This window comes from Rutidosis leptorrhynchoides, chromosome 1, assembly GCF_046630445.1.
Source record: "Rutidosis leptorrhynchoides isolate AG116_Rl617_1_P2 chromosome 1, CSIRO_AGI_Rlap_v1, whole genome shotgun sequence".
NCBI lineage: Eukaryota > Viridiplantae > Streptophyta > Magnoliopsida > Asterales > Asteraceae > Rutidosis > Rutidosis leptorrhynchoides.
Window position 1 is genome coordinate 674,032,689 of NC_092333.1, and position 72,089 is coordinate 674,104,777.

The 72,089-nt window shown below is 34.6% G+C and overlaps 3 protein-coding genes and 1 non-coding gene across 4 annotated transcripts; 1 reads left to right on the forward strand and 3 right to left on the reverse strand.

Annotated features, from left to right (window-relative positions):
* Positions 1–21,796: 21,796 nt before the first annotated feature.
* LOC139885958 (uncharacterized) lies at positions 21,797–27,103 on the reverse strand. Its single transcript, XM_071869704.1, has 7 exons — positions 26,744–27,103; positions 25,648–25,788; positions 24,648–25,013; positions 23,703–23,948; positions 23,525–23,617; positions 22,359–22,559; positions 21,797–22,287 (listed from the first exon to the last, which is right to left on the reverse strand). Exons 1-7 carry the CDS (start codon positions 27,080–27,082, stop codon positions 22,072–22,074), a joined length of 1,602 nt encoding a protein of 533 aa, XP_071725805.1. The 5' UTR covers positions 27,083–27,103; the 3' UTR covers positions 21,797–22,071.
* Positions 27,104–34,376: 7,273 nt separating this feature from the next.
* LOC139885959 (vacuolar protein sorting-associated protein 22 homolog 1) lies at positions 34,377–35,984 on the reverse strand. The gene is made up of 7 exons (XM_071869705.1): positions 35,821–35,984; positions 35,598–35,708; positions 35,256–35,391; positions 35,023–35,177; positions 34,786–34,893; positions 34,597–34,686; positions 34,377–34,497 (listed from the first exon to the last, which is right to left on the reverse strand). The coding sequence occupies exons 1-7, from the start codon at positions 35,869–35,871 to the stop codon at positions 34,393–34,395; spliced, it is 756 nt and encodes a 251-aa protein (XP_071725806.1). The 5' UTR covers positions 35,872–35,984; the 3' UTR covers positions 34,377–34,392.
* A 79-nt stretch (positions 35,985–36,063) lies between these two features.
* Positions 36,064–36,135, forward strand: TRNAM-CAU (transfer RNA methionine (anticodon CAU)). The gene has a single exon. It is a non-coding gene; the product is annotated as a tRNA-Met (tRNA).
* Positions 36,136–41,117: 4,982 nt separating this feature from the next.
* Positions 41,118–42,037, reverse strand: LOC139885960 (small ribosomal subunit protein bS1m-like). Its single transcript, XM_071869706.1, has one exon. The coding sequence runs from the start codon at positions 41,897–41,899 to the stop codon at positions 41,291–41,293; it is 609 nt and encodes a 202-aa protein (XP_071725807.1). The 5' UTR covers positions 41,900–42,037; the 3' UTR covers positions 41,118–41,290.
* Between the last annotated feature and the right edge of the window lie 30,052 nt (positions 42,038–72,089).

The following is a 72,089-nucleotide window of genomic DNA, read 5'->3' on the forward strand; positions in this document are numbered from 1 at the left end:
ATTAAAGCTTAAAAGTAAAACTATATCCCAAATGGCAATATCTTAAAAAGGTACTAAAACATAAAAATGCGTCGCAAAATTCTAAAGCACCTAAATCTTAGTCTAAAGAAAAAGCACTTAAGGGATTTTACGGCAAGGCCTAAAAATCTAGAAATAAAAATAACTATGGCAAAAACTATAACTTAAAACTAATTACGAGCGAAAAATACAAAAGTTACGCTAAAAACGAATAAAAAGGGACAAAATATAAAAATATACTAAAAGTTGTAAAAATTACAATTTTTATAAAAATATAATTTTTATATTATTTATTTTATAAAACTACTAATTTTGTAATTTAATTAAACTAATTAAACTAATTATATAAATTAAATAAATAACTAAACTAAATAATAAATAATTAAAACCTATTTAGGGTTTTAAATTTAATAATAATAATAATTATACGTAATTAATGCACGATTAAGGCTTCCTGTGTGACCTGTCTGGGCGGCTCCGCGAGTCGCGATTGAACCAGTTCAATACCTCCGCAAGTCGCGGAGGTTGCAAGTCCAAAAGAGGTAGGTCAAGTTTTCGACAGGTCAGTTTTTTTTATATATTTTTTATTTTTTATTTTTCTTTTTTTAATTTTTTGTTTTAATAATTAAATAAAATATTTATATAAATTAAATAAAAACTTATGTTTTAAAAACTAAAATAAAAATATAAATACTTTATAATTTTATAAAAATCTTAAAAATAGATTTATATATATATATTTTCTTTTTCTTTTTTCGGTTTTTTTTTATATTTTAAATAAACACAAAATATTTAAATAAAACTTATATTTTTATAAAATAAAGAAACTTTATAAAACTTAAATATTTAACAAACTCTTAAAAATATTTATATTTTTGTTTTTCTTTTTATGTTTTCGAATATTTAAAACGTATTTTTACAAAAACATATTTTTATAAAAGTAAACTAAAAATAAAAATCTTTTTTTTATATTAGCGTTGCGCTTCCGGCTTTTAAGCTAGATTTCGATTCCCCGGCAGCGGCGCCAAAAATACTTGATGGTTAAAGCTAAGGGGTATAAAATACTATTAAATTTTACAAGGAAATACTATTAAATACGATACAATTTTACACAAGATATTTATTTATTTATAGAATGGATATACTTAAACCTTGCTACAACACTTATAGGCAGTGTACCTAATCGTACAGTAGTGTAGTTTTTAGTAAGTCCGGTTCGTTCCACAGGGAAAAATCTTTAAACAAAGCTTAACGCTATATTAGTTTTATTTTATAAAAATACAAATATATATAAGTAATATTATTATTATAAAAAGGGGGTTTTTACCGTTTAATGACCGGTTTGTCGATTTTAAAACTTTAGTCGCAGTTAAAACCTAATGTAAAATATTAGAAATAAATATAACTTAATTTAAAGCGTAAAGTAAATAACGATAATGAAATTGCGATAAATAAAAGTGCGATAAAATAAACTTGCGATAATTAAAATTGCGATAATTAAAAAGTACAATAATTAAAAGTGTAATTAAATACAATAACAATAAATAAAAGTGCGATAATTAAAAGTGCAATTAAATATAAAATAAAGGAAATTAAATATGAAATAAAAGAATTATGCTTATTTAAACTTCCGTAATCATGATGTTTGACGTGTTGATTTTAGTTTTATGCCCATGGGTTAATTGTCCTTTGTCCTGGATTATTCAATATGTCCGTCTGGTTTTTGTCCATAACAGTCCATTAGTCATAAATATAAAGTGCGAGTATCCTCGTCAAATTATCCTTATACCCGAAGTCAAATATTCCAATTAATTGGGGACTTAAACTGTAACAAGGTTTTAATACTTTGTTTAATAATTACACCAGGATATCGACTGCATGTAATCCAAGATTTAATACTTTGTTAGCAATTAAACCAAGTGTCCTTGTACATAATTTCACCCATGTTTTAATAATTCCATAGACTATTAATCCATTCCCGTGTCCGGTTAAATGAATGATTATTCGTACATATAAATACCCCGCCCATCGTGTCCGATCGAGTGTATATGGTTATTTATAGGGACGTCCAATTGTAAATCTTTATATTAAAATTAACAAACTATCATTTAGTTAAACAAATATAAAGCCCATTAATAGCCCATAGTCTAATTTCCACAAGTGTCGTTCTTTTGTCCAAACCCCAATTATGGTACAAAGCCCAATTACCCAATTTTAATAATTAGCCCAACATCATGATTACTTCGTTTTAAATAAGCATAATAACGGCTTAGCTACGAGACATTAATGAAAATAATATAAACATAACTTACAATGATTAAAAATAGCGTAGCGTTACACGGACAGAATTTCGACTTACACCCTTACAACATTCGCTAACATACCCTTATTATTGGAATTTAAAATTAAAATTAAAATTAAAATATAAATTATATATATATTTACGTATATATTGAGAGAGAGATAGAATTTTTGGATATTTTTTACCATCAGAATGCGCGAGCTTTATAGGCAGTTTCATAATTTTGGGGCTCCGCGACTCGCGGCTTTTTTCCTCTTCGAACTCCGCAAGTCGCGAAGTTCGTAAAACCAGCTCACACCATTTTGTCTTTTAATTTGCCGACGGTTTATAATATATAAATAATTATAAGAATTATTTAAATATTATATTATATTTATGTGCATAGTTGACTTGTAATTTTTAGTCCGTTGCGTCGAGCGTTGAGAGTTGACTCTGGTCCCGGTTCTGGATTTTCGAACGTCCTTGCGTACAATTTAATATCTTGTACTTTGCGTTTTGAATCTTGTACTCTTGTAATTTCGAGACGTTTCTTATCAATAATTGGAACCTCTTTGATTGTATTTTGTACTTTTGAGCTTTTTGGTCGTTTGTGTCTTCAATTCGTCGAATCTGTCTTTTGTCTTCACCTTTTATTATTTAAACGAATATTACTTGTAAATAGGACAACTTCAACTAAAAGCTTGTCTTTCTTGAGGAATAATGCTATGAAATATATGTTCGTTTTTAGCATTATCACCTCCCCTGTGCATATGGATCACCTTTAGTGATTGATTTAGTAGATATATCGCTTATGCTATTTGATTGTAGACGTTTTAGTGTTCTCAACTTATAAATAATATAAAAACAATGATAAAATACTTAATCAATTAACACAAACGCTCGGGCAACAATAACCCGATCATTATAGCAAATAGCAAGTATTCAGTCAAGGTTCGTTCCACATGGAGCAATTTACATGAATCTCAAAACACTAGTAATTATCCTAAGTTGATTGGGGGTTTTTGATAGAGTTTTGATTAAGCTAATATTAACCCAAGAGAGATTAACAAGTAAGATAAAAACGTGTCCACTTGATTATTCCACCTTTTGCCATGGTTTACCCAATTCATTTACTACACAACAATGTTTAAACATATAGTTCATTTTCATTCGTCAACTTTCATAAAACCTCAATCAAATGAAATTCCTTAACTCACGTAGACTCATTTCAAAGATCAAACTATATTTTGAGTGAGATCATTGAGACTCGATTTTGAATTAAAATCACTTAAAATCCTTTAATTATCAAAATCACTTAAGATAATCAAACACCACTATGTTGACTAAAGACCAATTGAAAACCAACCCAACCAAGAACACAATCACTTGAAATCCCCAATTTGGTTGTCTAGATCACACAAGGTGTTGAAGCACAAATTGTTTCACTAATGAAATCACTTAGAAAAGTTACAAAATCTATGTAATTAAAGTAAAGTTTAAAACAAGTGCATAGCAATGGATAATCAATCAAGCACAATAATCATCAACTCATTCAAACACCCAATTCATAGATTAGGGCAAAATCCAAGCATCAAGATTACAAATCAAGTGAAAACAAGTAATCTAAGCTATAATCATAAGATAAACAAGAACAAAATCAATTAAAACTAAAGCATTCATCATTACAACTAAAATGGAGAAGAACTAGTGTTAAAAAGGAAAGAGATTACAAAAATGGAGATGGATGATGAAGATCTACCTTCTAGCTTCACTAATCTTTGACTCGGGACATGAAATTAGGCTTTGATCTTGATGGAATCATGATTTTTTTTTTTTAAACGGCGAATTTGCATCAGCGGATCATTTATTTCAACTACCCTCATCATTTACACCCACACACGCTAGAAGGAAACTCCTACTCTGGTTGCTTGGCAACTAATCGTGGGACCTGGGTTGCTTGGCAACTAATCGCAGGACCTGGGTTGCTTGGCAACTAATCGCAGGAAATTGGAGAGAAAACCTTCCGCCCTCAGGAATTGAACCCGGGTTGCTTGACAACTAATCGCGGGCTCTTCCACACTGAGTCTTGATACCGTTGAAGCAAATGTTCGTTGGTGATGGAATCATGATTGGAACCCATTTAGGGTTCCAAAACGGCCCTAAGTTGCAGCTCTCTTCTAACAAAAATCCCTAACTTTCGTATTTATAGTTGCTGAATTTTAGGCTGAATCAGCTTCAGGAGCGCCGCTATAGGGTTAAAAGCGCCACAATAGGGTGCACCGCAATAGGCAGGAGCGCTGCTTTTGACCTAAGAGCGTAGCTTTTGAGGCTGAGAGCGCCGCTTTTGGTCACTGACTTTTTACTTCTCATTTTAGCATATAGGAGCACCACTTTTGATCTTAGGAGTGCCGCTTTTGACCCTGGAACTTCATTTGCACTCCGAAACTTCACTTGGTTCATTTCTTAGGCTCAAATCTTGAATATTTTGCATAAATTTGGACTTTTGGATTATTTTTGCCTTGAACCATCCTCTAACCAATAATTCATCACTTATGATCGATAAATTCTTCAAAATGAACAAATGGAGAAAGATATCGCGAGGATAAATATGTGTAGTTCGAGCGATATCATTATTGTTATTTTGTTGGTATTACATGTATGTGTAAATGATAATAATCTCTATCTCTGTCTCTATATATATTATAACAAAAGCAATATTAACAAAGCATTTTAAATAAGGGATGACATGGCATAATCTTTACCCTTGGATTAAAAACTTTAACTCGATAAGAACCATTAGATAAAATCAAATGATATATTTACAAATATACTTCATGACAGAGATAAAATTGTGTTTTTAATATGTAGCCAACTGGGGTCGATCTCCTGACCTCCCCTAAAGGAGGCAGGCCACCAATCGCTGGACCACATCACAACTTTGCATACATGTGATGGGTGATTAAATATTAGGGATGACAATGGATGAAAAAACTGTGACTCGCGAGTATCCGTACATGTGATGGGTGGGTAAATTAAGAAAGACACACCTACGAGTATAGATTGGGTAAAATTTTATACCTGTTAGTGGGACGCGGACGGATCGCGGGTATATTGTACCTTTTGCAAATAAAATTCGACCCATTGTGATACCCATTTGAGCTACACGCGGGTATTATCGTTTACCCGTACAGATATACTTAATTATACATTAATATATTCATATTTGTATTTTCATAATTATTCACGGGTTTTCCCGCTAGTTGTGGATATTCGCGGTTAAAAAATAATTCATATGTATATTTTTATACCCGCGGGTCATAGATATCCATGTGCCGCGATACGGGCGAAATTTTTTACCCATTGGCAAGTATATGGGCTCTGTGGGTAAATTCTCGACAGGCAGACCGTGGGTACAAAGGATCCGTACTCGTTGTCTGCGAGTGCCATCCAAAAAACATATCATTTATATTTTACTTTATCTTTGCCCATTATATAATTTGTAATTGATATTGTTGTTTATATGATTTAGTTCATAGGAAAATTAAATCTATATGACATTCAACATGATTATCGACTTATCACATCCAGGGGTTGAAGAAAGTATCAATTAAGGGTTTGGTAGTTGGCTCATCACATCCGGAGGTTGAAGGAAATTTAAAGGGTTGAGTCCATACTCGCAACCCACAACCTGTCAACGGGTACAAATTTTACACGTACCATAGTCGTGGGTAATTTCTTTTAAATTTACATGTTCATCACCGGCACGAATATCCACAGGACGCGGGTGTTTTTTGCTCATTGACATCCCTATTAATATTAACTCATATTTAAGTCCCACGAAATCGCGGTTATAAACTACTTTAATTATTAGAATACTGTTTTATTAGCTTAATATGATTTTGTCTGCACAGTTCATAAAAAAGGTGATGATAATTCAAAAGGGTTTCCTAGCTTAACCAAAAAAAAAAAAAAAAATTCTACTAATTTTTTGTTAAATTTATTTTCATTGTGTATTATTTGTGTGTCTTGTATAAGTTATTAATGTATAATGTTAGTGGATTAACCAAATAAGTGAATGGAAATATAGGAAAATGATACTACCTTATGTGACTTGATAATTCTCCTGCCCACTATAATGATGACAAGTGTTTTTACCTATTTAATTAGTCAATAACTAAACTTAATAAACCACTATGCCTTGAGACCCTCGTAGCAGTGCCCTCCCAACTCCGTTGCATCCGAGGTGGAGGCCAAGCAACAGCGGTTTTTGGTGTATCCAGGTGTTGGCCACCCATGTTGCGGTGGCATTTGTGGCTTTTCAACGGCTAAACCAACGCACGTTGGTGCCGGGTGTCTGTTTCTGATTGGTTCAACTATTTGAACCGTTGGGGAAAAAAAAATTAATTAATCCGATCTTCTTTATTAATATATACCTCTCCAGTTTATCAATTTTTACACATACAAATCTTTATTTCATTCTTAATTTATATATCAAATACATATAATTTATATTTTCACAATGGATAAAACATTCAAGATGCGCGATTTTCTTATTGATTCCGATTCCGAGGATGAAAAAATTGTTAATTTTGTTAATAGTTTAACGGAAGAAGAAGTGGAGGAAGAGGCTAGTAGTTCGCGAGTTCCTTGAAACCGTGTTTATATTCCAAGGGGTCGTGAAGATGCGGCTGTAAAGTTATTCAATGATTATTTTGCGGAATCACCATTGTATCCGAAAAAAAACATCAAACGACGTTATCGAATGAGTCGTCAATTATTTCTCCGAATCATCAAAGGTATATTTAACTTCAATAGTAGCGATATTCCCGATTATTTTATGTATTTTAGGGCACGTCCCTATGAAACGGGTCGTCAAAGTTTGACAATACTACAAAAGTGCACTGCGGCCATACATCAAATGGGGTATGGAACTTCTCCTGATTTGTTTGACGAATACCTAAAAATTGGTGAGAAAACAGATGCTTTATGTCTAGATAATTTTTGCAAATGCGTATTTCATTTGTTTGCTAGAGAGTATTTGAGAAAATCAACAACCAAAAATATTCCTCTGCTTTATAATTTTCATAACCAAAAACATGGTTTACCGGGTATGCTTGTTAGTATTGATTGTATGCATTGGGAGTGAAAAAATTGTCATGTTGCGTGGCAAGTACAATATACTAGAGGTGATAAAAAAAAGGCTTGTCTATTATGCTTGAAGCAGTCGCTTCTCAAGATTTGTGGATTTGGCATGCATTCTTTGGTATGGCAGGTGCAAACAACGACATTAATGTTTTAAATGCTTCACCGTTTTTCAACACTATAAAAGATGGCACTGCTCCACCTTCACCATTTGAAGTAAACGGGCATCACTACACGAGAGGGTATTACCTAGACGATGGTATATACCCAGACTGGGCTATTGTCAGACCCCTAAAATGGATCAGGGGTAATTGTGACTAATCATATCATAACACAGTTGTATAAACGAGAACGACTCTATATGAGACTTTTTAAATAAGACCTTTGTTAATAAAACATCGGAAGCAGTAATAAATGTTTACATTATTATTAAAATGTAAAATAAATATTTATGAACTAAAATATAATATGCGATGTGGACTCCATGCAAGCATCAAATCTATCATCACAAAGTTGCAAACAGCTAGCTCAATCATCACCTGAGACAAAACATGCTTAAAGTGTCAACCAAAAAGGTTGAGTGAAATTCACAGGTTTATAAATAATATCCAAGTTTTAGACCACAAGATTTAGTTTAAAGTTGATCAATATAGATATATCAATCTAAAAGTGTTGCTGTAGTTTGTAATATCGCTACTAAACAATTTACCCTATGACATCTTGTACTGTCAGTGTCGTGGAATCATTATTATGTAACCAAAAACCAACGGTCGAATGGTTAGAGACGTTACTCTCAATAGGCCTACTCACAATAATTAAGTTTGCATTTAAACGTAGCAATTAACGATATTACGGTAGGGATTTAGCATGAATCAAAGCATGACATCATAGTTAACAATTTAGTAGTTGTGTCTAAGCGTAAAGCAGTTATAAAGCAAGTATGTGTCTCACCCCAAAAGTTATAAAAACAATTATGAAACAGTAAAAAGTGGGGCTCTGAAGTTCACTTAATAACAAGTAAGTTATTCCACGCAAAAAAGAATGAACGAAGTAAGTGATCGGAGATCTTAACCTAGAGATATAATCTTTGATTAGCTAATTTCTAACAGACGTAAAGTTTGTTTATTAATATAGCAACTATATTAACAGTGACGGTTTTCGATAAAAGTTCCTATTTCTCAAAAGTTTCTATTTTTGGAAACCTACTATTTATGGAAAGCTTTCATTTATAGTAAGCTCCTAGTTTAAAGAAGTTCGGGTTATAATTCTTCACAAAGATGTTGTACAATCTTGCCCAAACTTCGTTGCTATCATGCAAGTCACTCGAATGATCTGTTGTTACCGGGCACCCAGGATTCTTGACCAGAATCTAAGTCATGGCATTCAAAATCCACAAGCGGTTCCCATAAGGCAACAAGGACCACCCTAGGCCACAAGTAGCAGTGAGGTTCGTATAAAGTGCACGTTATCTTTTAATTATAACCTTCACGTTATAGGTGTATACACACAACGAATTATTAATGTATTTAATAATTATATATGTGATAATATAACCTAATTACTCCCTCCGTCCCTAAATTATTGTCCAGTATTCCATTTTGGGATATCCCAAATTAATTGTCTACTTCCATAAATAGAAAGGAAAGGAGATATTTCATTGGTGGATCTGGAGAGAGAAGATATTTCATTGGTGGAGAAATAAAGTTAGTGGGATTTCCTAAAACTGTGTGTTTTTTGTCTGGGGACAATTAATCTGGGACGGAGGGAGTATTATTTAATATTTAGTTATTATACCTTAGTATGTTTTATATATATTAAATATAATTACCTTTAAATAAATACCTAAATTACTTCAAAAATAATAGTGTTTTATTAATCAAACATTATCCAAAAATGTCTAAATAATTAATTAAATATCTAGAAATTATATACATAATTTTTATAGTCTTAGTTAATCATATAGATCAGTAGAAAAATTTAATAAAATATTTTTATTATATTTTTGTATTTATTTTTGTTTTTTACCCTTAATTTATTCACAAAATAAGTTTAATTCCACATAATTAGTAAATAAACCCAAACAATTATTTTTATAATTTTTATAAGTTTCTAACAGTCTACTAACCTGTATAAAAATATTTAAAAAAATATTTTTTATTATTTTATATTTATTCTTAATTTACCTTCGAATTACATAATAATAGAGTTTAATTATATAATAATTACCAATTTGACTCAAGTAATTATTTTTCATAACTTTTGCAGATATATATAAATTTTATAAACTCATAAAAAATTTATATATATTTTATTTTTTGTTAAAAATATTTATTACGAATTTTACATTGTTTTTACGTTCAAATGCTACATAATTCGTATTTAATTATAAATAATATTCCATAAATTATCAAAAAAAAAATTATACATCATAATACTTATAATACTAATTATAACATATAAACATAATTAATTTTGAATTTTATAAAGAATATACAATAAATATAAATATAATCGATAATATTAAAAAAATAATAAAAATAGAAAGTACCTCAAATTTTCTTCAAGGTTTTGAGAGAATAACTTAAGTTTTTGTTTTTGACAAAAAAAAATGAATGAGGAGCCATGTATTTATAGGTAAAAATGGTTGGTAAAAAGAAAAAAAATAAAATAAAATAAAGGTGCCAATTTTGACAAAAAAAAACATGTTAAAAATATTTTTAATAAGTTTTATATTTGAAAATATTTAGTCAGAATTCATGGGCTCATTATTTAATTTATAAAAAAAATCTTTTTTTTATAAGCTAAAAATATATATAATGATTAAAATAACTTATTATTTAATTAATAATTATGTTACATATAGTTTTAAATATAATACACATTAATATTAATATTAACAAAAGTTATTTTATATAATTAGTGTAAACTTTAGTTAACAAAACGTAACGTTGAATTTAATTATAACAACCCTATAGGCAAATTAGTCAATTCAAATATGAAAATGTGAGTGTTGTTATAGTACCTCCCCGTTAAAGAAATTTCGTCTCAAAATTTGATTGTGGTCATCATGGCTAACAATAAAAATGTTTTCATGACGAATATGAGTTGAAAAAAATATATAGAGTTTTATCACTTATTGTGTAATAAAACAATTCGATTACGTGAAGAGTATGAGTGAAGGTATCACAAAAGAGTGAAATGAGGATATTAAATGTTCGCCTTAACTTTGGACGTAGTCACGGTTGATTTCCAGAATTCAAGAAATTTAAAGAAATCTTCGTAATCTTTACAAGATTTGATTCTTCGGTAATTAAGGAAATTAGGATTTTCTTTAATTAAATTCGTAATCTGCCTCGATTACTATGTCTGATATTTTCACTATAAATTAACCTTTTTCATTTCATTATTTTTATCACTCCAATACTTTCTTCCTTAATTCATACTTTAAAGCATTCGTCAATATGCTCCATCCAGTTCTGATCCTTGATATGTTCCTAACTGTCGCAACAATTATCCTTCTTTTCCAACTCCCTCCGGAGGAATCTGTTTACTTCTATTTCGCTCTTGGGGTGGTGATTTTCATAATCCTTCATTGTATTTATCCTTCCATAATTATCGACATCCAAAGTTAATAATTTCTTCTATTTGCTGCGATTTATACTCCCCTTTATATTTCGAAGCTTTGTGCTTTTGTTTTCTCTTCTCGCCTTTAAATACAGCAAGTAATGGTCCAGAATTCGTAGGTATGAAATTTGGAATGAACATAGCTAACGTTCTAAGAAAGAAATTGTAATAGTTCGATCTGACTTGTCAAATTATCAGAAGTCACGGAAAAGATCGAATCATCAAGAAAAATATTTTCTTTATATTTTTAGAAGTTAAATAGAATGAAAGAGTTATGTAACATGGAACATGATGACGGTATGGTCTGTGAATTATCATGTTCCATTAGAAACTCAGTATGACTTACTGTAATATAATCACATTGATCAAGTGTCATTATATTATACTAACTCATGCCTCAGTTCCCAACATTACTTCAAAAATATTCATATTTTAAATTCGAATTTTTCAGAATTTAGAAACTAAAACAGTTTTCTTTATGATGTAACACAAATAACGCGAAGAGATAAATGATTTCAGATAAGAATAGTTATGAAAATATCTTCAGAAATATCGAGGATATTTATAATGAAAGATACGATGATATCTTAGAATTTCTAATATCGATGGATGATGAAGAAGATTTGTCCGTAAAAGTTTAGAGTCAGGAGCAAGGTATTCGTTAATGACTTCAGCAGATACTGAATCATTTGGATTCTTTGAAGGCAGGTTTAGTCTTTGTGATTTGTCCACAGCCTCCTTCATAGTTTGCTCAATCCGTTTTCCAGTTCCAAACCTTCTCCTTTTCTGAGCTTTGCCAACACACTATTCTTTATCATCAAACTTTTGACTGTTAAGGTCGTTTATAGTTTTTGCTGCTTCATCAGCATTTTTCAAACTTTCGAGAACTGATTCGTAAATTGGGGTGCTTATTCAAAATTTCAGACTTGAAATACATAAGTCCAGGAGATAGACGTTATATGTATAACTGTTGACATAGAAACGCTGTGAAATTCGAAATAATGATTGATGGTTCCTGGTTTTTGGTATGGCAATTATCGTTACAAAATACGAATGAGCACATGATAGGGTTTCGATAAATATAATGATTTTTTGGAAAGTTAAAGATCAATGGAGTTGTTGGTAAGTTTAATGCTAATGTGGTGGGATATAAAAGATTCCCCGGTAACGATGACAAAAAGGGCAAACGTATATAATAAGGTTAATCCGAATAAAAAGTCAAAGTTGATTTGTTGGAGGTGTGACAAAATTGGCTATTTTGGAAAGAGATTGCAAAGTTAATGCCAAAGGATCTGACACACGTACGTGTTAAACTTCTACTTAGGTTCCGGGAGTTTTCCAGGTGTATGACTATATGCATAAGTCTTTCTTTTCGTAAGTAACGTGTGGTTGGATCATCCTCTCGGTTGTTTCTTAATTGAGGTGTTTTGAAGAATCATGAAGAGTATGAATGCAAATTGTAATCGTCAATATACATATGATGTTTTAGAATTTTGAATGATACGAATATTTTTCTGAGTCTTATGAATAGAAGTGATGTTCTATCACAATTTTGAAGTCAAGGTATAGCTTTGAAAGATGTAAGAATCTGAGAGGGATGATATCGGTTATATCTCGACTTGAATTCTGATATGTTAAAAACAGAATACGTAATTGGATTTGAATGAGTATGGTTGTTCAGATTTCTATGAAAGAATGTATATCGTCGTGAAAGTAGTGAGTATAGTTGATGATTTTTGAATCAAAATTGAAGAATGTACAGTGTAACATATTTAATTGTGAACTTAAATATTTCTCGGGCATTACCTACCCGTTAAAAAAAAATTCACAAGTAATATTTTGTTTAAGAGAATTTTTATTACAGTCCTTATGAAAATATATATATATATATTTTCTTCAGATGTAATATAGATTTAATGAGTTAATATAGTATTAATCCCATTTGATTTTCGGCTGGAACTAGAAATGAATAATCTCTAAAACGTTAGAGATTACATAATCTTCGCGGAGCATTTCTTCTACTTGAATGAAATTATGAATTACTACTTCATTATTTATCTATTGATATTTCTTCGGTGAATGATGTTGGTGTTTGTGGAATTCTTGTGAACTTCGCAATATACGAATGATGATTTCTTAAAAATTTTCATGTATATCGAAAATGAAAGTGTAAAACAAACATGTAATTGAATAATACACTTGGGTTATTATGAAATGGAATTTATTGAGTTGAAACAGAGATTATAGTTAACGATTGTCAAGTCATTAACGAAGGATGTACATCATAGCATATTAGTGATATGAATTAGCCAAGTAGTATTTACCCTTTAAAAATTCACACATAATAGCTTAGTACGAAAAGATATATTATGGGTTCAAAATTTATATATATAAAATATACATATAAATTCTTCGGAAAGAATGAGTTAATACTTCATAACTTGTTATTATAACATACTCATTGGTGATTGTGGTGTTGATATCTACAGTGATTGCGAAGTTTGCGGAGCTTGTGATGCTGCTGGTGCTTACAGTACTTGCGGTGTTGGTGATGTTGGTGGTACTGCTGGTGGTGTTGCTGTTGATGATACTGGTGATACTGTCGGTGCTGGTGATGCTGCTGGTGCTAGTAAATTTTGCACCATATTCTCCAAAGCCACCACTCGAGTACGAAGCTCGTTCACTTCTTCCATTACTCCAGGATGATTGGCGGTTGGAACAAGGGGATGAAAAAGATCTAAAATTCTAGATATTATATAATCGTGGCGAGATAACCTGGAAATGAGGGTGAAAATGGTGTTCCGGATTGGTTCGCCGGTAAGTGCTTTAGGTTCTTCGCCAATAGGACAATTTGGTGGGTGGAAGGGATCACCTTCTTCTTGTCTCCATTGATCAAGCCAACTACGAACCCACCCCCAATTCATCCAGAAAAGATGATGACTAATTGGTTGGTTCATTCTGGTTACGCTGCCATTGGAGCTTGAAGAGCTCGAGGAATCAAGTGAGAAATCCATATTATGTGATCGGATATAGGGTTTTTGATATGAGATGGGTGTTGAATACTGAATGATATCTTCGTCTCTTCGAATACGTATATATAGCAAAAAGATTTCGTAATTTACGGAGGGAATTTAGGAAAAGTGTTAGACAAAGTCTATTGGGATAGATATGATAAGATATGATTTGTCTATACTCCATTTATGCAATAATTGCAGTATGACGTGCCTAGATTAAAAATGATAAGTATGTAATCAGATAAACTTTCGATTAAAGACTTTCAATTCGTAATGGCCTAGTCAGGTTTAGGGGCTTGAGCTATATGATCCTTTAAATTAGAAAATCCAAACCCTTCCATCCTGGAGTTTCGTAGACGCCACCCGTCAAGAAAGTTCAAAAAAAAAAATAACGAGAAAACAAATTTTTTTAAAAGTAATGAATATAAATAGTGATGACATTATAATGTCTTGAGAATCTTTATGAGTCAATAATGGCATTTTCTGGTTCGCAAACCAATGCACAAAGGCATAAGGGCACGTAATATAACAGGGAGGTTATATACGTATGAGTATAAGTAATTACAAGCATAGAAATTTCAAAAGTCATGGATAGCATTTCATGTAATACATACGTAATACACAAAACTATGATAGATGATATATGAATGTCACACAAAACTATGATAGATGATATATGAATGTCAAGAATTTCAGAATTCATGGTGTCGCATTTAAATGCGGTGGCATAATTGGAGAGTACTTAGGAGAGTGAAGAGAGTTCTTAGATTGGCTCAACATTATAAGAAAGATTAAAGAATTCAATAAGTAAAGTTCCGAAGGTATAATGTAGCATTCAACAATTAAAGGCACTATAGTCAAGGAAAGTTGTAGTCCTACATTGCTATGGTACCTAATTGTATAAGGCACACATAATATGCAATCCTGGTTCTCTACAACAAACCTGCTCTGATACCAATCTGTCACACCCCCAAAATGGACCAGGGGTAATTGTGACTAATCATATCATAACACAGTTGTATAAACGAGAACGACTCTATATGAGACTTTTTAAATAAGACCTTTGTTAATAAAACATCGGAAGCAGTAATAAATGTTTACATTATTATTAAAATGTAAAATAAATGTTTATGAACTAAAATATAATATGCGATGTGGACTCCATGCAAGCATCAAATCTATCATCACACAGTTGCAAACAGCTAGCTCAATCATCACCTGAGACAAAATATGCTTAAAGTGTCAACCAAAAAGGTTGAGTGAAATTCACAGGTTTATAAATAATATCCAAGTTTTAGACCACAAGATTTAGTTTAAAGTTGATCAATATAGATATATCAATCTAAAAGTGTTGTTGTAGTTTGTAATATCGCTACTAAACAATTTACCCTATGACACTTTGTACTGTCAGTGTCGTGGAATCATTATTATGTAACCAAAGACCAACGATCGAATGGTTAGAGACGTTACTCTCAATAGGCCTACTCACAATAATTAAGTTTGCATTTAAACGTAGCAATTAACAATATTATGGTAGGGATTTAGCATGAATCAAAGCATGACAGCATAGTTAACAATTTAGTACTTGTGTCTAAGCGTAAAGCAGTTATAAAGCAAGCATGTGTCTCATCCCAAAAGTTATAAAAACAATTATGAAACAGTAAAAAGTGGGGCTCTGAAGTTCACCTTAGTAGCAAGTAAGTTATTCCACGCAAAAAAGAATGAACGGAGTAAGTGATCGGAGATCTTAACCTAGAGATATAATCTTTGATTAGTTAATATCTAACAGACGCAAAGTTTGTTTATTAATATAGCAACTATATTAACAGTGACGGCTTTCGAGAAAAGTTCCTATTTCTATAAAGTTTCTATTTTTGGAAACCTATTATTTATGAAAAACTTCCATTTATAGTAAGCACCTAGTTTAAAGAAGTTCGGGTTATAATTCTTCACAAAGATGTTGTACAATCTTGCCCAAACTTCGTTGCTATCATGCAAGTCACTCGAATGATCTGTTGTTACCGGGCGCCCAGGATTCTTGACCGAAATCTAAGTCATGGCATTCGAAATCCACAAGCGGTTCCCATAAGGCAACAAGGACCACCCTAGGCCACAAGTAGCGGTGAGGTTCGTATAAAGTGCACGTTATCTTTTAATTATAACCTTCACGTTATAGGTGTATACACACAATGAATTATTAATGTATTTAATAATTATATATGTGATAATATAACCTAAGTATTATTTAATATTTAGTTATTATACCTTAGTATGTTTTATATATATTAAATATAATTACCTTTAAATAAATACCTAAATTACTTCAAAAATAATAGTGTTTTATTAATCAAACATTATCCAAAAATGTCTAAATAATTAATTAAATATCTAGAAATTATATACATAATTTTTATAGTCTTAGTTAATCATATAGATCAGTAGAAAAATTTAAGAAAATGTTTTTATTATATTTTTGAATTTATTTTTGTTTTTTTACCCTTAATTTATTCACAAAACAAGTTTAATTCCACATAATCAGTAAATAAACCCAAAAAATTATTTTTATAATTTTTATAAGTTTCTAACAGTCTACTAACCTGTATAAAAATATTTAAAAAAAATATTTTTTATTATTTTATATTTATTCTTAATTTACCTTCGAATTACATAATAATAGAGTTTAATTATATAATAATTATCAATTCGACTCAAGTAATTATTTTTCATAACTTTTGCAGATCTATATAAATTTTATAAACTCATAAAAAAATTATATATATTTTATTTTTTGTTAAAAATATTTATTACGAATTTTACATTGTTTTTACGTTCAAATGCTACATAATTCGTATTTAATTATAAATAATATTCCATAAATTATCAAAAAAAAAAAAATTATACATCATAATACTTATAATACTAATTATAACATATAAACATAATTAATTTTGAATTTTACAAAGAATATACAATAAATATAAATATAATCGATAATATTAAAAAAATAATAAAAATAGAAAGTACCTCAAATTTTCTTCAAGGTTTTGAGAGAATAACTTAAGTTTTTGTTTTTGGCAAAAAAAAAATGAATGAGGAGCCATGTATTTATAGGTAAAAATGGTTGGTAAAAAGAAAAAAAATAAAATAAAATAAAGGTGCCAATTTTGACAAAAACATGTTAAAAATGTTTTTAATAAGATTTATCTTTGAAAATATTTAGTCAGAATTCATGGGCTCATTATTTAATTTATAAAAAAATCTTTTTTTATAAGCTAAAAATATATATAATGATTAAAATAACTTATCATTTAATTAATAATTATATTACATATAGTTTTAAATATAATACACATTAATATTAATATTAACTAAAGTTATTTTATATAATTAGTGTAAACTTTAGTTAACAAAACGTGTCGACTAAAAATAAATATTTGATCAACGTTGAATTTAATTATAACAACCCTATAGGCAAATTAGTCAATTCAAGTATGGAAATGTGAGAGTTGTTATAGCTATGTTGGTCAAAGCGCCCCATAATCCAACTGACGAACCCCGTAAAAAATTTAAACGGTTTCAAGAAAGTGCAAGGAAAGATATTGAGTGTGCATTTGGAGTATTACAAGGAAGATTTGCAATGTTAAAAACTCCGACGAGATCTATAGACTTCAAAAAAATTTAGAAGATATATGTATGCTTGTGTTGTTCTACATAACATGATTCTGGAAAATAACTGTTTGTGATTGGACGCGGAGAAGAAAGAATGATAGAAAGGAACCCACCAAGACGGTTTCAATGGGATTTGAGGGAACGAGATGTTAGGGTTAAGGAAATAACAAATAGGCAAGTTCACAATCAGTTGGAGGCAGATTTAACCGAGCACGTGTGGAACTTATCACCTTACTTTCGTGCTGCTAATAATAATGAATAGTGTATGTATTTTTTATTTAAATTATGTAATATTATGTTTTATTAATTTAAATTAATGTACTTAATGAATTTATTTTGATTCCTTCAAATATAGCTGTTTATTGCATTAATTTCTAGATGATTACATTATTTTCTAAACAGAACAACAACATAGTTCATAATACGATTACATTAATTAATTTCTAATGGCTATCTTCAACATACACCTTGATCAATCTTCGTAATCGCGAATATCGTATTGCTGAAACCCTTTTGGAGATTCAGGTACAACTTCTTGATCACTTTCAACAATATTTTCGCTTTCATCCCTAAATTCGATATAAAGCTTAATTGTTTCATAACGTACCAAGGCTCGCCCTACCAAAGCAAACCAATCGTGGTCATCTTCAATTAGCGAGGCTGGAACGTTGGGTTTTTTGAAATACCAAACCTGTTTGAAAAACAAAGGTAAGTCTTCCTTAAGAAACTCAATCAACTTCGATAAGTCATATTGTCATGCATCAATTAAATACTCTTGTTGCCAGTAAGATTGATAGTTCATCACTTCCTGATCAAATTCACCTCCGTAATTAACTTGTAAGCCAACATTCAACGGACTCATTTTGAATAATTGAGAGAGTCTTAGAAGTTTAGAATTTGTAGAAAATGTGAAGTGTGAATTAAAGTTGGTGAAATGAAGTATTTATAGGGGAAAAAAATATAGCCATCGCTCATTTAAAAAAAAGCTGTTTGTCATTATTATTTTTTTAAAAAGACGTTATTATTATTATTATTATTTGTTAAAACTAAAAATAATATAAAACAAATAAATAAAACAATATATATATATATATATATATATATATATATATATATATATATATATATATATATAATGTCACGTCAGCATTCCACTAATCAACAACACCAACATCCAACACCACCAATACTTCACTAACTCAACATGTCATAGTCAGTAAAAAAGTGCAAAAATCTCACAACACGAACCCACAACATGAGTTACCACTACAAGTGGTCTAATATGAGATTGAAATCGAGTTAAGATTCATTACAATATATCTGTCTATCGAACTCATGTCATGTTTTCTTAGGATGCAATGGATTGATACTTTTTTTTTCAAAAATAATGAAAACTTATATACATAGAAAAAACGTTTTAGAAAAGAAAACGCTTTCAACAAGAATTACATAAGAAGACCCCAATGAGACTCGTACCTAAAAAGCGGCTAAGAACTTATGAACTATCTATACCGAGTCTCACTTAAGCTAAACCGAAACAATACCATAATTAAATGAAAATAACAATGACCAACGAATACAAGAAATTACAGTGAAACATGATACTGAAAAAAAGAGCTCAAATGTCCTTAATGAACTCTTCGAACTTAGCCATTTTAGCTCCTTAAACCACTTACTGCTTACGCTTTTGTTGTTTCTTGTTCATAACTAGCTCACGCAGGATATGGCTAGAATTAACAAGATTGACGGAAGCCGGTTCACTCTCGACTAAACACGTCATCAAACTATCAGAAGTCGCGAAAGCCTCGTCCGTCATTTTGTTTTTAGCCGACACCGAAGAGCCCCACCACAGCTGTTTTCTTGATGACATCAATTTACTTGTATAACATTACTACAGGAGGTAACCATTTTCAGGCCACGATTGAATGATGACTTGGGCTTCATTTTGTTTTGAATGTGGTATAACTGTGAATTGTTCTTGTATTTCACTGATTATTGTGCATTATAACAGACCTAAATATGAGATTGAACTCGAGATAACATTCATTACAATATATCTATTTCTCAGAGTAGTATATTTACAATAAATTATCTATTGTTATGCATTGTAAGAGACCTAAATATATACAACGGTTCGTTCGTGTTGTTACTTTTCTCACTACACTCCAACTTACAAGCAACATCAAAACATGTTTCACGAGCATAACTAGGTAACATACATAACCGACACAAAAGAAACCCTAAAAATCAGATTAATGAACCACAAATAACCACAATAGATCACCAATCGAACCCGAACACAGTGAATAACAACCTTCTTTCAATCGGCTGAAAGAAATCAAACAATACCAAATGAAACCCTAATTTTTTAATCGGCTAAAAAACTAGAGATGAATATCACCACTACGATCGAATATCAAACCTGAAGCTCTGATACGATGAACAAACACATAGATAAATCCTTCAATCACAGAAGGAAAACTCTCAAATCACAGGAGATAATAAAAACAGAAACCAAATCGTTTACAAACAGAAACAGTAAACAAGATACACAATCAGTCAATCATGACAATCCTCTCAAGTTCATCAAAAAAATCATGAACTAATCACTCAAGAACAGAACGATTGATCAAAACCCTAATTTGAGAGATGAATAGATCGAATACAGAAAAACTGAATGAATGATTAATTAATAAATTAAAAAATAAATTAAATATATAAAAATTGCATCTAGTCTCTCCAAGTCTTGTTTTCAGCTGAAGCACAAAAGTTCTAGATTTCCAGCTTTTGCCATAACTTTAACTTTAAGAAAATTGCTACAAGACCCCTGAACATTCGTAACCCAGAAATAAGAAAAAATAAAACACAAACAAACATGTTTAGTTTAATAATTCATACCATTTTAATATAAAGAATAATAATTTAATTATTAGAATACTGTTTTATTAGCTTAATATTTTTTTGTCTGTTAATGGAAAAGGTGATATGATAATTCTACTTATTTTTTGGTAAACAATTTTTATCGTGTATTATTTGTGTGTACTTTACAAGTTATGTTATCAATGTATAATGTTAGTGGATTAATCAAATAAGTGAATGAAAAATATAAGAAAATGACTACCTTATGTGACTTGATAATTTTCCTGCCCACTATTATAATGATGACAAGTGTTTTTACCTATTTAATTAGTTAAGAACTAAACTTAATAAACCACTATGCCTAAATATGAGATTGAAAAATCGAGTTGAAATTCATTACAATATATATGTCTATTGAACTCATGTCATGTTTTCTTAGGTTGCAGTGGATTGATTTTTTCTTCTTGCTAAAAAAACAAAAACTTATATAGAAACAGTACACGCGTTCGAAAAGAAAATGCTTTCAACAAGAATTACATAAGAGGATCCTGATAAAACTCGTACCTAAAAAGCGGCTAAGAACTTATGAATTATCTATATGAGCCTCACCTAACCTAAACCGAAACAATACCAAAACTAAATGGAACCGATAACAATGAAAAACGAATAAAAGAAATTACTACGAAACATGAAACCAAAAAGAAGAGCTCAAATGTCCTTAATAAACACTCGGAATTTAGCCATTTCAGCTACTTGAACCACTTCTTGCTTACGCTTTAAATCACACTAAGGAAAACATCACACTAAGGAGTTCTAGCTTTGTACCGACACTTGTTAGCAGATAGCCGGAAATAGGTATCAACACTTCTGTTGTTTCTTGTTCGTAACCGGCTCACGTGGAATATCACTGGAATTAACAAGATTGACCGAAGCCGGTTCGCTCTAGGCCAAACACGTCATTAAACTATCAAAAGCCGCGAAAGCCTCGTCCATCATTTTGTTTTTAGCCGACACCGAAGAGCCACCACACCTGTTTTCTTGATGACAGCAATTTACTTGTATAACATTACTACAGGAGGTAACCATTTTCCGGCCAAGATTAAATGATGGGCTTCATTTTGTTTTAAATGTAGTATCTGTAAAGTTCTTGTGTTTTAATGATTATTGTGCATTGTAACAGACCTAAATATGAGTTGAACTCGAGATAAATTTCATTACAATATATCTGTCTCTCTGAGTAGTATTTTTACAATAAATTATCTATCTATTGCTGTGCATTGTAACAAACCTAAATATATACAACGGTTCGTTCGTGTTGTTACTTTTCTCATTCTACTCCAACTTACAACCAACATCAAAACATGTTTCACGAGCGTAACTAGGTAACATACATAACCGACACGTAAGAATGCTAAAAGTAGCGATTTACACCCTACAAATATATCTATAAATAAACCTGTAGCATCAGCAGTACTGAGGCCTCGAATAATCCGGGGGCAGAGATGGGCACCTTTCGGTCATATGAGGGTACGGTTCGATAGTATTGTATCCGGGTAATTCCATACGATACTTTCCTTTGACTTGACAAAATGGAAGGTCAACCGTGTCCCCTTCGTTACACCACTTTGGAAGTTGACTTGCGTCGTTTTCATAAAAGTTGAGCGTGTAAGCATCCTTTATCTACGTAACTCGAAAAAGTTATATATTGCACAGATGTACATAATACAGGGTTAAAATGGTAAATGACTCACTGTGAACTCGGTAACTTGAATTTTGTCGGAAAGATCACCAAAGAGTCCTGCTTCTTTGTACATTTCAAGAACGAAAGCCACACAAGAAGTTGACTTTCCGTCAGTATATACCCAGTCATCCTGTTCGGGTATAGTAAGTAATTTAGCAAAAGATGAACCACGTTTTTCAACTTCGACTAATATATCGGGAAGGTCAAGACCCTGCCAAAAAAGTCAAATTTACATCAACATATACCACTAAGTAATATTTGAGTCATATTCTATCTTTGGTAATATATGAAGAATCTCGATGATAAGGAAATGCTTTCAATGGGTTAAATGGGTCAAAAGTAGCCCAATTTGAATTCAAGTGGTCAAAACCTCTTAAATCGTCCTATTAATCATAGAATGAATACTGTACTATTCTAATAATAAAATTTGTAGTTTGTGTGAAAAATATTCAATACATTAATTTAGTTATGTATCTAAAATGAAAAAAAAAGAACTGTTGGCAGGTCAACCTAAATTGACCCCACTTGTGCTAAAAATTACATTTTTGAACCTTGTGTTGTAGCTCATGTGGTAGAGGTCTGCCTCTCTTAGCGAGAGGTCAGGAGTAAGAGAGGTCAGGAGTTCGACTCCTGTGGGGTGCAGTATTGCACACAAGGTTGCCCCTTAACTCTTAATTCCACCCAAGGGTGCCTTTCGCACATCGCGTTGCGGGGGCAGTGGGGAGGGGGGTTTTACCGCCCCATGCCCTCGGTTTGGGCCGGGTTTCCTCCTGGGCAGCAGTTGGGGCGGGTTATGCAACTGCGGGAGATGAACGCGTGGGTGGTTTAGTCTCCCTTGGGTGATCCCAAACTATTGTTTCAAAAAAAAAAAATAATAATAATACATTTTTTATCCGAACCACATTTAACCATAATTCAACCACATATTTGGCACCTCTAGATTTATATTATCAGAACTAAGATGAAGTCAAGGTAAAGTAGACTGGACCTCACCAAAGGGCCTTTAGACTGGCTGTATCGAGGTGCCCGAGGTGACCTTGAGGTCATGGGTTCAAGGCCTGGTGTGGACGTTATAGATATATTTCGTGTGAAAAAATCATGTTGGGTGTGTGTGTTTGCCTTTCCAATAAAAGATAAAAAAAGATAATAATGATAATAAAACAAAATAGACCGGACCTCGGTACCAAGCCGCTTATTCAATGCTTCGTTCCACATGTTAGCTGCATACGCAGGCTGCAGTTGGTTCCATACAGTCATAACAGAAGCAACCTGCACCATAATTAGCAAAGGTTAAACAATTAAAAATGTAGCATAATAAATGGACTGAAAACAAATTTAGAAGTTAAGGGCGTACCAGATTAGCATCCAAAGGTGGTGGAAAATTATCAGTTATAGTGTCTATCCAGGCAAATATCAAATTATGATACCCGTATGGCAACCCTATCATGCTTTGTGCATACTCCCATGCAGCAGTCTCGTTGAATTTAGCCCGAAGGTCAGAACGCAAAGGAAGTAACGCAATATGAGGATTAGCATCGTCTTCGTTCAACTCAAAGTTCCACCATTCATCCCATGGCAACAAAACAATAACATCTTGACCCTACACTCATAATACATATAATTGATGGTAAATTCAGATGCTAGGTGTCAAAATGGGTGCGTCGGTGGATTGGGTTACAAGTCAACACAATTATGGGTTGAGAAACAGGTCAACATTTAGCACGGGTCGAATGGGCCACTTTACTTTGGGTTGACCCGTAAACACTTTTTGTCCTATTTTCCAAATGGCTATTTTCTATAACTTCTAATTTAAATCATCAGAGCATTAACATTACCAAGATTATAAGATTCTTTTGATAGGTAATATAATCTAAATCTAAAATAATTGAAAAAATGACATGGGTTTATGGGAGTAGGATGGCAATGGATCGGATATGGATCGGGTGATCCCATATCCATATCCATTTAATTTTTTAAATCCATATCTATATGCATATCCGTTTAAATACAATTCATCCATCCATATCCATATCTGTTGGATATTAAGTTCTTTTAAAAGATAATCTCGTTTTTGAAATGAAATCATCAAAGTTTTTTTTAACAAGCGTAAAAAATTACCACCCAATTCGACACATTCAGAGGTACACAATAAGCATTTGTTAGCTACAATTGGGAGGAAAAACAGGCTGGGTTAAATCAGTTCTAATGGATCAATGACCACCGGCCTTTTACGTATTATATATGTTAACAAAATTCTCTACAATTGATATAATAATAGGATATAATATAATATATGTACCTCTTCATCTTCATGTCCAGATTCTCCAACCCACAATTTTCCATCCGGGTCCCTCAAGCAAACGGCCGAATGACCCGCATACGCACCAGATACCCATTTCTCTAAAGTTTCAAACCCGCCCCATCTACCACGAATTTTCGATATTGCTAAGAAGTCTCCCGAGTGTATATCATCTTCGGTAATGTTTGTTATTAAGGGCCCTGTACGTTCTACAAAGTTAGCTCCCATATGTTTCTTTAAAAACGCAAGATTAGAACTTTCGCCCCATCCGGTGTTTGTGAACAGTGGGAAGACCTCCCATAATGCTTCCAGGGTTCCTATCATACCCGCTTCCATTAGGAATATAGCAATGCCCTTACGTTTAACCTTTCAAAAGCGAAACAAGGAGTTAGCTCATGAGGTAGCAAAATGGGCGGGTCAGGTTACACAAAAGTAAGTTGGACCATGTTGACTAAATAATTGTTGTGTCATATATGACAACAAATGTTATATACACTCAATTGAGAAGTGATTATTTTCAATAAAATTTTACTTGTGAGCTTTTATACCTTAAAGTGCTGTTTATTTTTTAAGATGGTTTTGTCTGAAGATCTGCGGACCATATCTGTAAAAAGAAGATGTGACCTAAAGGTACTGTTTGTTTTTATGTCTGTAAAATAACTTAATTCTGCCTGCAACACTTAGAAGCACATTTCTAAGTCCGTGAGATTGCAAACAGAATAAGATATTACTTTATCTTATATCTTCAGAAAAACAAATTGTCTGCAGTAAAAACATTTGCAAGCGCGCAGACATAAGACATAATAAGATATGTAGATTGAAAAACAAACAACACCTAAGAAAACACTTAAAGTGACTTCCATTCAACTCATTTGACCAGATTCCATTTTAGGCATTTTCATTTCATCAGTAAATGGGTTGATTTTGCATTGCAACCTTAAATTAGCATTGTTCTTGTTTCCTGAGTTAATATTAATAAAAGGTGAATCAGTCAACTTACATATTCATATTCTTCTTTCCCTGACCACTCATCGAACTCAAGTGTATGCGAACGAGATAAAAAATAATAGTCCCATGTCACACGATACGGAGTAGCAAATACATAGATATCCATACATGTCCAACTGTGTGCATTGCTTACCTGCACGAACAACAAAGTAAATATCAATATGAAAGATAGACCAACACATCAGAATTGACTTGTATTCATTAAACTGACAATTATGGCTTCATGTCTGTTAAACTCCGACCCTTTATTGCGGATTTAGTTGACTTTATAGGAATTTAAAATTGAATTCAACATCTCAGGATTGAAGGTCCGACAATAACCACGTACAGGGCCAACCGATAGTATTATTTGTTACACTTTATGTGAATATGTCCTGATATTATCCTTAATAATACTGTTTCCTACCCACATTCTTGATTCCAAACCCCAACTTTTAGAATTAATAGCACAACATGCTTATACTTATAATCACTTAGTAACTTTCTAAATAATAAATTAAGATATAATATAACTAGTCTAGGATATGAATTAAACTGGTAATTGCTTTCTAACATGACCTTTGATACTAAACGGTATCAGTAACTCCCTACAACTTATTACTTGGGGATTTATATCTCATTGTAAACATAGTTCCTAAGTTATTTATTTGCCCTTTTAAACATGACCTATCCTATAGAAAAACAAAGCCTAATTTCATCCAACAAATTAGGATAAACCCATTAAGATTATTCAATCATTAATTAACCAAATATAGTAACATACATACAAAAATTCAACCTTTTTAACCTTAATATAGATAGCATAAATCCAAGGAACATATAAAGATTATCATCATTGAACCATCATACAACTCACCCAAATTTAAAAATTATTTTCATAAAAACGGGTAAAAGGGTAAGGTTTTCCCAGGCTAACCGGGTCGGGTTATATGTATATATAGTTATATACAACCCTTTTCCCTCGCAACCCAAGATAAACATAGGTTGATAACTAGGTTTGAACCAGAATCCTCATCTTAGGAAATCAAAAATCAAATTAAAATTTCAAATATACTAATAACATAAAGGATTAAAAAAATTATTGAGACCTTAATATGAAGAGTGCCACCACCAAATTCACTGCCACTTTTATTATGAAGTTCTAACCAAGCAGTATTCTCATAAAAGCAAGAACCTTTCCAATTTAATTCCGAATTATTCGCAATCGAAGCGGCACCAACGAAGCTCGGAAGAAGATCAGCAGCACCTTTGAGTGAATTCAAAATAGGCCATGAAATTTGTCTGGGTAAAAGTGGAAGAATGTCATGTGGGTGAATTGGTGCTTTGAAAGCTTGTACCTTTAGACTGTGGGTACAACTAAGAATCAAGAAAATGATGTGGGTTATCAGAGTTTTGTGGATATAGGTTGATGAAGAAACGGATTCCATTGTTGGTGGATTGCAGATGCAATAAGCGGTTCAAGAAGCTTTGGTATGGTCCAACATTGTTGTTTCTTTATACGGATTATAAAATAGAGTAAATTTCATAAATAGTCCTTTTACTTACATCGGTCTACAATAATCATCCATTGCCTTTTACTTTCACCTTTTCAATATATTTAATTATTTATTAGATTTTTATTTTGCTTGAAAATAATCCATTATCAACCAATAATGATTAGACTAACCATTTACTTCTTAAAGGAGTAAATGACAATATACGAGGAATACTATTTTATAAATGGGAAAATCATTTCTTAACCGATTTCAAAAAGAAGTTGCAACATAATCACTTAAAATTAAATATATCGTACTACTAGTATATGTTATTACAAACTCGAATGTTGGGTCAGGCGTTGCAATTGCCATGAAGTTATTAGTTAAATCTAGAGGTTTAACTTCCATAAATTTCTAATATTTAATCCGTTTTTGGTATTTTAATGCCAAGCGTTATGTACTTAACTTTGTAATAATAAAACTTGAGTCAAAATTTGATTACTTGAGTACGGAGTATAAGAATTGATAACAATAAAATGATTCATGTCAATAAAGGTGTAACCTAAAATTTCTATTACAAAAATATTAAAGAGTTCACTTTAGTTCGCTCTTAAATGTCTTAGAGATAAAATTTGACTACAGAAGATGTACACTGCACTTGAGACCAATCTATATCTTGATCTCTCATAATTAAACTTCTCTCATTCATATCAGCACTACATCAACATCAAAAATGTTACCATTCCTTTACCTAATCATATCTATGTTACACTTTCATCTCAAAATTTAACCAATTTATATTAATTTTCAAACAAATAAATAAATAAATAAACATTGCACTAATTTAATTTAAACATTACATTAAATTACAAATTACTAATAATTAAACATTGCATAAATAAATAAAAACATAACATTGATAGTTGAGTCAAATTTTTCTTTTTAAATATATATATCTAATTTTTAATTTCGCCCTCTTTGTGACTTTTTGAAATTTATTTAATTATTTTTTAATAAAATCATCGGATATTAGAATTTAAACAAAAAAAAAACAAAAAAGCTAGAAAATGGGCCCACTTATATCCGTTGTGAACCGTCGAAGGTGTTGCTGGTGTAACACTTGGCGGTTCGATGCCAATCTACGCCAGCTCTTGGCGCACGCCAACGAGCCTCGCTTGGCGTCGATAGGTAGTGATCTAACACTTCTCGTAAGTCGTAACTACTAAAGGTTTAAAAGTTTTGTCGAAATATTGTAGTCATCATTTATATGGTTAAAAGGACATTTTGTAACAGCACATTTTAAAACTTAACATATTGTAAAGAATCAAATTTTAATTAAATAATACAATTAAACTAATAGAGATTCGGAGTATTAATAGTTGCTTTTTGAAGCTTTGTTTGTTTTCGGAAAATGTGATTTGACTCAAAACTGCCCATTTTTATTTTTATTAATTTAAGGGTTTCTCTGGATTTGAAAGTTATCATTTAGTAAGTTTTCATACCAAGGCTCAATCCAATTAAGTCCGTAGCGTCTACCGATTTCGCCATATGCCCCTTTTTGAGATGAAAATCTCATTGATCTCGTCCCTTTTTTCTTTCATGTATATCTAAGCCGCTGAATTCATTAGATATCGAGAAATCTATTTAGATAGAATTTTGTCTTAGCAAGAAAATCACCCCAATCATAAGTTTTAGGTTGGGCATAGTGCCCAAAAATGAAAAAATGACGTTAATCGCACGAAAGAATTTAGCTCATTGTAATTAAGGTTTTATTCTATTCATTTAACATCTCATCTCATATTTCTCTCTCTTTTCTCTCTAAATTTTCTTTAGATCACACACCAAACATAATTATAAACATACAAAAATAATAAGGCACATCCGTGAAGAAAAAAAAGGGGCCACACTAACCATCACCTTCATATTTAGAAGTGAGGAAGCAAATGTGGTGGCAATTAAGAGGAGACGGTGCTTATGACACCGTCATGGTGGCAGCGATGGCTAGCACCATGACAGGGCCCATAGGCAGGGGCGGACCTATAGCTTCGTTCCGGTGAATGCGATCTAGTGAAAAGTTTTTTGTTTTTGACTAGTAACACCAGTGGATTAGTGGATTGTGTAATTTTTTTATTGACACCATTGAATCAAATCATCTAGTAGAAATTATTGGGTTTTTGACTAATGACACAGAGAATTACTATTCCTAGATCTGTCATTGCCCATATGCATGTGTCTAAGCAAATAAATGATTTTTTCGAGACAAAAAAGTATTATACACGCAACTATTTCCTCACCGATCAAAGACAAAAAATAATTTACGTAATTAGTTATAAAGTTTTGGTCTTTTGGGCTACCATATTAACATGTTCATTGATCAAGGGGCAACATGTTAAATTATTAACAAGTTTGGTGCACTTCGAAAACTTGGAAGCAATGCAAGAAAAAAGACAAAATGACGAAATCCAATTACTTGGCAATAACAGAGTGCACGGAAGTGTAACAATATGTCGTTGTCTTTTGTGAACCAACGACTCTCATTGTTTGTTATAAACCGAATAAACTTTGATTCTAGTACCAATAATTCAACTACCATTCCATAACAATAAACGACTTCATATATTTTTGAGCAGCCAAGAAAACAAAGCCCACCATACATTTCGTATGTTATTGTTAATTTGAGTTTTAAGAACTAATTTAATTCGTGGATTAAACTTTGGTTTGAACTTACTTCCACTTAGAAAAGTGATTATTATGATAATTGATAAATGAAAGGAAAGTGTGTTGTTTTTTTTTACATATTTTAAATTTAAAATTCTTTTTTGACTTGCAAAGGTTATACTCCGTAAATAATTACTTAAAAGGTGGCAATTTTGACCCAAGTATTTTATATGGATCAATTGATTTTTTTTCTCTCTCCAAGGTATAGATGCACAAACCGGATAAAAAACCGGATTCGGACAAAAAAAAAACTGGATTTTTTTGTCCGGATTTTCCGGAACCGGTTCCGGTTCTCGGCGTCGGATTTTTTTCGGATTTTTTTCCGGAACCGGTTCTTTTTCGGATCTCGATCGGATTTTTTCGGATTTTTCTTGGACTAGGATTCGATTTTGCGAATTATATTTTTACCGGTTCTATTTTTTTAACGTTTGACAACAATAATATAATCGGTATAAAAAAAAGTTATAATGCTCAACTGCTTAACACAATAGATAATATAAATAACAATATTCGAACAATACAATTATATAAATAACACTTTTATTCGAACGATACAATAATAAAAATAAAAACACTTTTATTCGAACAATACAATTATAATTAATACATTTCGAGCTTCGGCATGGCCATCACCAAATAATGTATTAAGACTAAAGTATATCGAGCTTCGGCATGGCCATCACCCGTTATACTTTAGTCGTCAAATGACCCAAATGTGTTATCTTGTTGAGCGCGTTGAGGATGGTGCCTTCGATCGTAGTCTTCAAAAGCGGGGTCATCAACTAGAGAAAGGTAAGCTTGTTGGTAACCCGATACATTCATTTCGGTTTGGTCCATATCAAACGGTTCATAGTCACCTTCATCCACTTCGTTTAGTTCATTGTCGGAATTCTCTTCGGTTGTTGTAGGTGATAATCCCGCTAAATTTTCTTCAAACTCTATACATTCTTCAATGTCGTTATATAACGGACCTTCTAATGAAGTTTGATCTTGTATCCTATCTACCCCATCCAAATAATCTTTCAAACATACACATACTTTCACAGCTTGGGGGGTAAGTCTTGACCTTCTTTCCGATATAATTCGACCACTCAAAGAAAAGGCCGATTCGGAAGCTACGGTTGAAGCTTGAACGGTAAATAAGTCACGAGCCATAATGCTTAATATTGGATATGTGTCTTGTTTTGTTTCCCACCATTTTAAAATGTCAAGGTTGTTAAATTGTTCTTCACTCATGTTTAGTGCAAAGTTTGCCATCTTATAATTTCCCAACTCGCTTGTGGGTGCCGATGTTCGTGCGCGTTTGGAAGCGTCTTCACGTACCAAGTTAAAAAGACTTATTTTGAGGTCTCGGCTCCTTCGAGAAGATGATCCGGGTTGGTCAACAATTGGGTTTGATTGTCGACCATATTTTGTTGCATAAATACCAAACATATTCTCAAAAACATCATTAAAAGCGTGTACTTGGTTCAAAAGGTAGTTGGGTTCGGCATCAAAAACACCATGCACACAATCAAAGTTGGTATATATTGTTGTCATCAATCGTTCAACCCCATTAAAATTTAATCGTGGGTCAAGTGCGGCCGCACATAAAAATACCTTCGGTATCTCTCCAAAATATTTTTTTAGTTTTTTTCTTATATGAAAAATCGCTTGTCTAAAAATAACATTATTTGAGTTCGCAAATTCGCATATTTTTTCCGTCATTATATAAAATTGTTCTAAAACTAGTACGCTAGTTGGGTAATAAACACCCGATAACATTGTTGATGCCTCTTTAAAAACTTGTAAAAAACTTGTTAATGATTCCAAGTCATCCCATTCGTCGTCACTAATTGGTTCGGAAACTTGTTAATGATTCCAAGTCATCCCATGTATTTATAATGGACTTTGTGGGGTTAAAATGGTAAAAAAAAAAAAACTCAAAAAACTGCAAAAAAAAGGCTGAAACTGCAAAAAAAAAAAAAAAAAAAAAAAAAACGGCTAGTTTTTTGAAAAACCGGATCGGATCCGGATCCGGATCCAAACCGGATCGGATAAAATCCGGTTTATATCCGGAAAAAATCCGGTTTTCTTGAAAAACTGGATCCGGGTGGAACCGGATCGGATCTCGGATCCGGATCCGGTTTTTGCTGTGTCCGGTTTTGCTTGGATCCGGTTCCGGATCGGGTCACCGGATTGGATCTGGATCCGGTTTTTTTGCCCATCTATACTCCAAGGGCTAAAACAAGTAAAACAAAATAAATGAGTAAATAGCTTAACAGTACAGAGAATGAGCAATGGATCGGATATGGAGCGGGTAATGCCGTATCCACATCCATATCCATTTAGTTTTTGTTCATCCATATATCTATATCCATATCCGTTTAGTTTCAGGTCATCCATTCATATCCATATCCAGTGAATTAAGCGGGTTAATGGATATCCAATTGATATTTAAAAAATGTTATGATATTTTCTAATATGCGATTAAAATAAAAATGTAGTATAGCATAAATAAATATAACATGACATATTTAAAATCTATACATAAGAATGTGTAATCTTTGTCAAAGATATAACAAAATTTGTTAAATTTTACTGTAAAACATGGATTATGAAAAATTAAATATGAAAATTGTAAGTTTATTTTATTAGATATGCGTGTTTTATTGTAATATATTATAGTTATTTCATTATAAGGTTGGAAGCAAAATATAAATCTAACGGTAAATGAACTTGTAATAGTAAATATGTAAGCATATATCTATATTTATGTATTTGTGTATGTATTTCGGGTGGTAATGGATATATCCATGGATGAAACTTTTCATCCATGTCCATATCCATATCCATTTAAGTTCATCCATATCCGTATCCATATCCATTTAGGTTCGTTTATATCCATCACGAAGCGGGTGGATCGGGTGGATATCCACCGGATCGGGTGGCCATTGCCGTCCCTATTTATATCCGTCTGCTTTTGCAAACTAAACTAATGTCAGAAAGTTTGTAAATTTGTGATTTGCATACAAGGTTTTGCTAGGTTGTATTTGTACAAACTTGGCCATTACAAAAACTTGAATCATTTCACCAAACACAAAAGACTACTGACCGGGTGATTATATCTTCCCAAATTTCTTGTGCCATATATGACTGAACGAACAGTTGAAATTAGTGGGCCATAATGCCATATAGAAAACATTAGCACAGACGAACTCATTCCGGTTAAAGTTCTCATAGGTTGAAATCAGATTCTAAACAGCAACACTAAAAGCCCAAAAGGAAATAAAAACCAAGTTTTAAATCACCAGAATCTAATAGGAATTATCACTAAAATGCCCATTTTTCTCCCATATTTGACTCAGAGCCCATAAAAATAAAAATTTGACAATTTGCCCGCGCAAGGACGCAAGGTGCTCTTTGCGACCTTGCTCCCCGGTGGACGCAAGGTGCCTCTTGCTCCCTTGCTTCCCGGGGACGCAAGGACGCAAGGTGCCTCTTGCGACCTTGCTTCCCGGGGACGCAAGGTGCGTCTTGCTCCTCTCTGATGTCATAATCAATGTTTTCATTCAATCAAACACCTTACGTGCATATTTTTGTTTTGCTCTAAAAAATCAGCAAAATGATTATGTAAAACCCTTTAATTGTGATGACAAACTATTACAAACACCTTACGTCATTTTTGATTATGTAAAACCCTTTCCCAAGGCTTACTTACGCTGAATCAATGAGTCGATACGGTTCAGACAGGCCAGATACCCGCTTTGATCTTGAACTCAAAGATGTAAATTTTTTTTTTTTTTTACAGTGCAAAGCTTCTTCTTTAAGCTTTGTTGTATTGAAACATTCATGTAACTACTTATCTTGCTTTCAGTTGCCATAAAGATTCCGTTTGACATCACAATTAAAGGGTTTTACATAATCATTTTGCTGATTTTTTAAGCAAAACAAAGATATGCACGTAAGGTGTTTGATGAAATGTCTGAAAGAAAACATTGATTATGACATCAGGGAGGAGCAAGACGTACCTTTCGTCCTTGCGTCCTCGGGAAGCAAGGTCGCAAGAGGCACCTTGCGTCCTTGCGTCCCCGGGAAGCAAGGGAGCAAGAGGCACCTTGCGTCCTTGCGTCCACTGGGGAGCAAGGTCGCAAAGAACACCTTGCGTCCTTGCGTCTTGCGCGGGCAAATTGTCAAATATTTATTTTTATGGGCTCGGAGTCAAATATGGGAGAAAAAATGAGCATTTTAGTGATAATCCCAATCTAATAACATCCCTAAAAGGAAAACTTTTTCTAAAGAACTTAATAAACTATAAGACAAATGATTACCAACCCTATGAGTTTAAAATTACAATTTAACAATCCTTAGACTTTGCAGTAGGAAAATGGGTCAACTTACTTCCTCTTTGTTGTGTGTGGTGATTCTAACATAGGAACAACAAAACATGATTTTCAGCTAATTATGTGCCATACATTGAATATTCTCAAATCAAAACATAAATAAATAACAACATTTGACCTCTTCGCAATCAGGTCGAAAAACGCCGAGAGCACATCGCGATGCTAAGAAGTCTCAGAAGCCACAAAGGAAGAGACAGAAGACACACAAGGGAACCAATAACGTCGCTTTCCATCTTTATGGCCATCGTCAATCATTGCAAGGCCCTCCTGTAGACGTAAAAATACACTTTATGAGATGAATTTGTAAGAATACAAATCACATAAGGTATAACATATATGAGAATGGTAACGAAAATAATGGCTCACATCTAATAAAGTTTCAAGGGCATCAATGGCACGGCCAGTAGACCATGATAAACGTCTCTCTACTTCTTCAACTGTAACAAATCCTTGAGCCTACAAAGCAGAAAGTTACTTTGTTATAAAAAAGGAAACAATTCAAAAGATACAAAGAACGAAAGAAAATAGATGGAATTTATAAATAATAAAGCTAACCTGGGACAACTCTAGAATATCATTGTGATCTTTCTTCAATTCAGTTGGGACAGAACGCACGAGCTTTCTTTTCCCAACGGTAATCACTTCAAAACCACTCCCTAACACCTGAATACTTACGCTACTGATGTTAGCACAATATTCATAACATAAAGAACCTTTAACAAATTTAAAAAAATTAAGCAGCATCAATTAACTTATATGATAAAATTAACACCATTCTAATGACACTTGTACCTTCAGTTTACTAATTGCCCGTAAGCAATCATCTTCGGTAACCGCCTCACGAGCAACTTTTCGTCTCTGACTTAATATCTTGCAGAGTTCCTCTAAATTAATCAAACCGCCATTATGAGGTCTCGTAGCCAAACAGATATCAACAATTTGCACCCCTGACAGTTTGGTTCAACCAAATGCATCAAATTTTACAATGAAGGCATGAATATGAACAACTAAAAACAAACACCTACCAAGTTCATAATAAAAATCACCAATCCCCAACAACTCAGCCCAAAAACCTTTATTCGAGGCTAATGGATCTACTCCAACTTTTGCACACATCTCATGAAACTGTGATCTAAACGCAGGGTTCTTACGAATATCATTCTGCATTTAATCATAACACAATAAAGATTAAAAATAATTATAAAATTCACAATTGATACTCTATAGACTATAGAAGCTACCAAACACGTATGTTTATACAAATTCACCTGTATTTAAATTAAGTTGCCAAAGACAAAACTATATAATAAAACATAATCAAAATAATTAGGGCTAGATATAGAAATAAAATAAATGAATTTACATACCTTGTGTTTACGAGCAAAGTCTTCTAATTGAGAACGAAAAGTGGAAAGCTGTTCTTTCATAAGATCTGTTCTCAATTTTGCTACATTTTCTCCTAGTAATCGATATTGATCCTGATGAAAACATAGTTTAATATTCGATTGATATATAGATTCAGCAAGAGAAATACATATAAATTTACAATTGTATGTAAGTATAAATAAAAGACATGAAATTTATACGAACCCTAGCAGCCGCAGCAGTTTGTAAACCACCGATTCCTGGTCTTCTTCTCATATTCCAATAGTTTAATTTTGCAACTTCCGATCAATTTCGATTACTGTTTTCAGTTTGCTATTAATCGGATTTTTTCAGTAATTGATGAAGTTGTTGACCATAATTTCTGAAGTGGATGATAGGATGATTAATATTGCAATCTTTGTAAGGTAATTTAAGAAATATAAAATACTGATGAATTAGTTATCAACAATCAGAGTGGCGCAGCGGAAGCGTGGTGGGCCCATAACCCACAGGTCCCAGGATCGAAACCTGGCTCTGATATATTAGAGTGGCTTCTGTTAAACTTTTTATTTTGTTAAATTATTGTTCACGGAGTATCAATTGTTAAATTACACATTCGGATTGCATCAGTTTTATTTTTATTTTTATTTTTATTTTTATCGAGAATAATATGACTTCATTAATAAGTATCACGCCAAGCGCATAGTCTTTCTAACACCGACAGAATCTATGCTGCTTTGGGTCGTACGGATTTGGTGTGTATGTGTACCCACTTTAGCATTAGTACATTAGTCGTTTCTGATTTTAATTTGTATATTTTTAATACATTACATATCATGGCTATTGTTTTGACCATGTTGTGTTAGTAAATAGTAATTAGCATCTCCATATAGGGCAACTGTTGATGTAATATCTCAATTTAGATAAAAACTAGCTTAGGGTGCGTTTGTTTGCCTCTAATAGAATGGTTCAGTGCTGAATGCTAAACCATTCAGCATTCAGTGCGTTTGTTTCTGACCTCTGAATGACATATGGTGCTGAATGATTCAGAATTCAGTGCTGAACCATTCAGAGATGAAACACTCTCTTAACCATTAAGAGCCTAAATTTTCTGTAATTTTCTCCTCAAATCATATACTGAACACTTAACTAACAAGTATATTGAATATTTTATTCATGTTACACTTTGATAAGGTACTTTTACTCAATTTATATCATTCATTCTAAATGATTATCAAACAGCATATTTTCATTCAGAACAAACTTTATTCAGAGACTTTGAATCATTCAGATTCTGAACCATTCAGCGCTAAATCATTCAGTTTTATCAAACGCACCCTTAGTCAGTGGTCTTCTTTGGCTACTGTTCTCGTTCATAGTATGCTATGCATGGCCCATATACTGTAAATCTTGTATATATTTCGTATATGATAAAACTAATACTTGTTGCTTTTCATAAATAATAAAAAAAAAAAGTATCTCCATATAATTTCCAAAATGTTTAAAACTCGTCTTTTTTTTTTTTTTTACCGGCGGTTAGGAGTCACTAATGAATGAGGGGTTCAACGCGATGTCGGCACCCACCCACCCACCCGATCATTTCCTTGGTATGAATTATTACAATCCTACCGCCCTTCAGAAGGAAACATCCACGATGAATCCATACGGCCATACGGGCACGCGTATGATAAAACCACCTCGCGTGAGGCCCGAACGCAAGACGTCTCCAACCTCCGAGGCCCACGAAATAGGCAGAATCCAAATCATCTTCTCCACTAAAACAAAAACAAGAAAAAACTAAAAAAAAAAAATGGATTCATCACCGTCGTCGTCATCTTCACAGGCACCACTATATTCGATTCAGTTCAACCATCAACAATTTTCAAAATAATCAATTTAAGCCTCTAAGACTCCAAATAAATTAGAATAACAATTCCAGAATAAAATATTTAACCACCAAAGTTAAGTTATTTTTGCAGGTGATGGTTGTCGAAGGTCTATCGAGTATCGGTGGTGCCAGAGTAAACAACAGTGGCCAAAGGTTACCGGCGTGTTGTTGAACCATTTTGAAGGTCTGGATGTCAAAATGGTACATCATTGAAGAATTTTGGTTGGTGGTTCTTTGAATCACAATGGTGATATCTCATTTTTCTTGTTTTGATTGTTCAAATTTCTTAGTTAGGACTATAAGACCATGGATAATGCACATGTGCTTCTCACAACCATTTTGACATGGCAAGACAAACGCCCCCATAAACGATGAGATGTTTGTGAGTAACGGAGTTGGGGCGTTTGCCAATCACAAACGCAACATTTAAGGCACAAATAAGGTGAGGTGGCATTATGTAATTGGTTCGAATTATTTATCTCTCCAACTTTACCTTCCAAATACCAATAAAATTTTACCACATCACTCACAAACATTCAACAACCCTTTCAACAGCCTTCCCCATTACAACTCCCCCTCCCCCATCATTGCCAATATCAGAGTCATAACCCCAAAAAAATCTTTTATCCACTCCACGTCAATGTCACCATTATCCCCTAGTTTAATGTTAGGTGAGAGAAGAAATTTCTCTTAGAAGAGAAGTTGCAGATAAAAAGATACAAGGTGGAGATGAAGCATTAATAATTTTTAATTTTAGAAGAAAGAAGAGGTTGGATAATATAGTTAAAGGAATGAGCCAAGTGACCCAGAAATCTCTCTAGGAAGAGATTTCATTAATCTAAGGTGAAAGTAAACAACTTTCTTGTTGACCAAATAAGTTCCGCACTCTAACTCAACCCATTAATCATAAAGTAAACAGTTACGATCAACAAAATATATATTTGCAGGTACTCAACATATAATTCCTGTAACAGCAGATATAATTTATATTTGTAAGAACTAGTTTTATGAAATCACGGGTTTGGTTAAAAAAACATATAAAAAATTAACCATTAGTATATAGTTTACATATTTACATATACATACAATAATTATAATTATACAAATAACTTTGATGGAATAAATACACCAGCCTATCATTTTAACTCTGGCAAAAATTTAATGATTTTGACATATAAAAACCCAAATCAATATTGTTCAAGTGCAACTATAAAAAAAATAACCATAAGAGACAAAAAGCCTGTTAGTATGTAACTTTGTAGATCTAACTAATTCACATAAACCTGTCAATTGGGGATTTGGGGTTCTAACCTATACGTAAAGCTCAAATGAGTCAAAGAAATTAAAATTAGCAAATGTCTTAAGAACACTATACCTGCTTGTCTACCCCCTTTCAAACACCATGCTATTTAATAGGATGGGTATTTGTCAAATTACATTTATGATCAAAAAATAAAATATCTAATCAGCATATAAATGTATTCAAATTCTGTTGCAACCTTAACGTACTGAAAATAAATATTTCCAATAGAGCTTAGCAGTATTTTCATAAGTAGTTGTGACTTGATAAATTCCAACAAAACTAATAAAATATATACAGCAAACAACCGTGGACTAACTTGCTTTGTGGGACGATTCGCTACAATTTGACTACAACTTCAAAAAATATGTAAAGGGACACATTTAAGGTAAAAGAGTTACAAATTCAGTCTATACAATGTAGTTATTATTTTGGACAATAGTCAACTTACTACTTGTCCCTTAAAATATGTACCTGTAAAAGGACATTGCTCTTGATTCTTGAATGAACATACATATCATAGAAATGGTATGTTTTGATCTTCCATAAAAATGAAAGACCCGGCTTACAAAATGCACTAACAACTGAATAATCAATAACTTTATATTCTTGGTAAAAATAAGAAACGAAGACCAACTTACAAAATCGAAATAAAGAGAACATTATCTTTACAATAGGTAATTCCTAGTTAAAAACTCTCTCTACAATATTACAATGAAATTCTTAATTTTTAACTCCTTGGGTAACAATACGAAAGGTAGTCGATGTTTTATACAATAAACTAAGCTTTCACTATACATTATATAGCAATTAATAAACAGAATATGCAACCATAAAAACATCACAAACAAGCTTGCTTTTGATAGTGTATGTAACAGAAAGGAAGGTAAACAGTATGTAACCTTCACTTTTTTCCCAAGCTTTATGAAATGTTTATCTTAAAAGTAATTCATACATAATACAACAAAGTAGAAAACTAAAGTGGATTTAAATCACTAACTTGATGTTCAGTTTAAATCACCTCAAGCATCACATGTTTCTCAAATAAATTCAGACAGTCGATATGGTTTTACAGTAATCTCATTACGAACTTAACGTAAGATCTTCCAAAATACCTCTAGGAAGAGATTTCATTAATCTAAGGTGAAAGTAAACTACTTTCTTGGTGACCTAATAAGTTCCACACTCTAACTCAGCCCATTAATCATAAAGTAAACAGGCCATAACTGTTATGTCATATAATTCAGCTAAAATCTCAACCTATCATTCCAGTAATAGCAGAATCAAAATTTGTGACGATGAAAATAGAAAATAAACATATGCTAATATAAAGATCAAAACCATAGCTACCCACAAACGACACAACATTCAAACAAAAAACATCACCCTAAAACCCGCCCACCAATGTACCAGAGTTCAAGTTCAACTGTTCAAGCGCAGCATAAGCTAAAACCATGAGCACTGAAGACACACCACCACAAATGACATTCAAGTTGTGTAAATGTCTACGCTTCACTTATGTATGGAAAAAAAAAATATGCATGTACGGCTGCAATGGCGAAACTACATGGGGGCAGGGGGCGCCCGTCCGGTCCCCAGTGGAATTTTTTTTTAGTGTAACAATTTTGGGTTTTTCGACTTTGCCCCCAGTGAATTTTTTTTTTGCCCCAAAACCTACATATTTTGCCCCAAAACCTTTCGAATTTTGCCCAAAATTCTCCAACTTTTGCCCCAAACCTTCAAATTTTGCCCAAAAACCTTCAAATTTTGCCCAAAAACCTTCATGATTTGCCTAAAAACCTCAATTTTTTTGCCCCAAAACCTCCATATTTTGTCCAAAAAAATTGCTACGGTTTTAAAATTTGTTTTTGCCCCCGGTGAAAAAAATCCTAGATCCGCCACTGTACGGCTGTACGAATGATGATGAGATGGTAGTGGCCTATCCATACTTCATTACAGCTCAAAATCCAATTAAGCTGTGCAAAGTCAATTATCCAACTACATCTTTCTAACCAAACTAAACCAAGTCAAATTAAGCACAAGTAACCAAGATCCTAACTTATCATCAAAGGCAAGTACATATATCCCTCAAATACTAGTAGAAGTTAAGAGACTTTGTAATATCGAAAGTTCTTAATATCCCAGAATAACCAAACCAGCAATACCATAGAATCTAACCTAACTATCACAACAAAACATGGCTCATAGCCTTGTACAACAGTGAACATCTACCATAAGTAATAAGGATATCAACATTCGTACATTCAACAAGTTTCGAAAAATTTCTACTTGCAAACTGATCAAATAATGTGATACCTTAAAGATAACAGGTCAATTTTCAATGTAAATGGAACCAGCAAGTCTTGTATTTGATAAATTAAATCAATCATAAGATTCACAAGACAAAAATGATCATCAAAACTTTGCTGTAACAATTCACAAACCAACAAAAGTAAACAAAAGATGCAATTTTATTATAAGATCAGCTTCTCAGCAAATGCAAAAAACTAACACAGATTAATCTTCTTCCTTCTCGAATTAATCGACTCAATAATGTATTGATCACTCCTTGATTTTCGCCTTTCGACTCGATACGGAAGAAAAGCAATATAACCTCCAACTGCAACTGAATAACCTCCTCTAATTTTCTCCAATGGAAACCCCTTCACCTTTTTATTCGCATCCCACGCCTTTTTCAATTCACTCCACGCCTGATTCTGTGTGAACCTACGGGGCAATAAAATCGCCGGTTCACCGGCAACCGCTTCAGTAGCACCTCCGACGAGATCATTAAACCTAGCTGTTGCTCGTTCCTTCATCTCCGGTTCACCAGCGACTAAATCCATAAACAGTCGCTCTAAGATCTGTGTTTTGACTAACGATTCACCGGCAGTTGCTTCCATGAATCCGACTTTGTTTTCGAATCTGGTGACGTCACGGTTGGCCGGAATTGGACGAAGTTCTTCCGGCATGGTGAGTTTAGGTGTTCCAACTCCGGTGTCAATTAAATACATGTCGTCTTTGAAACGTGTAACTTGCGATCTGATTGCTTTACCGCTGGATAAAAGAAAGCTTGAATTTGATTTGCCAAATAATCGAATCATGTAGATAGTCATCGTGAATGATTGATTTGTTTTCCTAAGATAAGTGGAGCAAAATGAAATGGATTGTAGAAAGGATCTAGGGTTTTTAGTACTTGGATGTGAAATGGGGAAGAAAGCCTGAAATCAAACATATTGGGCTTGGGCCGAATTTGGAACATACTTGAACGGGTCGCGTTAATGTACGTATAAAATGATCAAAATGGGTCGCGTTAATCATCTACATACATAAATCGGTATGCTTTTTGGACACGTGTCGCCACCATATTAATCCTCACCTAAATCTGACACGCATCCTTTTTTTTCCCTCCGAATTATAAAAAAACCCTAAATTGTTTGAAACGGTATCTGCACCCTTAACCGATTGAATCAGTTTTACAACCCTAAACCTCCATATGCGATTGTCGTTCCAATCATCTGCTTCATATACAACCCTAAATCACCATCTATTAAATAAATGGATGTACTTATCAGATCCTGAATCACCATCTATCAGATACGCATACGCTTCATTTACAATCCTAAATTACCATCTATAAGATACGCATCACGTACAGGGGTTCTCTAGTCAATTGTGATGCTGATTATAAATGAAGGTTATGTAAGTGCTTACTTTGATTATTGTTCTTTACCTGTACGATTATTGTTCTTCACCTGTAGTGCTGAACTGAAATTTTTTTTTTTGGAGATCGAGATCAGATTTCTATATTTTCTTACTGCCCTAAATACAGATTTGAAGTATGTTCTTATGATTACATTTTATTTGTATTTGGTTTTGTGTTGTCAAAGCGATAATCTTATTTAATGATTCAAATATTTAAGTAGCCTTATATTCTTATTGACGATTTTATTATGAACCTTTCGACCTGTATTTTCTATGATTTCAGTGTCTACAAGATAAACCCTCAGCCGCAACTCTTGCTGCACAACCTACAGGGTGAGTGTCGACAAGAGAAACCACCACCAGCCCTGTATTTTAAATTCGTGTTGTTTTGTGTTTAGTCGGTTTTGTGTGTCAGTAAATATGTTTTATGCATCAATAAGATGGGTTGCTTTCCATTTAATTGCGTACAAGATCTAATACATATAAATTAGCTGATGAGTTTTTGCTCTGAATAAGTAAACAAAAAGACAATGTATAAGGTTGAGAATGCGAAAAAGTAATTTTAGAGTCAATGATCTTAATGTACGTATTCTTTTTTGTAAGTTCATCATATCACTTGTCTACATAAGTTATTACTTTTAGGAAGGCTTGATATAATACTTAATCGATATGTAGTGGGTTTAGTAGCTAGCAAGTCCAAATGTGTGTATGGTCTTAAATTCTGAAGTCTTTTTAGGTATAACTTGACACCTTTGAACGCTGATGTGATGACCCGGAAATTTCCGATCAAATTTAAACTTTAATCTTTATATGTTTCCGACACGATAAGCAAAATCTGTAATGTTGAGTCTAAAAATGTTTGAAACTGTTACATGAATGCAATTAACCTTTGATTACTCCGGACGATTCACGAACACTTGTTTGTAAATAAATATGCTCATATAAATATAAATATAAGAATATATATAATATATAAATATTTAATATCCGATAAGTGTTATCATAGGATATATAATATAATTATTAAATATTACATAGCTAACAAGATATAAGATCAACATATTAAACTTAACTGCAAATAAAAATATAATTTCTATATTATTACTTTCAAGATTAGTAGTAACATCAGTATTAATAATATGATCATATGACATATAAATATGAAATCTGATATGTAAGAACTGTTACATCATTTTTATTATTATTATCATTAATAATATTAAGATTATAATTAGTATTATTAATAGTAATATTATTATATTCATTTTATTTTAGTTATTATCAAATTTATTGAAATTATCCTTGTTAGTAATATTATTTATTCACTATCATTATAATTATTAGTATAAAGCTAGCAATTAATATGAATGTTGTTATCACTATTGTAATTATAATTTTAGTGATTAATATTATTATTACTTAGTATTATCATTATTATTATTAGTACTTTTATTTAAATTTAATAATACGGAATGGTAAAACAATATATATGTACGAACCAAAAACTGTCTAATATCGATATCAAATTTTATTCCATTCCTAATCAAACAGTTCATGTCACCATCTACTTTTCTTAACATGATTGAGATTGTTTGAATCCAAATTGATAACAAACAAAATCGGTTATAAATCAAATCTACTTATGGATTCTTTTATTCCTCCTTCATTACACCCGTGATTTCTTGTTTTTCACTAATTCATCTCAACTCTCAATTACACATGATATACATACATATATTGCAAAGAAGGAGGATACACCATTGGAGTCTTCTGCATCCCTTCCTCTCTCAAACTCCCTCACTCTCTCTTGTATAAACTGAATCATTATTAACTTGATCCATTTAACTACTGCTACGTATTCTGTTTTAACTGCAACACCAAACTGAACCATACCATCGAATTGCTACTGCTGCAACTGGAGTGGTCATCGCCTTTTGGCCAGAAATAATAACCATCACCGTAAGATTTTTACTTTTCAGTGTTATAATCCATTGAACCCACGGTACAATCACTAATCCATTGTCTTTTATTTCCGTTTCTACCTTGTCCAATATAAGCAAATATATCGAACCATCAATGACCACCAAAAACATCAACGTAACCTTCAAACTAGTCAACTATAAAATTCCAAGGAAATCAAAACTCAAGTTTTTATTTTTCTGTTTTCTTCGTGAAATCACAAAACCACAAAGACCTCAAACCACTATTCCCATGTAACCATTATTTATTTTGTGTGTTTCTATCCGAGACCCATATCACCACCATTTCTTGAACTACCATCCACCCTCTAAATTATCTGTTTCTTCTTCATAAGCACTACCACCACCTTGAACCCAAATCATCACCTGCACGAAAACCACTGTTAACTGCTATATCTACTACTGTCGCGGTTGGACTATATTATAGTGATACACCACGAAACAAACATCTTCTATCATCAACCTAACATCAACCTCAGCTGCTACTGCTACTTCTGTTCTTTTGTTCAAAATCTGTGACAACCAGGAAAATTTCCGATTTATATTTAAACTAAACTTCGACTGTATCCAACGATTCACGAACAATTAAATAAATATATAAACTTGAAATATAATACGACTTAATTATAACTAAAAATGTAAAACTTTATACAAAATGATATTGTTGTTATATTATTACCTTATTGTTATATTTAGCAAATATCATCATTATCATTTACAGTTATTATTACTTTTGATATCAATATCAATATCATGAGTGTTATTATTATTATTTGTATTATTGACTAGTATTAATAATTATTATTTTATTATTATTACCATAATTATTATTATTTTTAAGCATTATCATTATTCTTATTATTGAGATTTTTTTTATTATTATTAACAATATTATTATTATTATTATTAATATTAAAAGTATTGTTATTTTTGAATATATTTATATTTATTAATTATTAAAATTAATTAAATACAAATATTAAATTAATTATATATGGAATCAATTAGGTATTAGGTTTGATCTCAAATCTGCATTTTTGATCTGTATAATAACACTATCTGAAATTATAATCGACATATACCTATTTGGATGATCACTATCTGTTTTAAAAAAAATACTGGATCATGATATCTTATCTGTTTTTATTTATTTATTTTTTATATATAAGCCACGATTAGCTTTCTCCTGATTTTTTAATCATCTACTGGTAACTGTTTTGTCTTGATCGATCCATAATCATAAGAAACATGCTTTACACATCTGAATAACATCACCAATATCGTTATATATGGAGTGTATTTACAGTAGTTGAAAATCAAAAACAGAAAAATAGATATGCACGATATATATCTCTGTTATTGTTCAAATTTTTAAAAACTCCATAAACGAATTCCATTTCAAAAAGTGTAAATGCCATCTTGTTAGTAATCCTCTAAACGATCTTTCTACAAAAACTCATACTCCAATTCGTTCTAACGAGTATTAATTTTGAGATCAAAGTTTTCATAGAAAAAGTCGAACGTTTTATTTTTGGTGAAATTCAGATTCGTCCTGATATCCCCAGTCCAATAAATGATTGATAAAGTTTCTAGAGATGATTTAAAGCATATTCAATTTTATAATCGTGAGCTAAAACCGTCTAGATTTCGAAATCAATTTTTGAGTTCTTCATATATATATTTTTACAGCGAAGCTGTTTATTTTTTTATTTTTATTTTATTTCGTGTCTGTCAACTAAACACCACAAGTACTGGGATTCTGTTTCGTTTAGAAATTCCAAATACAAACAATTAAACTCTCTGTTATGATCAATTGGACTCTTTGGCCGATTGAGATTAAAGAAGAAGAAGAAGGAGGAAAACAGAAGGATACGAGTTAAATATATATAAGTTCACATATAAAACAGAAATGAAAGAAACGGTGGAGTGGTTTAGGGTGTGTTCGGGTTTACGAGAGGTCGAGGGTTCGAGCCCTGTCATGGGCATATTTTTTTGTGAAAGGCTTCTAAGGTAGTTTTCTATTTCTATATTATTATTATTATTATATTATCCTTATTGTTATTATTACTAATGTTATTAAAATTATTGTTATTATAATTATTGTCACTAGTATTAAAAGTATCACTATAAATATTAGTATTATCATTATAATTATTAGTATTATCATTATTATTATTACTAGTGTTATCATTTAAGGTTATTATTGTTTTTTTAATTATAGTTATTATTATTAATAACAAGTATTATTATTATTATTATTATTAATATGACCATTTAAAATATCTATTAAAACTATAATTATTGTTAAACTTACCATTATTATTAAAAATATCATTTTTACTAAAACTATCATTTTTATTTTTATTTTGTTTTTAGTACAACTATCATTTGTATTAAAATTTCTATTATTATCATTATTAGTAAATCATTATGATCAAAACTATCATTTCATTGAAACTATCATTTTAGTAAAATTTTCATTTTTACTATCATTAAAACTACATCATTATTATTATTAACATTTAATTACCAGTATCATTATCAATATTATTGTTATTTAAAAACAATACAACGCTTTATTCGCTATCAGTATTAAAAATCATTTTATCAAACAAATACATATATATATATATATATATATATATATATATATATACAAATATATATACAGAAATATATAACAAGTGAAATAATACATATAAACTTATTCGATTACAAGTATATGTGTTAATATATACATACTTGATTTAGGTTCGTGAATCCGAGGACAACTCTGCACTTGTTCAGTGCCATCATACACATATTTACTACGAAATACGAAATACAGTATCGTGAGTTTTCATAGCTCCCTTTTTATCTATATTTTTGGGCTGAGAATACATGCACTATTTTATAACTGTTTGACAAAATAGACACAAGTACTAAACTTTATTCTACGTGGGTTTGAATCACAAATCCCCTAGCTTGGTAACTTTAAACTTTGGTCTTTGTACCACTGGCGCGAATCCTAAAGATAGATCTATCGGGTTTAACACCCCCACCCAACTTTAACGGGTGTTTAGTACTTCGAGGTTAACTTCACGCACTTGATTCGGTGTGCTTATTATAACATGGGGTAAAAACTTTGTTAAGGCTAGTTACCGGGTGCTCACAACATGGAATACTTTTATACACTGCGGTGTATGTATATATTTATTGAAACTCAAATCTTGTGGTCTATATCTGTCACGACCCTACTTTTTCCGTTATCTTTTTCCGTTAATTATTTAACGACCGTTAACTGTTAGTGTGCCACGTCATTTCTATGACCTATATTATTATTTTTATAATAATATATATATATTAATTATTAAGTGTTATGTGAATATATGTATTCATATTTTATTTTGTACGTTTCTACGTTCCGCGGATTTCCATCCGGCGAATCTTTTCGGTTTTTAAACCAACGGTCGAGCTTTCAGGATTTTTAAATCCTAAATAATTTAAATATGATATTTTAAGGTCATATTATTAATAGGTGTATTTATATTTATTTTTCGTCGCGCGTTTGTTATCTTTCCGAATTTTTAATCGCGTAAGCGTGTTTTCGCGTTTCGGGATTCGTTCGGGCTTTCGGGCCATCAGGAATTGCACGTTTTTCAATAATGGACAAGTTAGCCCACTAAGGGGCCCACCCCCTTGCAAATTCGGCCGAACACTCCCAAGGGGAGGGAGTGTTGGCTCTTGTTTTCCCATTTTTGCATTTTACTTCTATTTTCATCTAAACCTAATTTAGTTTTTCTCTCCCTCTTCTCCTTTCTCCCTAGCTGTCGCCTACCACCACCATTATCATCATCTTCATTAATTTTCAAGCTTGGATCAAGAGATAGCTAGCATAAACGTGTTCCTCTCTTCGTTCTCTACGCGATTATATACTTTGATTCTCGATTTGGGTATAAACCCTAACCCTAGCTTTTTGATTTTTCATAAATATTACTGATTTTATATGTTATATTATTAGTATGATGTGTATAAGTTGTTGTAATGTTGTTTGGATGCGTAGAATTACTCGTTTGTACATGTTTTCGGTTTGTAAATTTTGGACAGCAGCATAATTCGTATATTCTGACTTTGTAACTGATATGAATGTTAAAATAAAGTACATAAATGAGTTCCTCTCATCAAGACATTAATTTTAGACTCCGGATTCATGTCGTTTCGATTCCCGGAGCCCTAGATATGCTTAATTTGATTTTTGGTTAAGATTGAAAGGTGTTCTTGGCATGAACAAGGTTGGGTCCGACTTTGTGACCATCCTTGGTGTCTTTAGGGTGTGTTATTTGGTTAGGACTGATGGTGGGACGAATTTTCATGTTCGGGTCACCTAAATCCGAGCCACGGTTCACCCGTTATGCCCGAATTACTGTTTTGAGTAAATTGATTTCCCAATTGATGTCATGGCTGATATCCACGACTTAGGGAATGTTCTTGGAGTGTTCTTGAGTTCATAAATGTGTCGGGTGGTTTGAGTAGGTGAAGTTGCATATGTGGCTTGCCCGAAACCGACACCCGGGGCTCAAGATACGACCCGATGAACTTTTATACTTAAAACTTATGGTTAATGATTTAACTTATGATAAAAATTATGGATTTCATTATTAATTAATTACTTAAGATAAAAGAAGTAATTATTATTATTTAAAACTTATGATATAAATATTTATTATATCATTTAATTATTAATTATAATTTAATTAACATTTTAATTAAACTTATGATTAATGACATTTTTATTATTAAAGGAAAATACTTATGCTAAGTATTAAGTTTATTTTTGAGAAATTATTATAAGACTTATAATAAAGATTAAATAATTATTTAATTATTATAAGACTTAATTATTATTTAATTATGATTTAATTATTAAATACTTATGATTTAATAATTGTAATTAAAGACTTATGATGTGATTAATAATTCATTATTAATTTATAATACTTATGATATGATTTAAAGATTATTATTATTAATAATACTTACTTTATGATTAATATTTAATTAAATAATTAAATACTTATGTTATACTAATTATAACATTTCAACTTATATTAACTTTAATAATTCATTTTATTTAATTAAACTTATGTTAAGACATTATTATACACTTTTGACTTTAATAAACAATATAACCTATGTTATTATTATAATTTACACTTTTCAAATTAATGTTGACTATGTTTGACCAATGTTGACTTTTGAGTTGACTTTCGGTTGACTTTGACTTTCAGTTGACTTCTGTTGACTTTCTAAATAAGGAAACTTTCCTAACTTCAAAACTTTCTAAAAATAGAAGTTTCTAAATTTGGAAACTTTTCAAAAATAGAAACTTTCCAAAAATAGAAACTTTCCTAAAATAGAAACTTTCCTAAAATAGAAACTTTCCTAAAATAGAAAACTTTCCAAAAATTGAAACCTGCTAAAAATAGAAACTTTCTAAAAATAGAAAGTGTGTGTCCTTATGCTGTTCCTATCAAACCGATGCTTGATGAGTAATGTTCTATGTCTACTTGCAACATGTACAATAGCTATCATACTAAGACTTGACCTAAGTTAGTTATTTATATCGACCTGCTTTATTTATAGGTCGGCGTTGTGATCTTTCTTGATCACTTTACATTACTTGCTGTTCGCTTGTTTGTGAGATTTCTTCGGTTGCTTTTAAGGTGAGTTATAGTCCCGTTTTTAAATACTTTTCAAAGTATACTTTTTGGGATGTGATTACATGCGTATTTTTATTTACGGTTAGACACAAGTAACAGTTAAATTTAATTATTCATTGTGAGTTGGACAAAAATATTCCCTAGTCTGGTAACTGTAATCATTGGTTTCTACCGGTGAACGCGAATCCTACGGATAGATCTATCGGGTTTGACAACCCCATTTCGAGCTAGTCGCGCTAGCAATTTGTTTATCGGAATGTTTAGTACTTCGTAATTTGTTGTAGATACACTGTCCAAGTGTATATTTTTTTATTGTGTTTGGTAAGGGTAATTAAAGGGTTAAGTGGTTACCAGGTGGCTCATTGATAATGGAATAATGTTTAATGTTTTCTAACATTTTTAAATCTTGTGGTCTAAAGTTTACTTATTTATTTAAACCTATAATTCACTCAACCTTTGTGTTGACAGTTTACTTGCATGTTTTCACAGGTACTTGAGTTATTTGATGCTTCCGCTGTCGTTAGATGAGTCTGCATGCATTCGGGCAGAGTTTATGAAACAATTTATGAAACTTAAGATTGCATTCTATTTTGGATAATTTAAATTGTGATTTTGTTGGCAATGTTTGTGTCAACTTTTGGTCCATTATTATGATTGGTTGGTTTTTAAACTATTTAATTTGGTTTGTTTCCTTTTTGGGCAACATTTTGAAATAAAAGAATGCAACTTTGTTTATTTAATTCATTTAAGTCCGATCAAACTATGGGACCAACTGACGGATCCGTTAAGTGTTTTGACGGGGTCGTCACATGTGGTATCAGAGCTCTGGTTGTAGGGAACTAGGCGGTCTTAATGTGGTCAACCCGTGGTTCTTAGGGTGCATTAGAGTCTAGTCTACAGCCTGACCTTTTTGCTATAGCATTAATATGCATTTCATTTCATATTAGTTATATCTTTTGGTATGTGGTTTGCGGTTTTGCTGTTTGCAGATGTCGACTTCGAGTGATAGCTCCGTTGCTGCTCCTGCTCCACCGTCTCCTGCTAGACGTCGTGTTCATCAACCTCGGATCGGTGATCCCGTTCCTTACTATTTTACTACCATTACTCATATGACTCGGGCTTACAATCATGAGACACGTATCAACGCCCTTAGTGATTGCTTGCGCACTTTACCACATAATGAAGTTATGGATCAGATTCGCGCTGACATGGAGGAATTCATCAGTTTCAAGTTTAAGGTTGAGGATGGGAACCGCAAGCGTGATCGTGAAACTACTGCAAGGTTCGAGGCTCTTGAGAGCACTGTTCGTGTGTTGAAGGAAGAATTGGAAGTTGTGAAAGGGAAGTTGCGTAAGTATGGGGATCCTCCCGAGACTCATACTGGACCAGCTCATCACACCCGCTCTAAGCGAATGTGATATGATTATTCATTTTGATTATCTATTTCATCAGACTTAATGTCCTTTTCATACATACATTTTGGGTTATGTACGGCGTTTTGCCGAGGATTTTATTAAGATTTTGTTATGGGATATTTCTTTCATTATGTATGGATGGTTATTTTATGACATCTATGATCATTATCATGTTTTATTTCTGATGTTATGACTCTTGGCATGTTATATTATGCGTAATATATGTTCATGTATGTTAGGTGCTATGTATATTGTATGATGTTATCATAAAATATGTATGCATGTGATGGTTATTTCTATAACAATCATAACTGTCATGTTATTACTCATAGTGTTAGTTGGCTAATATCTTAATGGTTAGTCTTTTCGTGGTTGATCTATTTCTTTATGACACTAGTATTATTCTTGGTACTAACTAATGTGTTATTCTATTTTGAAGATCATGCCTCCAAGAGAGTCTGCTGAAGCGCGTATGCAACTCTTGATCAATGAAGGAATTGCTGCTGCTATGGCAGCGAATGCTAATGTTAATGTGAATGTTAATAACAACAACCAGGTGGGGTGTTCCCACAAGACTTTCATGGCTGGTCGACCTCAAGAATTCAGTGGTACGGAGGGACCAATTGGACTCACTCGATGGTTTGAGAAAATCGAATCAATTTTTAGGGTCAGTCGGGTCCGTGAAGAGGATAAAGTGAGTTTTGCCAGTTGCACACTCAAGGATAGCGCCTTGACGTGGTGGAACAATCTTGTTGGTAGTTTGGGTAACGATGTTGCTTATGGTTTGACGTGGAACGATTTTAAGGAGAGATTGATCACCCGCTATAGACCTCGGGGTGAACTTAAGAAGCTAGAAGTTGAGCTTAAGAATTTGAAGATGCATGGCACCGAGTTAGATGCCTATGAACGAAAGTTTTTTGAGTTAACTTTACTCTGTCCTAGGGTTTATGCGGACGAGGACCTCAAAATTGAAGCTTATATTGATGGTTTGTCGGAGAAGATAGAACATGGGGTTGAGTCAAGTAGACCCCAGACTATTGAGGCGGCTATGTCTATGGCCCACAAGTTGAATGATAAGGTGTTAAGGAGAAGTAAGACTCCTGTTGCTGAAACTACTGAGGAGGTTGTCAAAAAGGCTGATAATGGGAAACGAAAGTGGGATAATAACCGCAATCAAAACCAAAATCAGCAAAAGAGACAAGATACCTCGGGTGCTGCTAATAGAATTCAGCGTGTGTTTCCCCGTTGCTATAAGGCTCATGAAGGTTACTGTACTATTACTTGTAAGAGGTGCTCTAAACAAGGGCACATTGCGAAAGATTGCACAGTGCTGTTACCGGGTTCTGCTACTCCCGCGGCTGGTGGTAATAATAATGTTGGTAATAGAGGTGGGAATGGTAATGGTAATGGTAATGGAAAGTCTAATAATGGAGGTAACCAAAGAGTTTGCTATGAGTGTGGGAAGCCGGGTCATTTTCGGGATGCTTGTCCGAATAAGAAGACTGCCGAAGCTGCACGAGGCCGAGCGTTTAACATTAACGCGAAGGATGCTGAAGAGGATCCTAAGCTTGTTACTGTTACGTTCTCAGTCAATGATTTATCAGTTTATGTTCTATTTGATTCTGGAGCTGATTTAAGTTTTGTGTCGAAAAAGTTAAGTCCAAAGATCAAAACACCGTTAACTCCCTTAGACAATACTTATGTTGTTGAAGTAGCTAATGGTAAAGAACTTACTGCTAAGACTGTACACCGTAAATGTAACATTAATTTGGGTGGTAGGGATTTTGACATAGATTTGATACCGATTGAACTTGGTAGTTTTGATGTTGTTATTGGTATGGATTGGTTGTCTGCGAACCGAGCCGAGATCGTCTGTTATGATAAGGCTATTCGTGTTACTGATGTTATTGGAGAGCCACTGATGGTCTATGGAGATAAGAAATGCGCACAGTTAAACCTTATTAGCTGTATGAAAGTTCGTAAACATCTCCGCAAGGGCTGTCATGCTATTCTTGCTCATGTTGTTGATTCTAGTAAAGAAGTAAAGAACGTTGATGACGTTCCCGTTGTTAGAGATTTTCCTGAAGTGTTTCCTGATGATTTACCTGGCCTTCCGCCGCAACGCGCGGTAGAATTTCAAATTGATCTTGTTCCCGGTGCTGCTCCTGTAGCACGTGCTCCTTATCGTCTTGCGCCTTCTGAACTTCAAGAATTGTCAAGTCAACTCCGTGAGTTGTTAGACAAAGGTTTTATTCGTCCGAGTTCGTCCCCTTGGGGAGCTCCTGTTCTGTTTGTTAAAAAGAAGGATGGTTCTTTTCGTTTATGTATTGATTATCGTGAGTTGAATAAACTTACTGTTAAAAATCGTTATCCTCTTCCGAGAATCGATGATCTGTTCGATCAACTTCAAGGTTCTTCTGTTTATTCAAAGATTGATCTTCGTTCTGGCTATCATCAGTTGCGTGTTAAGGAATCTGATGTCTCGAAAACTGCTTTTCGCACCCGTTACGGTCATTTTGAGTTTCTTGTTATGCCGTTCGGATTGACGAATGCACTGTAACATCCCACCTTTTTCCGTTTTCTTTTCCGTTATACTAATTTAAACTCCGTTATATGTTTATAACATCTCCCGTTAATACGCGTTTTAAAATATTCCGTTTAGGTATTTTCCGCACCCGACTACAAACTCGAGGGACTAAAATTGACACGGGGCAAACTAGTTGACTAGGTCACCTAGTCTACCCCAATTAACACCATTCAACCATCTCTCACTCTCTCTCTCTTTCTCTCTAGCAAGAACACACCCAATTTCCAAATTCATTCATTCATCATCTAAATCCGGATTAGGGAGCTAGCAACCAAATAAATTACATATTCTTGATCCTCTCATCATCCTCTTCGATTTGATGCTAACTACTTCGATTTTGGGTAACATTTCTAAAACACTAGATTTCTTTAAATTTGTGTTCTTGACTTAAAAGTGTGTTAATTAGTGTCTATGGCTCATTGTGATGTCGTGTATGTAATTTGTATGCTCGATTTGTTGTTTTTGGTGTAACTAGCTTGAATATGAAAATTGCTTGCTTAATCTTTGATTTTGGATGATTAAAAGTTGTTTAATTGTTAAAGTTCATGTATTAAATGTGTTACTAGCATCATTAGCTTCAAATTGATGTGTAGGTTGCCTTAGAAAACTTCATGAACTTGATTATTGATTTTGGTGAATTTGGGTTAGGGTTTGATGAACTTGAAATGGACTTTTGATGCATTGAATGCCATGGATTATTATTGGTAAGTGTTTAGTTGGATTGTATGCTTGATTACCTTCGAAACGGCATATCATTCATGTAAATTGGTTGCCCGAATCATTGAATTGCATTTATGAACTTGTATGCGGTTAATGTTAAGCATTAGATGCGGTTTTGGTTGTTGTAATAGGTAGATTGATTGATGAAATGTGTTTAGTTGTTTTCCTCGTCAAATTACCTTCCCAACGGTATAAGATACTTGTCTTGATTGTTTGCGGATCATAAATGGTGATTGTTTGAAGTTAGGTTCGTGCATAAAACTTAAAAACTGCCAGAATTCTCTGCACAGGTAATGGCGCGGCTCGCCATATACCCGCGCGGCGCGCCATTTCGGTCTGTCCAACTTGGTCAATTTTTGAATAATGTTTGCTATGCTACGCACCTCCGATTCACATGTAACTTGTCCTAACATGCTCATACATGATTAAAAACCTCAGAAAAATAGTTCGGGACACGACCCGAACGTGTTGACTTTTTCGTTGACTTTGACCGACCAAAGTTTGACTTTTTGTCAAACTTAACCAAATGATTATGCAACCTTCCTAACTTGTTTATATACTTGTATCTTGCATGAAACTTGACAATTTGATTTCACATGCTAAATAATCGAGTCGTAACGAGCCATAGGACTAATTGAACATCCTTGACCTATCGTGTTTACCGTTATTGATACGACCTATTTGTTTAGGTCAAGACTAGCATTGTTCTTTGCACACGTTTACTTGTTGAAGTACTTTACTACTCGTGCACTCAAGGTGAGATCATAGTCCCACTTTTACTCTTTTTGAACTTATATTTGGGATGAGAAAACATAAACGATTCTTTTGAACTAAGTGAACACAAGAACGGGAAAACAAACATTCTACATACGAGTTTAGAACAAAAATCCTCAATTCGATTATCATTAGTTACACTTGCCGGGTGTAAGCGAGAACTTATGTTATATGGCCATATGGGTTGACAACCCTCATCTTTGACGGTTCGCTACCGTCTACGGATGAAATATATTTTCGAGAATCAGTGTTTGTTCTAGCACTATGGATGGGGTATACAATGGATGGAATGTTAAGCTTTGATAATTGGGTGCTCGTGAAACAAACTTTTGGAATGTATTACTATTATTTCTTTGATGCAAATCTTGTGGTTCACTTGTACTTACTTACTTAAACCTATGATTTCACCAACGTTTTCGTTGACAGATTTCTATGTTTTTCTCAGGTCCTTGAACGATACATGATACATGCTTCCGCTCATTATTTTGATACTTGCATTGGATGTCGAGTATACATGCATACATGGAACGTCTTTTGGATACTTTTAAATTGTGTCGCATAAGTTTCATTTGTACTTAAAACTTTGTATCGTAACTTGTGGTGGAACTATTCTTGTAAAACTTGAACAACCCTTACATTGAAATGAATGCGACATATCTTTTGGTTAAACGTTGTTTTAAAGACTTATGACCACGTAACGGGACCTAAGTAGACGGCGCCGTCAATGACGATTTGGTCGGGTCGCTACAGATGGTATCAGAGCGTTGGTTGTAGGGATTTAGAGTTCATTAGTGTCAACCCCGAGTCATAGGGTACATTGGTGAGTCTAGACTACAACCGGCATATAGACTTGAAGTAGGAATTACTTGACTACTTGTGCATTTATACTCGAACGCTTCTACTCATATCTACTCTTAGTCCATCTTAATCTCACGTTGTTTAATTTGATTGACACGCCACCTTGACTTTATAGAATAATGTCGAATGCACATATGAATCAGGGTAATATAATTTCCGGGATTATATTACGGTGACTCATATGAACGTTCCGACATTATGGCATAAAGAATTTAAGGCGAGTCGAGGAAAAACTTCTCTTTATCTTTATTCTATATCACGGTTAGTATTATTGAGAATACTAATCAATGATATTCTTGTGTCTTGAAGGAACAATGGCTCCTCGTCGTGTACGCCGCAATGAAACTCCCGAACAAGCTCTCGAACGGATGATAGCTACCGCCGTAGATGCGGCCATGGCCGGTCACTCATCCAACAACAATAATAATAACAACCACAACAACAACAACAACAACCAAGGAGCCGGTAACTCTAGCGAAGGGTGCTCCTACAAAGCTTTCATGGGGTGCAAACCCCACACTTATGATGGAACCGGGGGACCGGTTGTGCTTACTCGTTGGTTTGAACAAACCGAGGCCGTCTTTAGCATAAGCAGTTGCCGGGATCAAGACAAGGTCAAATACTCCACTCACACTTTCTCCGGAATTGCTCTAACATGGTGGAACACCTATGTTCAATCGGTGGGTACCGATGAAGCTCATGCCCTCTCTTGGGCCGATCTAAAGGAAAAGATGATTGTTGAATATTTTCCGCGCGAAGAAACCCGAAAGCTTGAGGAAGAACTAAGAGCTTTGAAAGCGGTCGGAAACGATCTTAAAGCTTATAATCAACGCTTCGCCGAACTATCCTTGATGTGTCCTAATCTTGTTAACCCCGAATCTCAAAGGATTGAGCTCTACATGCTCGGTCTCCCAAAAAGCATCAAACAAGGGGTGATGTCATCCAAACCCACTACTCACCAAGCCGCTATGAACATGGCTCGCCAACTAATTGAAACGGTTGACGAAATCGTAGTTCCGGCACCTAAGGCCGAGGATAAATCGGGCGGCAACAAAAGAAAGTGGGAACCCTCCCAATCAAGCAACATCAACTTTGCTAAGAAGCCTTACACCTCCGACGGCAAGAAAGGTTATGCCGGGAACCTACCTCTTTGCAACAAATGCAACAAACATCACTTTGGCGAATGTAGTAAGTTAATTTGCCACCGATGCCAAGGAGTTGGTCATAAGGCCAACGATTGTAAAAGTGCCACTCCCGTCGCTCGAAAGTGGCCCAATGCACCAAAGACGGGCACTTGTTACGAATGTGGCCAAACGGGTCATTATAGAAATGCATGCCCAAAGAAGAAAGATAACCCCAATACGCGCGGCCGAGCTTTCAATATAAACACCGAGGAAGCCCGGGATGACACTGAACTAGTCACGGGTACGTTTCTTCTCAACAACTCTTATGTTACTTGCTTATTCGATTCGGGTGCCGATAAATGTTTTGTGTCCAAGACTTTAGCTCCTACCCTTTGCACTCCACCACACCCTTTAGATACTACTTATTCCATCGAAGTGGCCGACGGAAAACTCTTAAGTGCCGACACATATTACCGGGGGTGTACTTTGAACATTTTGGGTAAGGAATTTGAAATTGACTTGATACCCATGGAACTAGGAAGCTTTGATGTAATAATCGGTATGAATTGGTTAGTCAAAACGAAATCTCACATTCTTTGTGATCTTAACGCAATCCGAATTCCTATCGAGAATGGTGAACCTTTGATCGTCTATGGCGATAAGAGTTGCACCGGACTCAACCTCGTTTCGTGTATTAAAGTTAGAAAACTACTCCGTAAGGGTTGTTTTGCGATCCTTGCTCACGTTAAGAAAGTCGAGTCTGATGAGAAGCACATCGATGATGTGCCAATTGTTAGTGACTATTCCGATGTATTTCCCGACGAATTGCCGGGTCTTCCGCCTCATCGACCGGTTGAATTCCAAATCGATCTTATTCCGGGAGCCGCACCCGTAGCACGTGCACCATATAGACTCGCTCCATCGGAAATGCAAGAATTGCAAAGTCAAATCCAAGAACTACTTGATCGTGGTTTTATCCAACCTAGCCATTCACCTTGGGGCGCTCCGATTTTGTTTGTTAAAAAGAAAGACGGATCCCTACGAATGTGCATTGATTATCGCGAACTAAATAAATTGACGGTTAAGAACCGATATCCTCTTCCTCGCATCGATGACCTCTTTGATCAACTACAAGGGTCTTGTGTATATTCGAAAATCGATCTCCGCTCGGGTTATCATCAATTGAGGGTTAAGGGGGAAGATGTCTCCAAAACCGCTTTCCGAACTCGTTATGGTAGTTATGAATTCCTTGTCATGCCATTTGGTCTCACTAACGCACCGGCGGTGTTCATGGATCTTATGAACCGCGTGTGCAAACCGTATCTCGATAAATTCGTTATTGTGTTCATCGATGACATATTGATCTATTCTAAAAATGAAGAAGAGCACGAACAACATCTCCGACTTGTGCTTGAACTTTTAAGACAAGAACAACTCTATGCCAAATTCTCCAAGTGTGAATTTTGGTTAAAGGAAGTTCAATTTCTTGGTCATGTTGTAAGTGACCAAGGTATTAAAGTCGATCCAACGAAAATCGAAGCCATTAGCAAATGGGAGACTCCTACTACTCCTACCCACATTCGTCAATTTTTGGGTCTCGCCGGGTACTATCGTAGATTCATCGAAAATTTCTCTTTGGTTGCACGTCCTCTAACCGCATTGACTCACAAGGGAAAGAAATTCATTTGGGCGACCGAACATGAATCCGCATTCCAAATCTTGAAAACGAAGCTAACCACCGCTCCTATCTTGTCACTTCCCGAAGGCAATGATGACTTTGTTGTATATTGCGATGCCTCAAAACATGGTTTTGGGTGTGTATTGATGCAACGAACGAAAGTCATTGCTTATGCTTCTCGACAACTCAAAATTCATGAACGAAACTATACGACACATGATCTCGAACTCGGAGCCGTTGTCTTTGCACTTAAAATGTGGAGACACTATCTTTATGGAACCAAGAGTACTATCTTTACCGACCACAAAAGTCTCCAACACATTTTTGATCAAAAGCAACTAAACATGAGACAACGAAGGTGGATTGAAACCTTAAACGATTACGATTGCGAGCTTCGTTACCATCCCGGGAAGGCAAATGTAGTAGCCGATGCCTTAAGTCGAAAAGAAAGAGCGGTGCCTCTTCGTGTCCGAGCCTTAAACATCACCATCCACACAAACCTTAATAGCCAAATTCGGGTAGCCCAAGATGAGGCTCTCAAGGATGAAAACCTTTCACACGAGCTCTTGAACATTCTCGTCTCTCGATTCGAAATTAGGGAGACCGGACTCCGATATTACGCCGGAAGGATTTGGGTGCCTAGTTATGGGGACCTACGAAGCCTTATTTTAGATGAAGCCCATAAGTCACGATACTCGATTCACCCCGGTGCCAATAAGATGTACCACGACCTTAAACAACTATATTGGTGGCCGAACATCAAAAGGGACGTAGCTACTTATGTTTCCAAGTGTTTGACATGTTCCAAAGTCAAAGCCGAACACCAAAGACCGTCCGGACTACTTCAACAACCCGAGATCCCGCAATGGAAGTGGGAAAGGATAACGATGGATTTTATCACCAAGCTACCAAAAACGACGGGCGGTTATGATACCATTTGGGTTATTGTTGACCGTCTCACCAAATCCGCACACTTCCTTGCCATGAAAGAAACGGACAAAATGGAGAAACTTGCACAACTTTACATTAAGGAGATCGTAGCCCGACACGGTGTACCTTTATCGATTATCTCCGACCGAGATGGCCGTTTCGTTTCTAGATTTTGGCGTACATTGCAAGAAGCGTTGGGAACGCGTTTAGACATGAGCACCGCATATCATCCTCAAACCGATGGACAAAGCGAACGTACAATTCAAACCTTAGAGGACATGTTACGAGCTTGCGTGGTTGATTTCGGAAAAGCTTGGGACAAGCACTTACCTCTCGCCGAGTTCTCTTACAACAATAGTTATCACGCGAGTATTAAAGCCGCACTTTTTGAAGCGCTATATGGCCGCAAATGTCGTTCACCTCTTTGTTGGGCCGAGGTAGGCGACGTGCAAATCACCGGACCCGAACTCATTCACGAAACCACCGAGAAAATCGTTCAAATCCGAGATAGGCTTAGGACGGCCCGAAGTCGTCAAAAGAGCTATACCGACAAACGACGCAACGATCTTGAATTTCAAGTCGGTGACCGCGTAATGTTAAAAGTCGCACCTTGGAAGGGTGTAATCCGTTTTGGGAAACGCGGGAAGCTAAATCCGCGGTATATTGGTCCTTTCGAAATCTTGGAGCGTATTGGAACCGTTGCTTATCGTTTAGATCTTCCGCCTCAATTGAACTCCGTTCATCCTACCTTCCATGTATCTAACTTGAAAAAGTGTCTTGCCGAACCCGATATCGTCATCCCTCTCGAAGAACTTACTATTGATGACAAACTTCATTTTGTGGAGGAACCGGTTGAAATTGTGGACACCTCCGTCAAGGCATTGAAACAAAGCCGAATCCCGATTGTCAAGGTTCGTTGGAATGCCAAAAGAGGACCCGAGTTTACTTGGGAAAGACAAGATCAAATGCAAAGGAAGTATCCTCATCTATTCGTGAATTCGGAAACGCAAGATCTCGAGGAAGAAACAACGACTACTACGCCTACTTAAATTTCGGGACGAAATTTCTTTTAAGGAGTAGGTAATGTAACATCCCACCTTTTTCCGTTTTCTTTTCCGTTATACTAATTTAAACTCCGTTATATGTTTATAACATCTCCCGTTAATACGCGTTTTAAAATATTCCGTTTAGGTATTTTCCGCACCCGACTACAAACTCGAGGGACTAAAATTGACACGGGGCAAACTAGTTGACTAGGTCACCTAGTCTACCCCAATTAACACCATTCAACCATCTCTCACTCTCTCTCTCTTTCTCTCTAGCAAGAACACACCCAATTTCCAAATTCATTCATTCATCATCTAAATCCGGATTAGGGAGCTAGCAACCAAATAAATTACATATTCTTGATCCTCTCATCATCCTCTTCGATTTGATGCTAACTACTTCGATTTTGGGTAACATTTCTAAAACACTAGATTTCTTTAAATTTGTGTTCTTGACTTAAAAGTGTGTTAATTAGTGTCTATGGCTCATTGTGATGTCGTGTATGTAATTTGTATGCTCGATTTGTTGTTTTTGGTGTAACTAGCTTGAATATGAAAATTGCTTGCTTAATCTTTGATTTTGGATGATTAAAAGTTGTTTAATTGTTAAAGTTCATGTATTAAATGTGTTACTAGCATCATTAGCTTCAAATTGATGTGTAGGTTGCCTTAGAAAACTTCATGAACTTGATTATTGATTTTGGTGAATTTGGGTTAGGGTTTGATGAACTTGAAATGGACTTTTGATGCATTGAATGCCATGGATTATTATTGGTAAGTGTTTAGTTGGATTGTATGCTTGATTACCTTCGAAACGGCATATCATTCATGTAAATTGGTTGCCCGAATCATTGAATTGCATTTATGAACTTGTATGCGGTTAATGTTAAGCATTAGATGCGGTTTTGGTTGTTGTAATAGGTAGATTGATTGATGAAATGTGTTTAGTTGTTTTCCTCGTCAAATTACCTTCCCAACGGTATAAGATACTTGTCTTGATTGTTTGCGGATCATAAATGGTGATTGTTTGAAGTTAGGTTCGTGCATAAAACTTAAAAACTGCCAGAATTCTCTGCACAGGTAATGGCGCGGCGCGCCATATACCCGCGCGGCGCGCCATTTCGGTCTGTCCAACTTGGTCAATTTTTGAATAATGTTTGCTATGCTACGCACCTCCGATTCACATGTAACTTGTCCTAACATGCTCATACATGATTAAAAACCTCAGAAAAATAGTTCGGGACACGACCCGAACGTGTTGACTTTTTCGTTGACTTTGACCGACCAAAGTTTGACTTTTTGTCAAACTTAACCAAATGATTATGCAACCTTCCTAACTTGTTTATATACTTGTATCTTGCATGAAACTTGACAATTTGATTTCACATGCTAAATAATCGAGTCGTAACGAGCCATAGGACTAATTGAACATCCTTGACCTATCGTGTTTACCGTTATTGATACGACCTATTTGTTTAGGTCAAGACTAGCATTGTTCTTTGCACACGTTTACTTGTTGAAGTACTTTACTACTCGTGCACTCAAGGTGAGATCATAGTCCCACTTTTACTCTTTTTGAACTTATATTTGGGATGAGAAAACATAAACGATTCTTTTGAACTAAGTGAACACAAGAACGGGAAAACAAACATTCTACATACGAGTTTAGAACAAAAATCCTCAATTCGATTATCATTAGTTACACTTGCCGGGTGTAAGCGAGAACTTATGTTATATGGCCATATGGGTTGACAACCCTCATCTTTGACGGTTCGCTACCGTCTACGGATGAAATATATTTTCGAGAATCAGTGTTTGTTCTAGCACTATGGATGGGGTATACAATGGATGGAATGTTAAGCTTTGATAATTGGGTGCTCGTGAAACAAACTTTTGGAATGTATTACTATTATTTCTTTGATGCAAATCTTGTGGTTCACTTGTACTTACTTACTTAAACCTATGATTTCACCAACGTTTTCGTTGACAGATTTCTATGTTTTTCTCAGGTCCTTGAACGATACATGATACATGCTTCCGCTCATTATTTTGATACTTGCATTGGATGTCGAGTATACATGCATACATGGAGCGTCTTTTGGATACTTTTAAATTGTGTCGCATAAGTTTCATTTGTACTTAAAACTTTGTATCGTAACTTGTGGTGGAACTATTCTTGTAAAACTTGAACAACCCTTACATTGAAATGAATGCGACATATCTTTTGGTCAAACGTTGTTTTAAAGACTTATGACCACGTAACGGGACCTAAGTAGACGGCGCCGTCAATGACGATTTGGTCGGGTCGCTACAGATGGTATCAGAGCGTTGGTTGTAGGGATTTAGAGTTCATTAGTGTCAACCCCGAGTCATAGGGTACATTGGTGAGTCTAGACTACAACCGGCATATAGACTTGAAGTAGGAATTACTTGACTACTTGTGCATTTATACTCGAACGCTTCTACTCATATCTACTCTTAGTCCATCTTAATCTCACGTTGTTTAATTTGATTGACACGCCACCTTGACTTTATAGAATAATGTCGAATGCACATATGAATCAGGGTAATATAATTTCCGGGATTATATTACGGTGACTCATATGAACGTTCCGACATTATGGCATAAAGAATTTAAGGCGAGTCGAGGAAAAACTTCTCTTTATCTTTATTCTATATCACGGTTAGTATTATTGAGAATACTAATCAATGATATTCTTGTGTCTTGAAGGAACAATGGCTCCTCGTCGTGTACGCCGCAATGAAACTCCCGAACAAGCTCTCGAACGGATGATAGCTACCGCCGTAGATGCGGCCATGGCCGGTCACTCATCCAACAACAATAATAATAACAACCACAACAACAACAACAACAACCAAGGAGCCGGTAACTCTAGCGAAGGGTGCTCCTACAAAGCTTTCATGGGGTGCAAACCCCACACTTATGATGGAACCGGGGGACCGGTTGTGATTACTCATTGGTTTGAACAAACCGAGGCCGTCTTTAGCATAAGCGGTTGCCGGGATCAAGACAAGGTCAAATACTCCACTCACACTTTCTCCGGAATTGCTCTAACATGGTGGAACACCTATCGGTGGGTACCGATGAAGCTCATGCCCTCTCTTGGGCCGATCTAAAGGAAAAGATGATTGTTGAATATTTTCCGCGCGAAGAAACCCGAAAGCTTGAGGAAGAACTAAGAGCTTTGAAAGCGGTCGGAAACGATCTTAAAGCTTATAATCAACGCTTCGCCGAACTATCCTTGATGTGTCCTAATCTTGTTAACCCCGAATCTCAAAGGATTGAGCTCTACATGCTCGGTCTCCCAAAAAGCATCAAACAAGGGGTGATGTCATCCAAACCCACTACTCACCAAGCCGCTATGAACATGGCTCGCCAACTAATTGAAACGGTTGACGAAATCGTAGTTCCGGCACCTAAGGCCGAGGATAAATCGGGCGGCAACAAAAGAAAGTGGGAACCCTCCCAATCAAGCAACATCAACTTTGCTAAGAAGCCTTACACCTCCGACGGCAAGAAAGGTTATGCCGGGAACCTACCTCTTTGCAACAAATGCAACAAACATCACTTTGGCGAATGTAGTAAGTTAATTTGCCACCGATGCCAAGGAGTTGGTCATAAGGCCAACGATTGTAAAAGTGCCACTCCCGTCGCTCGAAAGTGGCCCAATGCACCAAAGACGGGCACTTGTTACGAATGTGGCCAAACGGGTCATTATAGAAATGCATGCCCAAAGAAGAAAGATAACCCCAATACGCGCGGCCGAGCTTTCAACATAAACACCGAGGAAGCCCGGGATGACACTGAACTAGTCACGGGTACGTTTCTTCTCAACAACTCTTATGTTACTTGCTTATTCGATTCGGGTGCCGATAAATGTTTTGTGTCCAAGACTTTAGCTCCTACCCTTTGCACTCCACCACACCCTTTAGATACTACTTATTCCATCGAAGTGGCCGACGGAAAACTCTTAAGTGCCGACACATATTACCGGGGGTGTACTTTGAACATTTTGGGTAAGGAATTTGAAATTGACTTGATACCCATGGAACTAGGAAGCTTTGATGTAATAATCGGTATGAATTGGTTAGTCAAAACGAAATCTCACATTCTTTGTGATCTTAACGCAATCCGAATTCCTATCGAGAATGGTGAACCTTTGATCGTCTATGGCGATAAGAGTTGCACCGGACTCAACCTCGTTTCGTGTATTAAAGTTAGAAAACTACTCCGTAAGGGTTGTTTTGCGATCCTTGCTCACGTTAAGAAAGTCGAGTCCGATGAGAAGCACATCGATGATGTGCCAATTATTAGTGACTATTCCGATGTATTTCCCGACGAATTGCCGGGTCTTCCGCCTCATCGACCGGTTGAATTCCAAATCGATCTTATTCCGGGAGCCGCACCCGTAGCACGTGCACCATATAGACTCGCTCCATCGGAAATGCAAGAATTGCAAAGTCAAATCCAAGAACTACTTGATCGTGGTTTTATCCAACCTAGCCATTCACCTTGGGGCGCTCCGATTTTGTTTGTTAAAAAGAAAGACGGATCCCTACGAATGTGCATTGATTATCGCGAACTAAATAAATTGACGGTTAAGAACCGATATCCTCTTCCTCGCATCGATGACCTCTTTGATCAACTACAAGGGTCTTGTGTATATTCGAAAATCGATCTCCGCTCGGGTTATCATCAATTGAGGGTTAAGGGGGAAGATGTCTCCAAAACCGCTTTCCGAACTCGTTATGGTAGTTATGAATTCCTTGTCATGCCATTTGGTCTCACTAACGCACCGGCGGTGTTCATGGATCTTATGAACCGCGTGTGCAAACCGTATCTCGATAAATTCGTTATTGTGTTCATCGATGACATATTGATCTATTCTAAAAATGAAGAAGAGCACGAACAACATCTCCGACTTGTGCTTGAACTTTTAAGACAAGAACAACTCTATGCCAAATTCTCCAAGTGTGAATTTTGGTTAAAGGAAGTTCAATTTCTTGGTCATGTTGTAAGTGACCAAGGTATTAAAGTCGATCCAACGAAAATCGAAGCCATTAGCAAATGGGAGACTCCTACTACTCCTACCCACATTCGTCAATTTTTGGGTCTCGCCGGGTACTATCGTAGATTCATCGAAAATTTCTCTTTGGTTGCACGTCCTCTAACCGCATTGACTCACAAGGGAAAGAAATTCATTTGGGCGACCGAACATGAATCCGCATTCCAAATCTTGAAAACGAAGCTAACCACCGCTCCTATCTTGTCACTTCCCGAAGGCAATGATGACTTTGTTGTATATTGCGATGCCTCAAAACATGGTTTTGGGTGTGTATTGATGCAACGAACGAAAGTCATTGCTTATGCTTCTCGACAACTCAAAATTCATGAACGAAACTATACGACACATGATCTCGAACTCGGAGCCGTTGTCTTTGCACTTAAAATGTGGAGACACTATCTTTATGGAACCAAGAGTACTATCTTTACCGACCACAAAAGTCTCCAACACATTTTTGATCAAAAGCAACTAAACATGAGACAACGAAGGTGGATTGAAACCTTAAACGATTACGATTGCGAGCTTCGTTACCATCCCGGGAAGGCAAATGTAGTAGCCGATGCCTTAAGTCGAAAAGAAAGAGCGGTGCCTCTTCGTGTCCGAGCCTTAAACATCACCATCCACACAAACCTTAATAGCCAAATTCGGGTAGCCCAAGATGAGGCTCTCAAGGATGAAAACCTTTCACACGAGCTCTTGAACATTCTCGTCTCTCGATTCGAAATTAGGGAGACCGGACTCCGATATTACGCCGGAAGGATTTGGGTGCCTAGTTATGGGGACCTACGAAGCCTTATTTTAGATGAAGCCCATAAGTCACGATACTCGATTCACCCCGGTGCCAATAAGATGTACCACGACCTTAAACAACTATATTGGTGGCCGAACATCAAAAGGGACGTAGCTACTTATGTTTCCAAGTGTTTGACATGTTCCAAAGTCAAAGCCGAACACCAAAGACCGTCCGGACTACTTCAACAACCCGAGATCCCGCAATGGAAGTGGGAAAGGATAACGATGGATTTTATCACCAAGCTACCAAAAACGACGGGCGGTTATGATACCATTTGGGTTATTGTTGACCGTCTCACCAAATCCGCACACTTCCTTGCCATGAAAGAAACGGACAAAATGGAGAAACTTGCACAACTTTACATTAAGGAGATCGTAGCCCGACACGGTGTACCTTTATCGATTATCTCTGACCGAGATGGCCGTTTCGTTTCTAGATTTTGGCGTACATTGCAAGAAGCGTTGGGAACGCGTTTAGACATGAGCACCGCATATCATCCTCAAACCGATGGACAAAGCGAACGTACAATTTAAACCTTAGAGGACATGTTACGAGCTTGCGTGGTTGATTTCGGAAAAGCTTGGGACAAGCACTTACCTCTCGCCGAGTTCTCTTACAACAATAGTTATCACGCGAGTATTAAAGCCGCACCTTTTGAAGCGCTATATGGCCGCAAATGTCGTTCACCTCTTTGTTGGGCAGAGGTAGGCGACGTGCAAATCACCGGACCCGAACTCACTCACGAAACCACCGAGAAAATCGTTCAAATCCGAGATAGGCTTAGGACGGCCCGAAGTCGTCAAAAGAGCTATACCGACAAACGACGCAACGATCTTGAATTTCAAGTCGGTGACCGCGTAATGTTAAAAGTCGCACCTTGGAAGGGTGTAATCCGTTTTGGGAAACGCGGGAAGCTAAATCCGCGGTATATTGGTCCTTTCGAAATCTTGGAGCGTATTGGAACCGTTGCTTATCGTTTAGATCTTCCGCCTCAATTGAACTCCGTTCATCCTACCTTCCATGTATGGCGATTGAAAAGTGGGAAACTCCGAAAACTCCTACTCAGATTCGTCAGTTCTTAGGATTGGCAGGTTACTATCGAAGGTTCATTCAGGATTTCTCTCGTGTAGCAAAACCTCTGACTGCTTTAATGCATAAGGGGAAGAAGTATGAGTGGATGAATGAACAAGAGAAAGCTTTTCAGATTTTGAAGAAGAAGTTGACGACCGCTCCGATATTGTCTCTACCGGAGGGTAATGACGATTTTGTAGTCTATTGCGATGCATCACGTCAAGGCTATGTTTGTGTTTTAATGCAACGAAAGAAGGTTATCACGTATGCGTCACGTCAGTTGAAGATTCACGAACAGAACTATACAACTCATGATTTAGAGTTGGGAGCTGTTATTTTTGCACTTAAGATTTGGAGACACTATCTTTTAGGTGTTAAGAGTACTGTGTACACCGATCACAAGAGTCTTCAACATATCCTCGATCAAAAACATTTGAACATGAGACAACGAAGGTGGATTGAGACGTTGAATGATTATGATTGTGACCTTTTGTATCATCCGGGTAAAGCCAATGTTGTGGCTGATGCTTTGAGTCGTAAAGAAAGGGCTGAACCTCGAAGGGTTAGAGCTTTGAATATGACGGTTAGATCAAACCTCGTTAGGCAGATTCTTGAGGCACAACAAGAAGCCTTAAAGGAGGAGAATTTTGTGAAAGAGAATGTAGCCAAGGTAGCTAAGAAGTTTGAAGTTCGAGCTGATGGTACTAGGTACTTTGCGGGATGTCTTTAGGTTCTGAAGTTTGGAGGTCTTCGACAGTTGATTTTAGATGAGGCTCATAAGTCTAGATACTCTATTCATCCTGGTTCGGGAAAGATGTATCAGGATCTTAAGGAGCTGTATTGGTGGCATAATTTGAAGGGTGACATAGCTAAGTATGTGTCTAAGTGTTTGACCTGTTCTAAGGTCAAAGCTGAACATCAAAAACCTTCCGGATTGTTGGTACAACCAGAAATTCCCGAGTGGAAGTGGGAAGGTATCACTATGGATTTTATCACTAAGTTACCAAGAGTTTCGGATGGCTATGATGCGATTTGGGTGATTGTAGATCGACTTACTAAGTCGGCTCACTTTTTGCCGATTAGGGAAACCGATTCGATGGAGAAACTCACCCGATTGTATTTGAAAGAGATTGTTTCGAGGCATGGTGTTCCCGTCTCTATTATTTCCGATAGAGATAGTCGATTTGTATCGAGATTTTGGCAATCGTTGCAAGAAGCCTTGGGCACTAGATTGGATATGAGCACCGCTTATCATCCTCAAACAGATGGTCAAAGTGAGAGGACCATTCAGACATTAGAAGATATGTTGCGAGCTTGTGTGATTGATTTTGAAAATGGGTGGGATAAGTATTTGCCGTTAGCTGAGTTTTCTTATAACAACAGCTATCACGCAAGTATTAAAGCCGCACCGTTTGAAGCATTGTATGGTAGGAAATGTAGGTCTCCCGTGTGTTGGAATGAGGTTGGGGATGCTCAACTTACAGGTCCAGAGATTATTCACGAGACTACAGAGAAAATTGTTCAAATTAAAGAAAGGTTAAGAACTGCTAGAAGTCGGCAAAAGAGTTATGCCGATAAGGGAAGGAAAGATGTTGAATTTCAAGTTGGTGATCGCGTTATGTTAAAGGTTTCGCCTTGGAAGGGTGTTATTCGTTTTGGTAAAAGAGGGAAGTTAAGTCCTCGTTTCGTGGGACCGTTTGAGATCATTGAAAGAGTTGGACCGGTGGCTTATCGTTTGAAGTTGCCACAAGAACTCAGTGCTGTTCATGATGTTTTCCATATTTCAAACTTAAAGAAGTGTTTGGCTGAATTTGATCAGACTATTCCTTTGGAGGAACTTCAGGTTGACAAGCAATTGCATTTTATTGAGGAACCTGTTGAGATCATGGACCGAGAGGTAAAGACTCTTAAACAGAGCAGAATTCCTATTGTTCGGGTCCGATGGAACGCTAGACGCGGTCCCGAGTTCACTTGGGAGCGTGAGGATCAAATGAAGCAGAAGTACCCGCATTTGTTCTCAGATGCCGAGTCAACCCCTGCGCCTGCTTAAATTTCGGGACGAAATTTCCGTAACGGGAAGGTACTATCACGACCCTACTTTTTTCGTTATCTTTTTCCGTTAATTATTTAACGACCGTTAACTGTTAGTGTGCCACGTCATTTCTATGACCTATATTATTATTTTTATAATAATATATATATATTAATTATTAAGTGTTATGTGAATATATGTATTCATATTTTATTTTGTACGTTTCTACGTTCCGCGAATTTCCATCCGGCGAATCTTTTCGGTTTTTAAACCAACGGTCGAGCTTTCGCGATTTTTAAATCCTAAATAATTTAAATATGATATTTTAAGGTCATATTATTAATAGGTGTATTTATATTTATTTTTCGTCGCGCGTTTGTTATCTTTCCGAATTTTTAATCGCGTAAGCGTGTTTTCGCGTTTCGGGATTCGTTCGGGCTTTCGGGCCATCAGGAATTGCACGTTTTTCAATAATGGACAAGTTAGCCCACTAAGGGGCCCACCCCCTTGCAAATTCGGCCGAACACTCCCAAGGGGAGGGAGTGTTGGCTCTTGTTTTCCCATTTTTGCATTTTACTTCTATTTTCATCTAAACCTAATTTAGTTTTTCTCTCCCTCTTCTCCTTTCTCCCTAGCCGTCGCCTACCACCACCATTATCATCATCTTCATTAATTTTCAAGCTTGGATCAAGAGATAGCTAGCATAAACGTGTTCCTCTCTTCGTTCTCTACGCGATTATATACTTTGATTCTCGATTTGGGTATAAACCCTAACCCTAGCTTTTTGATTTTTCATAAATATTACTGATTTTATATGTTATATTATTAGTATGATGTGTATAAGTTGTTGTAATGTTGTTTGGATGCATAGAATTACTCGTTTGTACATGTTTTCGGTTTGTAAATTTTGGACAGCAGCATAATTCGTATATTCTGACTTTTTAACTGATATGAATGTTAAAATAAAGTACATAAATGAGTTCCTCTCATCAAGACATTAATTTTAGACTCCGGATTCATGTCGTTTCGATTCCCGGAGCCCTAGATATGCTTAATTTGATTTTTGGTTAAGATTGAAAGGTGTTCTTGGCATGAACAAGGTTGGGTCCGACTTTGTGACCATCCTTGGTGTCTTTAGGGTGTGTTATTTGGTTAGGACTGATGGTGGGACGAATTTTCATGTTCGGGTCACCTAAATCCGAGCCACGGTTCACCCGTTATGCCCGAATTACTGTTTTGAGTAAATTGATTTCCCAATTGATGTCATGGCTGATATCCACGACTTAGGGAATGTTCTTGGAGTGTTCTTGAGTTCATAAATGTGTCGGGTGGTTTGAGTAGGTGAAGTTGCATATGTGGCTTGCCCGAAACCGACACCCGGGGCTCAAGATACGACCCGATGAACTTTTAAACTTAAAACTTATGGTTAATGATTTAACTTATGATAAAAATTATGGATTTCATTATTAATTAATTACTTAAGATAAAAGAAGTAATTATTATTATTTAAAACTTATGATATAAATATTTATTATATCATTTAATTATTAATTATAATTTAATTAACATTTTAATTAAACTTATGATTAATGACATTTTTATTATTAAAGGAAAATACTTATGCTAAGTATTAAGTTTATTTTTGAGAAATTATTATAAGACTTATAATAAAGATTAAATAATTATTTAATTATTATAAGACTTAATTATTATTTAATTATGATTTAATTATTAAATACTTATGATTTAATAATTGTAATTAAAGACTTATGATGTGATTAATAATTCATTATTAATTTATAATACTT

Coding starts and splice junctions, on each gene's coding strand:
- LOC139885958 (XM_071869704.1), bottom strand. CDS start 27,082: ATGGAATCCGTTTCTTCATCAACCTATATCCACAAAACTCTGATAACC. Junction 23,949..24,647: donor CTGGACATGAAGATGAAGAG/GTACATATATTA, acceptor TTATGAGTGTAG/GGTCAAGATGTTATTGTTTT. Junction 23,618..23,702: donor CACCTTTGGATGCTAATCTG/GTACGCCCTTAA, acceptor ATTATGGTGCAG/GTTGCTTCTGTTATGACTGT.
- LOC139885959 (XM_071869705.1), bottom strand. CDS start 35,871: ATGAGAAGAAGACCAGGAATCGGTGGTTTACAAACTGCTGCGGCTGCT. Junction 34,894..35,022: donor GGGCAATTAGTAAACTGAAG/GTACAAGTGTCA, acceptor GTAAGTATTCAG/GTGTTAGGGAGTGGTTTTGA. Junction 34,687..34,785: donor ATATTCTAGAGTTGTCCCAG/GTTAGCTTTATT, acceptor TCTGCTTTGTAG/GCTCAAGGATTTGTTACAGT.
- LOC139885960 (XM_071869706.1), bottom strand. CDS start 41,899: ATGACTATCTACATGATTCGATTATTTGGCAAATCAAATTCAAGCTTT.